This window comes from Mixophyes fleayi, chromosome 1 (assembly GCF_038048845.1).
Source record: "Mixophyes fleayi isolate aMixFle1 chromosome 1, aMixFle1.hap1, whole genome shotgun sequence".
Classification (NCBI taxonomy): Eukaryota; Metazoa; Chordata; class Amphibia; order Anura; family Limnodynastidae; genus Mixophyes; species Mixophyes fleayi.
In genome coordinates, this window is record NC_134402.1 from 340,709,575 (window position 1) to 340,781,663 (window position 72,089).

General features: G+C 42.5%; 3 protein-coding genes across 4 annotated transcripts; 1 reads left to right on the plus strand and 2 right to left on the minus strand.

The window, feature by feature from the left end:
* Nucleotides 1–9,342: 9,342 nt before the first annotated feature.
* HIRA (histone cell cycle regulator) lies at nt 9,343–35,939 on the minus strand. The gene is made up of 25 exons (XM_075216356.1): nt 35,728–35,939; nt 35,012–35,074; nt 34,320–34,430; nt 34,032–34,122; nt 33,089–33,183; nt 32,856–32,951; nt 32,526–32,686; nt 32,207–32,374; nt 31,017–31,130; nt 30,655–30,725; nt 29,772–29,877; nt 29,407–29,622; nt 19,169–19,254; nt 18,853–19,041; nt 17,879–18,037; nt 16,916–17,114; nt 13,670–13,774; nt 12,736–12,884; nt 12,488–12,649; nt 12,286–12,344; nt 12,049–12,154; nt 11,493–11,615; nt 11,092–11,255; nt 10,818–10,906; nt 9,343–10,164 (listed from the first exon to the last, which is right to left on the minus strand). The coding sequence occupies exons 1-25, from the start codon at nt 35,762–35,764 to the stop codon at nt 10,048–10,050; spliced, it is 3,036 nt and encodes a 1,011-aa protein (XP_075072457.1). The 5' UTR covers nt 35,765–35,939; the 3' UTR covers nt 9,343–10,047.
* A 17,422-nt stretch (nt 35,940–53,361) lies between these two features.
* MRPL40 (mitochondrial ribosomal protein L40) lies at nt 53,362–59,001 on the plus strand. Its single transcript, XM_075216370.1, has 4 exons — nt 53,362–53,514; nt 56,209–56,283; nt 56,605–56,760; nt 57,610–59,001. The coding sequence occupies exons 1-4, from the start codon at nt 53,456–53,458 to the stop codon at nt 57,920–57,922; spliced, it is 603 nt and encodes a 200-aa protein (XP_075072471.1). The 5' UTR covers nt 53,362–53,455; the 3' UTR covers nt 57,923–59,001.
* Nucleotides 59,002–60,474: 1,473 nt separating this feature from the next.
* On the minus strand, nt 60,475–62,904 carry C1H22orf39 (chromosome 1 C22orf39 homolog). 2 transcript variants are annotated; one of them, XM_075216382.1, is made up of 3 exons: nt 62,848–62,904; nt 61,714–61,881; nt 60,475–60,842 (listed from the first exon to the last, which is right to left on the minus strand). In XM_075216382.1, exons 1-3 carry the CDS (start codon nt 62,887–62,889, stop codon nt 60,711–60,713), a joined length of 342 nt encoding a protein of 113 aa, XP_075072483.1. In that variant the 5' UTR covers nt 62,890–62,904; the 3' UTR covers nt 60,475–60,710. The 2 variants fall into 2 exon arrangements, with proteins under 2 accessions (XP_075072483.1, XP_075072493.1); XM_075216392.1 differs by having other exon boundaries at nt 62,772–62,856.
* Between the last annotated feature and the right edge of the window lie 9,185 nt (nt 62,905–72,089).

Here is a 72,089-nt window from a genome sequence, read left to right on the forward strand (position 1 = left end):
CTTCAGGGCCTCTCTCTGTCCCCCTCCTTCAGGGCCTCTCTCTGTCCCCCTCCTTCAGGGCCTCTCTCTGTCCCCCTCCTTCAGGGCCTCTCTCTGTCCCCCTCCTTCAGTAATGGCCCTTTAAGCATATCCAGTACCAGGTTAAGATCCCATGGTGCTGTGGGCAGAACAGAGGGAGGCTGAATATGTAAGACTCCCTGAAGAAAAGTCTTGACGTCTGGCAACTCCACTAACTTTAGGTGAAAGAAAACTGAAAGCGCAGATACCTGAACTCTTAAAAGAACCTAAACGGAGTCCTGCTTCCAGTCCATCCAGAAGAAACGCTAATAAGCGAGGGAGACGAAAAGAAGACGTGTGACAAGACTTATTTTCACACCATCTGATATAGGCTCGCCAAATACGATGATAGATGCGAGCTGACACCGGTTTACGAGCTCTCAGCATAGTGTTCACTACACTGGGGGAGAAACCCCTAGCTATCCAAAGGCTGGCTTCAACAGCCATGCCATTAAACGGAGTTGAGGTACCGTAAGTTCTGGTAACGAAAGGAACCTTGTAGAAGAAGGTCTTCTCGCGACGGAAGACGATATCCCTGTCCTACCGCCATGGAGATTATGTCCGCGTACAATACTCGACGCGGCCATGAAGGAGCTATTAAAATTACCGGCCGACCACCGTTGCCTCACTCGTCTGAGTACTCGAGGAAGCATGGGGATCAGGGGAAACATATCCCAACCTGAAATTCCATGGCATGGTCATCACGTCCACCGCTACCACTAAGGGGTCTCTTGCCCTGGCGCAAAACCTGTGAACCTTTTTGTTGTGTCTGGAGGCCATGAGATCTATATCCGGAAGACCCCACCTCTGAACTAGAGACTGAAATGCTTCCGGATGGAGGGACCACTCCCCCGGAATCATCGCATTGCGACTGAGGTAATCGGCCTCCCAATTCTTTATTCTTGGAATGAACACCGCCGAGATTGCTGGAACATACTGTTCTGCCCAAAGAAAAATCTGAGCTGCAACTCGCATTGCATCTGCACTCCTTGTTCCTCCCTGTCTGTTGACATATGCCACAGCCGTGGCATTCTCGGACTGAACTCTGACTGGGTGGCCCTGAAAGAGAGTCTGGGTCCCCCGAAGCGCTAAAAGAATTGCCTTCAACTCTAATGTGTTGATTGATAAGGCTGATTCCTGAACTGACCAGAGCCCCTGGAGCCTGAGGTGCAGGACTACTGCCATCCAACCTCTCAGGCTGGCGTCTGTTGTGGCAATGATCCATGACCATGGAGCAAAAGACCTGCCCATCGACACGTGATCCTGATTCAGCCACCACTGGAGAAATTCTCTCGTCCCCGGAGACAGCGAGATTCTCTGGAGATCCAAGCGTAGGTGGGATCCTGACCATTTCTGTAACAGACCCCAATGGAAGCATCGAGAATAAGCCCGACCAAAGGGGATCGTTTCGAAGGAGGGGATCGCCTCGAAGGAGGCCACCATCTTTCCCAGCAGCCGCATGCACAAATGAATTGAGGGACTGGGAGAGGACAAGACCCGAGATGTTATACTCTGAATAGAAGTGATCTTTTCCACCGGCTGGTGTCCATGATGAGACCTAGGAAGACCATGCGTTGACACGGGACCACCTGAGAATTTTTTGAGTTTATCAGTCACCCATGGCTCTCGAGAACCGATGTGGTGAGGGATAGGTGCTGACGTAAGCAAATCTCTGAGGAGGATTTGATGAGCAGATCGTCCAAATAAGGCACGACCTGAACCCCCTTTAAGTGAGCACACGCTGCCATCACCGACATGATATTCGTGAAGACCCTCGGAGCTGTATAGAGACGCGAAGGGAAGAGCCCGAAACTGATAGTGGGAGGGCCCCACTGTGAATCTTAGGAGAGACTGATGATCGCTCCAAATGGGAACGTGGAGGTATGCGTCCTTTATGTCTATGGAGGCCATAAACTGATCCTTCTCTAAGCCGTTTATTACCGACCTCAGGGACATCCGAAATTTGTCTACTCGTAAGTGCACATTGAGGTTTTTTAAGTTTAGAATGGGTCGAAAGGACCCGTCCGGTTTCTTGACCAGAAAGAGATTTGAATAAAATCCCTTCCCCTTCTGGTTGTCTGGGACCCTGCAAATGACTTTTTGCAAAAGAAGAGAGGCGACACAGGCCTGAATTGCCTGTCTTTGTGGATCTCGGGGAAGCGGAGTTACAAAGAAACAATGTGGTACCGGACCCAGCAGGTCTATCATGTACCCCCTTGATATAATGCCCCGAATCCAAGGGTCTTGGGATGACGCTGCCCACTGTTCCTAAAAAAATGACAGATGTCCCCCCACTGTCGCCACCCCCGGGGGAATAGAGTGGAAGGCAGGACGCAGGCTTCTCCTGAGACTTGGAGGCCTGACGCCTAGCCGCAAATGAGGACCTGCCTCTGCCCGAGAGGCCTCGAGCATTCGGTTGTCTACCTCTAAATGACTGCCCCCTTGGCAAGGAGGTCCCCCGAAAGGGCTGACGAAAGGAGCTGAACCGTGGGGCCCGGCCCTTACTTGAGAATACCGGCAAAGAAGTGCTTTTGTCCCCTGTTGCCTGGGAAATCATAGTATCTAATTCCAAACAAACCTGCTGCTGAAAAAGGAATGGATTCAACTGACTTTTTTGATTCCGAATCTCCCTCCCAGGATTTCAGCCATAACGTTCTTCTTGCTGAAATAGACGCAGCTTGAATAGAGGAGGACACAGATGCCTCTTTCAAATGTAAAGCTAGGGGAAGTAAATCAGAGTCCTGTAAGGCCTCTGCCAGTTGGTCTGCCCATGCTTCCATGACTCTAGCAACCCAAGCTGAAGCAAAAGTGGGTATAAAGGAAGAACCCACTGCTACGAATATAGATTTTAGCCGAGATTCCACTCTGCGGCAGAGTTGCTGAGCCCGGGACTGGTAGGAGTGTGTGTCGGGCCAAACGGGCTACTGGAATATCCACTTTAGAGATCCCTCCCAGTGAGCCACGTCCTCCTCCTGCAATGGATACAGGGAAGAGAACCTCCTGGGAACAGAGAACCTTTTAGCAGGCTGTTTCCAGGCTCCCTCTGCAATATCTTTGAGTTCTACAGAAGGGGAAACCAGATAACCTTCCTTTTGGCCTTCTTAAAAAGACTTTCGTCTCTAGGACTAGGATCCTCCGGTTCAGAGAGGTCCAACGCCTGTCTTACCGCTAAAACCAAATCATCAATAAACTGACTTTTAGTGTTCTCTTCCTGTTCCAAAGGTTGAACCTGGTCAGGATCAAAATTTGTTTCCCCTTCCTCTTCTGAAAAACCCTCAGAATCTGAAAGGACCATAAGAGGATTAGCGGATCTAAGACACTTTCTTTTAGCAGGGGGCAGGTCTGGGGATTCAAGTAACTGGTTCAGTCTGTTCAAACCCTTTATAAATGCTGAGGACCATGCCAGTTCTGTGGGAACAGGGGGCTGGTCCGTAAGCAAAGAGGAAGGTCCTGCTATAGCCGTTCCAGTAGAACCTGTGGCAGCAGGGAGCCCCAAAGGTGTAATAGCATTATTAGCCGCAGAGGCTGCCACACTAGATAGCAACGGAGTAGATTGAGAGATAATCTGTGCTAAAGAGGAAATCGACTGTGTCAGGGAGGCCACCCAGGCCGGTTCCTCCGTCAGCTGGGTTTGCGCAGAGGGGACCCCTGCTTCACAGTCAGAGCAGAGCGCCAACGGGTCCTTCTGCCCACATGTTAATTTAACTTGAACATCTAGAACATGTAAAATATTTAGCCATAGGGCCCTTTCCCTTGTCTGACATTTTACAAGGAAAAGCACACCAAACACACTAGATACATATATTGAGAGAGACAGAGCAAGTAACCAACTAATCTGTAATAAAAGTTGTACTTATATGTGTGTAACAGACAGAGTGATATATGTGCAAGTAAGAAAATACAATAATCCTTACTAGCCTTCCTCTTCAAACCACAAAATACAGTTTGTAAATGGTTAAAGAAAGGTTTTTGTACTTAGCCAAAAGGGCCACACAGGGGAGAAGTCCAACAGCAGTGTCCTGGTGCCTGCTCCCTCCAAGATAAGTTCCTTCCTGGGCTTCTCTGGCGCCAGCAGACCGGACTGTACCACTTGTGCTGTAGAGCAGGGGAGCTCTGTGATAGTTTCCCCTCTGCAGCCTTCTGTCTTTTTTTTTTAAAGGAACTTATCCTTATTTTGGCAGAGTTATGGAGACCCCTTGGAAGAGGTCTCCTGCAGTGAAAAATACCCCAATGCCCCCTCCTATTTTCCTGAGGTGGGATCTTGGTATGGCCCCCGAACTCTCCTCCTTCTTCTTGTGCACCTCCGCTGACCGATGACGTTATCATGGCCGCCGGCAAGGTATTCCGATAACCGGAGCTCTATGCCTGCAGTGGCAGCGCCGGTGATCGGGGGAGCCTCCAAGAGTGACAGCGGTCCGGGAGACCACTTGTCACTCTGTAATATGACCGCTAATGCTCTGCCATTGAGAGCAGTCTGCTCCCTCTGACAGAGCCCGGTCATTGCTGCATCCTTTCTGGAGTGTGCTCTCTATAATAGGACACACTCCCAGCTGTGCCCTAAGCCTAACTAAGTCTAAAAAAGGAAAGAAAATAAAAATAAATAAAAGAATAACTAGCGATTCTAAAACCTGCCCAACTCCTTTGGGCACCTAGAAAAAACTGAATAGGAAGAGGCAGGGGGATTGTAGACGTGAAGGGTCTGTCAGCAGTTCTAAACTTAACTAGCTAGGTGCCAACTCCCATGCTCCCCTCCACAACCGCATGGTAAGCAGTGTCCCCCAGACTGGATGAAAAAGAGAAAGTTTTTTTTTTTGTTTTTCTTTTTTTTGCTATGGCGATCGCGGCACCCCAGGGAGCCGCGGTGCACACTTTGGGAACCGCCGCCCCAACCAGTTCACTTCTCCTTGATGCCTCCTTCCTTGGCACTGATTTTCCTAATCCACCTCTATTTTGAGAGAGGGATTTGGTATTACCACGGAGATGGCGGGCACCATGTTGGAATTTCAACACTTTATGCCTCGGGGGCAGCACCGGTCTTCCAGAGCGCAGTGGTGACTTACAGCAGCTGAAGGCACTATCATCACTTAACCAGAAGAGGCATCCAGGGAGAGCCATTGGCTCTTCCCCAGCTAATCACGTGTCAGTGTGAGCACTGTCAGGCGTGTGTGCTGCTAAGCACCACCCAGAACTAATTAAAGTTAAAAAAATTGTGAAATAAAAGAATAACACTGGACTATTAAAAGAAAAAAATTGAACAGAGGAGAGTAAATTAAGCCCAACTCCTTGTGCACTTGAAAAAACACTGGAAGCTACAGGGAGTTGCAGAGGGGAGGAGTCCTGTCAACAGGATACATTAAACAAATTAGTTAACTATTTAGGTGCCAACTTCTTATCCCCTCAAACAACCCCATGATGGCAGTGTCCCCCAATTGAAAGAATATAGATTGATAAACTGCAACCTGAGACACACACCACTGATTTACAACAGGTGTTGTCAGAGAAAATAAAGCCTACAACTCTGCAAAAACAGATAGTAAATCCCCCCATCAGTGGCTCGAAGTCCCTTAAAATTGGCGTCCCTCCTTTCTCACCATCTTCTCCCTGGTCCAGGACACCTATGCACGAATAGACAAAGGCTTGCTCAACTACGATCTGTCCCTGAAGCTCCGGGAAGCTCACATACATCCAATGGTCTGGTCTGACTAATCCCCGATTTCTGCTGACCTCTCAGATATAGTCTCTCGCCCTACCACGTAGTGCCTCAATGACACTATTCTCCACGACTCACAACTTACTCTAGAGCTGTGGAGCCTCCTAGAAGAATACTTTCTTTTCAATGACCTTCCCTAAATAGATACTGAAAGCACGCATCATAATCATACATATGGAGGAGAAGGACCCTAGCAATTGCGCAAATCTCCCTCCATAATGTAGATGTTGAGATATATGCAGAGATCCTGGCCACCCGTTTGAACAGAGTCCTTCCGGATCTGGTCCACTACGATCAGCTGGTATTCATCTCAGGCCTTCAGGATAGGGATAAATACCCGCTGTGCGATAGACCTAGTCCAAATCATCAACCAGAGACATTTCCCGGCCATGTTGATCTCCCTGTACGCCAAAAAGACATTCGACCAGATCTCATGGGACATTATATTTCATGTTTTGAAGGCGTACAGCTTCTCGGCTGAATTCCTGACAGTGGTTTCTGGCCTTTAAGATTCCCACACAGCTAAGTCTTCGTTAACGGCTCTTTATCTGACCCCTCTCCCTTTCCAATGGGACCAGGCAGGGCTGTGCCCTATCGCCCCTAGTATTTGTGCTAGTTATAGAGCCCTTGGCGGCAATGATCAGATCGGGTGTGGTGGTGGTTCTCTGGGAATTTAAGATCCCCCTCTTTGTAGACGACATACTCCTTTCCCTCAAGAATACCCAAGAGTATCTGCCCACTCTCTACTATAGACTCATTGATGAGTATGGCCTCCTGTCAGGTTCTAAAATTTATTTTACTAAATCAGAGGCCATGCTCCTCCATGCCCCCTCCCTTCCCCTCAGGACCAGCCTACTGGCTACTTTTACTTTGCGCTGGCAGATGAACACAATCTAGTATCTAGGAATCTACATTACCTCTTCCTAGGATAGGTTATAGCAGGGAAATCCCCCCCCCCTCCCTATCATATCGTAGCTGGGGAGCCTTATTTGTTAAGATGAACCTGGTCCCTAATCTTCTCTACCTTTTCCAGACTTTCCCAGTGAAAGTACCCGATTCTGTGTTTCGGGACTTGTATTCCTCCTTTCTTAACATTTATATGGCATGGCAAACCCCCTAGAATTTCTGTGGCAGTGCTCAAGAAAGTGCCCAGGGCTTGGAGAGGTAGAGGTTTTCCGGATGTCAAACTCTATTACTTGGCATTCCTTTGTACCAGGTTGCGGGTACCCAGGCGCGGGCTGGGAGAGGCGTGGCCGGGGGGCACAGAGGCGGCCGCATCACATGAAAAGGGATGCGGCTGCGTCATTGATGACAGGGGATGCGGCTGTGTCATGTGATGCGGCCGCCTGTGCGCTGACACGGCCGCATCTGATATCAGATGCGGCCGCGGTGGAAAGTATTGTATTTTGCATCCGGGGGGGCGGCCGGCCAGCCTACCCCCTGGCCCCAATAGCAACCTGACCGAGCGGCCCGGGGGGCCGCTGCCCCCCAGCCCGCCCGCTCCTGCGGGTACCTATGTCCCCCATCAGACTACAGCGTGGGTGGACTTCACAGGAGTCCCTTCCCTGGCATCTCTCAGGGGCCTCCCTAATGTAGACAGACCACCAGATCTCTAAAATTTTGTCTGTCTCTATGGGACTCATGTCAGGTTAAGCACAAATTATCCTCGCTCGTTTTACCCGACTCCCCAACGCACGCCTTCCTCCAGGTAACTCGTCACAGCAATTTAAGCTCCGATTACGAGCCTTTGTACGGGTGGTCTCGGACCTGGCTGTCAATGAAACTTGTCGAATCTTTATTGCAAGTTTGAACCTTTTCATCCCACTTTTCTTTGAGCATTTCCAAGTCTAACATTTCACTATGTCCTTACTTCCCCCCTTGAAGCGTTCCGGACCCTCACTTTTTTTTTTTGAGCATATGTGTCTACATACCCCACTAAAGGGATAATATCTGGAATTTATAATGGCTCAGAGAGATCACCTTTGACGCGCCAGGCCGACACGAACGAGAAAATTGAGGAAACTACTTACAAAGTAGACCCCAGACAAGCTGTCAAGAATGTTTGCAACGGCCACTCAGAGCTGTTGGCGGGAAGGTGGCCAGAAGGGTATGATGCTACATATATGGTAGATCTGTCCCCCGTATAGTCCCTCTCTAGAACATGGTCCTTGCGCTTATAAATTCAGTGTTAGAATAACAGGTTGATAAGGACCCTTGGCTATTCCTTCTCTCTCGCCCCATACCTGATTATTATTGTTAATTTTTATTTATAGGGCGCCACTAGGCGTCCGTAGCGCCATACAGGGACAAACAAAATTACAATACGAGGTGAGACAGCACAGTACAGTAAACAAAATAAGCACACTAACTCAGTGAGCTCAAAGCACAGCTAGGGGCGGGGGGGGGGGGGGGGGAGACGAGCGGGGAAGGTCCGCATACGACGGAGCCCAAGAGGGAGGTCACGGATGACAGGGAAACCCCCAGAGGGGAGAGGAGGGAGTGAGAGGGGATGGGATGGGGGGGGGGGGGGGGAGGGGAAAGAGGGTCCTCGAGGAGGAGGGCTGGGTAGCTGGAGAGAAGAGTTAAAAGTGGTGAAGACAGGAGGAGAGATGACCCCGCTCAAAGGAGCGTACAATCTAAGGGGTGGGGTAGACAGACAGAGAGACACGGGGGAGAGAGGGAGAGGAGGAACGGAGGATAAGGGTAGGGGAATAGGCAGAAGAAAAGGTAGGAAGTTAAGTGGGAGACTGGAAGGCTTTAAGAAAAAGGTGGGTTTTTAAAGCCCGTTTGAAACTGGACAGATTAGGGGAAGTTCTGATGGAGGGAGGGAGCTTGTTCCAGTAGAGGGGGGCAGCGCGGGCGAAGTCTTGGATACGAGCATGGGAGGAGGTGATCAGGGGGGAAGAGAGGCGACGCTCATTGGCACCCCTTGATGAAAGCGCCCCTTCCAACAAGCTTATCTCTCATATACTGGCAGCTGCTAAATCCCAAAAAGCCAAGCATTGGAAACACCCTAATCCTCCCTCTATGTATAAACTAGGGAATTACATTTGTCATACCGTAAGCATGAAGAGTATTACATACTACCTACAAGACAAATCACAAATTCGATAAGGTATGGGCCCTGTGGTACTCACAAGCAAGCCGTAGTTGCCTATCCAATTCGATTCCCCCTTCTGCAATTGGAACAAAGTCTTTGGCCGCTTCCTTAATATTTAATCTTTAATTTTACTTATCAATTGTTGCACATAATGTTTTTAGTAATATTTTTGATGCTGCTGGTGACTTTCAAATCACCCCTCTTCTACTACTAAGCATTACATAACAGAAAAAAAACCCACCCGATCAACCATCCACACCTTCCTGATTTGCCTTCTTTAACATATGACTGGGTGAAAATTCTGTTTTCAATTTCTAGCACACTGAATTGTTTATCATATCACGGTTGCATGGCAGGCAAAAATGTACTTCCATTACAGTAGTGCAAATAATACTCCTACGCTCTCTCCGCATCCAGTGAACTTAAAAATCTGGTAAGAAAAAAAAGAAATAAAAGAATAACCTAGGATGCAAAGTTACCATTACTTTTTTTTTTTTTTTTTTAATTCATAGTTAGAAAAGGAATGGAAAAAAAACCCTGTTTTTTTTGTTTTTGTACAAACATTTAAAAATTAAAAACTGAATGAGTACAGAATCAGCTGTTGGATTATTCAAACACAGCAGTCATGATCGTAACTTCCTACATTCAGAGGACATGTAGGTTTTGATTGTTGGCCTGTGGAAAGTATTACAAGTTCGCAAAGTCTAGTACAAAAATAGTCTGTGATAGGGCAGCATTCTTCTAGTCACAGGTGAAATTTGGCTGCAAAAAGGACACTCCAATACAGCCGTCAGTTACCTATAGTGCAAGGTCTTGGTTAAGCAATGGGACACAACCCTAAATATAAATGGGACAACGCGATTCAAGTGTTTTAGTAACATACTGTGCTTTTCTTGCAAATGATGGCCAACATCCTCTCATTCAATTTTTAACGTGTCAACAGAAATCTTCAGTCTTCCAAGTGGACAAGAAAGACAGAACAATTACAGGGCTTCTAGCTGATGCTCAACAGACTAGACTGGCTTCTTTAAAATCACCCTTTATGTCCATGCATGTTCCTCTCAGCACCATTGTTACTCACAGTGGAAGCTTGCCTTGCTGTTCATCTTCCCAAACTAGCAGGCAAGCACGCAAAGGAGAACAACAAAAAAGGGAGGATAAGGATTTGAGCCAATTAATGTCATTTGTCCCTTAGACTATCCAGCTGCTCCTGATACTCCGTGAAGAGACGCTGGAAGCGAAGATTCTGTCCAATAAGTGGGAGAAGTTCTTTCAACAGCTCTCTTTTCCGGAAACCCTGATTAACAAAATAAGAAATTGTTTTGCAAATGTTTTGTAAACACTGTAAGCATACCATTTATGTTTATATTTCAAGTAGAACTACTAAAAGGAGCCTAAACTGTGCAAAGATACACTGGTTTTTATATTGTACTAAACCACAACAAATGTTAAGCAAACTTGAGATCATATTAACAGCAAATAATTAAGGACAGTTTTTAAAAATGTGGTGTATCCTCTTGAAATATAAACCCACCCACGCCATTACCTAGTCAGACTAGTCAACGAATCAATAGTCACTAGTTGGTTTTGATATGGCTCAGTAACAGTTCTAGCTGAAGTATTACAAGTGGCTCTGGCTCCTGTGGTGCAAACCTTTAAAAGAAGTCCACTGCGGCTTCATTTGACACTTTCATTTTGCAACAGATGTCATAGGAAAAGATTAGTATATGCTTCAGTCAATAAAGATGAGCAAATGAGGAGCAAACTCTTACTTAATACTAAGAAGTCTTAATCAGGACAAATACAAAAACACAAAATGCCACCCACGTGTATTCTAAATATATTTGTTATACACTCAGTAAGCACAAACTATCTTAATAATATTTGTTACTGCTTACTAAGAGTTACTGTATGCGTGTACACTGGATATAGAAAGCTTTACGGTCTTACCAAGATTCTAGATTCCCATTGGCTGTCAGCTGAGTTATGAACAGGGCCCAACAGATCCTGACAAACCTCACGCAGCTTCTGCTCAAAACCTGCATAATAAGACATCAGTGATATAAATAGAAGAGTTGTGAGGGAAGTGAAAACACTTGCACTTTTTTTTTTAACCCCAAATACCAATTTAATAGGCTCCAATTAAAATAAAAACAAACAAACTGGAGTTTGTTAAGTTTACAATGGAAACAGTTTGCCTTTTTTTTTGTTGACTGAAGCTCACCTTCATTGACAAGGTAACGTGCATAGATGAGCAACCAGTATTTGTATTCCTGGCTGGACTGTAGCAATCGGGCAGCTGCAATCTGGTTCTCAAGGTGAGCCATGGTGGTTTCCTGCTGCACTTGATGAGGCATTGTGAAAAGGCGAGCGGCCTGTCTGCCTGTACTACAATAGACACACAAGCTTAAATCAGACAAAGCAGCAGGTGAAAAACTTGCACGATGTAAACACTTTATTCAAGATACCTAACCCAAGACATCCTCTCAAATCAGGTATAAATTTATTTGATCCATTACTAAAATATCTACTGACTGCTAACAAGAAAATATTGTGGATTCATTTAGGCTACAATATATATTGCGTGAGCAAGTCAACAGCTGGAATGCCTTAAGATGATCTTACTTAGACACTCGTCCTTGTATTATGGCTAGTGGTCCGGAGCACATGACGGCATCCTGTGAGAGTAAACAGTTCCTGTAATCTGCACATTGCTCCAAGGAGTCCTGCTTGTCAGACACCAGGTTCCTGTTGTGGGGTAGATGTTAACAGTGGGGTTAAAACATAGATTGATAAGTATTTATAAACTATACAATGAGTACAAAATGGCCACAAATTGCATCCCTATATATTTTCAATTTGTCTATAGATATACTGAATAAAATACATAGGAAAGAATTATAAATAGTGAACACAGAGATTCACAGCTGAAGATGCCATAATACGGTGTGGCTATAATTTTCTCTGTATCACACCAAGACCCAAATTAAATGAAGACTATGCGAATGCTCCATTTACTGCAGAAGGCTTTCAAGTCGCACCGAAACTCACAGGACAAGTTTAACATTTTTCTGACCGCTCTCCAACCTCAAAACAAAATCTCATTACAATAAAAGTTTACATAGAAGCAAAACGATTAGGAACAATAGTAAAAACACTTATTTACTGCTGTATTTCTTACCATGTGGAAAGTGCAGGATTAAAGCAGTATGCTTTCCCATTGGACAGACTCAGCACAGGTATACCGCTCTGTGTAAGCAAGGTCTGGGATATGGTCATATCATTTCCTGAAGTAAAGCAGACCATTATAAAAAAAAAAGTAATACAAATGCAATTACTAATCAAAGACTAGCTTAATAATATGCATACAATTCAAGAAAGCACACAGAACATATTCTGCATTACATTATATTGTTACCTGATAAGATGGGCTGTAAAGACTCGTCCTTTACAATAACTATCTGGTTTCGAACATCCCTGGGCATAGGAAAAGTAATATTACTACATGTGCAAATAAAAATCCTTTGTATTTCTACATGTCTAACACTTATCATACAAAATGGGGCGGCTCAGAGAGACCAAGATATACAGCAGTATGTAGCTCAATAGTCTCTACTCACCACACAGACAGTGCGGCTGCAGCTGTAAGAGCCATGACGTAAAACCCCGTACACTGCAACGTGGAGATGGGGGAGGCCAGGACGATAGGCGGAAACACTCTTCTTCCACTGCCAGAAAACATGGATAGCATTCGCTTCTCGCAGGCCACACACACCACCTCACTAGAATGAAAGGAGGAAATGAAAATATACATCACTTGACCATTACTCTGACTCCACCAGTGTCAAAGCTGTGAAACAAGACTAACTTGCTGCCTGCTGCCGCAAGGATGCGGGTTGTGAGCACAGTCTCCCACTCTTTCCCTTCCCGATTACACTTCAGCCGACTCAGTTTTGATCCTGCCACCGCTCGGACATCATTCTCTACTTCAATGTACATGGAGGGGTCTGCGCTTATCTGAAAAGGTAAAAGAAAGGAAGTCAGCTCACAATAGCAGGGACCTCATCACCACCTCTTTTCAGGTGTGGATTTGTATGTTATGTATGCACACATTAATAGTAATAAATACTTGCAAGAATATATAGGATTAATTGTACCGCTCAGTAAACACTTTATGGATATAATATAATAAATCACTGAAAATGTAATTTATGCACTGAAGTTCAGCAATTGATTTTGAGGAAAGATCCAGGTAACATAGTAGTGGTAATGCCTGAAACAAGCTCATAAACCACCTCCACAAACCCCCCGCCCAAAAAAAATATCTATGCATATAATACACACACACACACACACACACACACACACACTTGTATCTTGGTCAGTGTTAAAAAAAATGTGGAGACATGGCACAAGAGCCATTCCTGTGTGGCGATACCATGCACCTATTTCTGCAGAGCTGTTCCCTGGTGTGGAGATAATTAGTACTAAGATACTACATTCAATAGACTGTCTCACACTTAATTGATGGTACATTGTACAGAGAAAGTGCAGGTACACAAAAAAAATAAGACAAATTTTAGATTGAAACAGCTTCGATGTTCACTTACCGTCATAAGTTATAATTAAAAGCCTAATGTACCTAATATAGAGGGGAAGGGGGTGTAGCAGACTCAGAAGAGGTTTTGACTTGTACTCACCATGTGAATTACAGTCACAACAGAAATCCTACAAAATGTCGTACAACTGCTGAGGACAGGCCAGGAAACCAAGAACACGGGGCTTAAACCATGCTGACTTACCTGCAGGCTAAAGGACTTCCGAGTGGCTGGGGTTGGCAGTCTAAGTGTTAACGCTGGCGTTGGTACACACGTTAAGTCCTTCTCGGATGTTGATGCCACCTGAGACTGGATAAAGGACACACAAGAAACAGTAATTTCTTCAGGTAATGAGTACTCAGATGGATTAAAAAGAACTTAAAATGCTTTGAACAAAGACTTATCTTCACTGATCATCAACAAATCTGAAATCAAATGTAAAGGTTTCATATATAAATACCAAACTTATACAAATATTACCCTCAAAATACTTAACATTTTTAAAATATGGCCACTAGACAGTTTACTCAAGTGGAACAAATTATATGCTGCCTACCTGGCACTTTGTTCTTACACTTGCGCCTGAAACTGTAGAGACAACTTTTGGAAATATATAGAAATATATGGTGTGGAAAAAATGCTGCAGAGTAAGAATGCCTTCAAAAATAGAAGTGTTAATAGTTTATTTTTATCAATTAACAAAATGCAAAGTGAATGAACAGAAGAGAAATCTAAATCAAAATCAATCACCCTTTGCCTTCAAAACAGCATCAATTCTTCTAGATACACTTGCACAAAATCAGGGATTTTGTAGGGATATAGTCAGGTATATGATTAACCAGCCATACTAAACAGGTGATAATGATTATCATTTTCATATGTAGGTTGAAACACAGTCACTAACTGAAACAGAAACGGCTATGTAGGAGGCTTAAAACTGGGTGAGAAACAAGCAAACTCTGCTGCAAAAGGTGGAGGACGGTGTATGACCTGTGATATGAAACTATGGCAAGACTGAGCACAGCAACAAGACACAACGTAGTTATACTGCATATGCAAGCTATCTCCGGCAGATTTCAAAGTAGACTTGGGTTTCAAGATGTCTTTTTCAAGCTCTTTTGAAGAAGCACAAAGACAGAGGCAATATTGAAGAATGTAGACGCAGTGGTCGGCCATGGAAACTTAGTGCACCAGATGAAAGACACATCATGCTTACTTCTCTTCAAAATCAGAAGATGTCCAGCAGTGCCATCAGCTCAGAACTGGAAAAAGCCAGTGGGACCCAGGTACACCTATCTACTGTTCGGAGAAGTCTGGCCAGAAGTGGTCTTCATGGAACAATTGTAGGCAAAAAGCCATACCTTCTACGTAGAAACATGGGCTAGAGAGCGGTACAATAATGAGTGTCTGCAGGCAACAATAAAGCATGGTGGAGGTTCCTTGCAAGTTTGGGGTTGCATTTCAGCAAATGAAGTGGGGACTTGGTCAGGATTAATGGTGTCCTCAATGCTAAGAAATACAAGCTGGTACTTATCCATCAAGCAATACTATCAGGGAGGCATCTGATAGGCTCCAACATTATTCTGCAGCAGGACAATGACCCCAAACATAAAGCCAATGTCATTAACAACTATCTTCAGTGTAAAGAACAAGGAGTCCTGGAAGAGATTATATGGTCCCCACAAGCCCTGATCTCAAACATCATCGAATCTGTCTGGGATTACATGAAAAGTCAGAAGGAATTGAGAAAAGTCTACATCCACAGAAGATCAGTGGTTAGTTCTCCAAGATGTTTGCAACAACCTCCCTGCCGAGTTCCTTCAAAAACTGTGTGCAACTGTACCTAGAAGAACTGATGCTGTTTGCATGCAAAGGGTGGTCACACCAAATATTGATTTGATGTAGACTTCTCTTCTGTTCATTCACTTTGCATTTTGTTATTTGATAAACTATGTTTGAAAGCATTCTTACTTTGCAGCATCTCTCTATATATCTCAATCTCTCTCTATAATATATATATACATACACACACATATATATATATATATATATACACATATATACTGGTGACGGTCTAATGGTATGATCCGGAGGAGTCCGTTTGTGATCCCACTGGGTATGTAGCTCCAGCTGAATATTGTGCTATTTTTTGACTGACCACCTGCTGCCCCAGGGAACATCCAGAGGCCTCTCCTGGTTACAGCTGCTGATGCCGCTGTTCTTGCTGAAACACCAACTGTATCTAAAGATTCTATACACTTGTATGCATAACCTCAATAATTTTGAACAGGTATTGCATGTTCCCCTTGTCTTGGACACCCGTACAAAAGTATCTTACCCCATAATCCAAGCACAATGGGCTACTGTTGCCATTCATGATGAATTATAAAAGCTTTTTAAAAACAACTCCCCATCTTATTATCCATAGGGTCCTGCAGAAGACCACTATTTTTAAGCAAACATACTAGCTATACCTGTGTCTACTTTTGGAACCAAACTCCTCTTCTGTGGCTCTTCATTACTTAATGGATACATACGTTCTAAACACATTTTTCCACATGTGCCTATTCCTTCTGAATAAGTTCTTTCAAACTTACCGTTTTTACTGCAATCCTCTAAAAGGGATTTGTGAGCCTCTATGGCAATTGCTTCTTCATTCATTATCATATGCTTGTATAAGTACTTAAAATAAACCCAAACCACAATTATAGATTAAATATACAAGGTGCTTCCTTAATCTCTCCAAATGTATTACTAGATGAGACTTCTAAAATCCCTGAAGAATCACACTTGGTTTTCTTCATCTAAATACATAGACCTTGTTCCTATATCCCTTGCGCAGCATATAAATCTTCCTTTCTTCACAAAGGATTCTCTCACCCAGGCTAGAAGTTTCTTCAACCGCTCAGAGGGCTTTTTCTATTTGTTTGAGAACTACACCCAATACAAAAGGTCCCTTTTTCAGTTTAAAGTCCATCACAGGCTCCACAAAATCTATGTTGCTGTACTTCTAAGGCTAGTGCATGCACCCACCACGTGGCGGAATTCAGAGCAGACATGAGACATTTAAAAGAGAAAGATGCTCAGTGCAGTTGATCTCATAGAGTACACACACACACACACAACATTATTACAAAGCAGCAGATCAGTATAAACATCAGACACATGCTATACTTTCATCCAAAGCAGGTTAAAACGATTAGCCTGAAGTAGAATTTACTCACTCATTACCAGTTTGCACTTGCTTCAAGTAGAGAAAACAATACAACAGCCAGTTAAAATTGACCATATTTCCCTATACAATTTTTTTTATGATCAATAGCCTTTAAATGCACTCAAATAGAAGAAATATGGGAGAGAGTAGCACACAATTACATGACCTAAAACGACAGTAAGTTATTATGTCTCTTGCAGATTGTCCATGATAATAAATAATTGAATATCAGTAACCTGCACAGTCAAAGAGACAGACATAAGCCGGGAGTCTTTCCGGGGTCGGCCCTTCTTCCTCTTTTCAACAAGGTCAGCGTCCGTTTCCGCTTTTCTTTTGGAGAGAGATTTGGTTGCTAGAATCTTTTCCTCACTGTCACTACTGCTTTCTAGGAGGTCACGAGGCTTTACTTCCTTTGTAGCACTCTGCTCTTTTGGTCTGTTTAAAGCAAGAAAAGTATTGAGTTTTGGGAACTACCTGCTAACAGAGCACCTTTGGAGTATTAGAGAGCAAAGCATATAGAAAAGCAGTCAACGGATAATAAAAAAAGATTTTTACTCGCCGTAAAATCGATTTCTTCTACTCTATTGGGGGACACTGCGAGACATTGGGGTATAGTAGGTGGGACTAGGAGTCTAGGCACTTATCAGCTTGTTGGTTCCTTACACTCCAACCCTACTATGCCCCTCCTCTCCATCTTAGACCTCAGTTTTTTTTAAGTGCCTAGGAGATAGGTCACTTAGTCTAGTTTTAGGTTTTACATGTTTTTTTTTTATTTTTATTTCCTTTCAGGTGCTCCGCGGGGATCGATCCTAGGACCCAGAGGGATAAGAGGGGCATAGTAGGGGAGGAGTGTAAGGAACAAACATGTTGATAAGTGCCTAGACTCCTAGTCCCACCTACTATACCCAATGTCTCGCAGTGTCCCCCAATGGTAGGAAAGAGATCATTAAATGTAAATAGCATATTTCCTTTTATACCGATTTGTAGATCTCAAAGACAGATAAAACAGATTTAGGATGCTTCCGTATTTCTGCAAATGTTGTAATTTCAGATGAGCTACAAATGTTATTTCAAACTAAATATAGATTATAGAACAAAATTCTACACATTTTAAATGAAAATAAAGCATATCACTGTCATAATATAGAACTTGAGGTGGAAAGCAAGTGGTCAACCAAAGAACTATGTGCAGTACCTACCTGTCTGCAGCAGTCTGGTTTATGTGAGGAACTCCTGTCGTCCCTGAGGTTGCTTTCGATCGCTCAGTGAATCGAGAGTCAAGTGCTTTCATAGGCTCAATCTTATGCTGGGCAGATACATTTGTGGGGGCCGAAGGAGTAATGCTGGAGGCGTTTCCACTAAAACGGTTGGAGAGTGTTAAGGTTATTTTTTTTTTATTACAAAAGTTCTGGTGTTTTGCGTGAATGTAAAAAAAAAAAAAAAAAAAAAAAAAGCACACCATACCATAATGTAATATAAGCCTCAGTAAGATCCACTATGCTTTTCATCCTTTAGGTTTTTAAAAAAGTAGGTCTACTGAAATATTTTACTTTACACTCTCTCAAAGCGAAATACTTTAACTGCTTATAGCAATTACAGGTACCACCATTGTCTATTATATCAACCAGCCCTGACAATCACTTGTAGTATGGAAAAGTTTGCAACACTCACTCAAACCACAAACTGAAATCTTGCCCATGATGACATGCGAGAACCCAGCCTATGCAAGTGAAAGAATGACCTTCTTGTCATTTAATCAGTAGGCTCAAAAAAGTATTGTTTCTGTCCAATAGCCTAGGCACATTATCACATGTTAAGCAGATCCTGTCCTCGTGATAATAAAAACACACATATACATACATCACTATAGCCAACAAACGTACACAAACCTGTAATAGGAGTCACATATTTGCCAAAAGACGTAAGTGATTGAAATTAAATTATTTTGTATATTTCGCTCCCTTATCAAAATGAGTAATGACATGGATAATGGATAGAGGTACCAAAAATCAACATAAGCTATGTGCGCCTGGAACCTCTGCTGGGTACATTGAATGAATAGTGCATTGTCCAATACAGGAAACATATCTTCCATTTAAGTAGTTGGTTCTATGTATTATTTCTGAACACTATAAACATTACAGAAAACAAAAATATCCATTTCATACAATACCCTTCTTTGTTGCCACTTTCTTCTGCTGGTTTTGCATTTCCTGTAGGTTCCAGGCTGGACTTAGCCCCCAATGAGCTGGTTGTGTTGGAATCCAGAGATATAAGCTGCTGGTTACTTTGAGAGGAGAGCATAGACCCCGCGAGTGACCCAGATATCGGAATACTATTGAAAAATGCTGTAGAAAAGTCCCTGCAAGGGAGCATATGAATGTATACAAAGTAAGCCTAACAACCAACATTATTCAGTTTTGTATCACATTTGATTAACTAAACTACAAGGCTGCCTTTTAAAAATCATTACTGTCACATGTACGTACCCAGTGTCCAGCTGGGCAATGCACAATGGGGTGATCCTACGCCGACCATCTGCTGTCCGTGTCTCCACTTGTTTCTTTAAAAGATTCTGGGGAAAACAGAAATACGAACAGTGAAAATACAACCTCCATCATTAGAAGTTATTTAGTAAAAACCCTCTTCCTCCATACATCAACCATATAACTCTTAAGTATATCTGCTTTCCAATGCAGAACGCAAATTTTAGAGTATTGTACAATTGCATTAGAAACAAATGTAGTTTTTATTTACAGTTTGGTTGGTATGTTGGACAGTACAGTTTCATACCCTCCATGCACCAATGTTTTCCTGATGAAAATATTTAGGAATAATAAAAGTGCATCTGTTGCTGAATCAATTTTATGATTCTGAAACATATACCCACGTAGGAATCCAGACTGAAAAGCTTTTCATGTAGAACATAGTTATTAGCCAATTATTTATTACCCTTTATATAAAGTGTCTTCATACACCGCATCCATGTTTACAATTAGGATATTAAAGGTCCCAGAGGACATCAAGAGGTCTTTACACGTATTCCATTTTTCATTTCAGTAGAATCCATATTTTATTTATTCTTAATCTCCATCCCATTTACTGTCGTATTCCCTTAAATCACACTGGCTATATTGTGTTTTGATTTATGTGAATTGTTTTGCAATAAATTTGTTTTCACTTTACTGATAAACCAATGGAAGACATGTTTTTTATGCTCTCTTTCCTGTTGTACTTATTGTTCTTAACTCCCTTGGGGCTTTGTTGGGAGAAAAAAAAGAATCCGAGATGCTAGAAGCTAGTGGGGGTACTAAAGGGGGAGGGGATTGATCTTTCGCCAGTTAAAGAGCCCAAGATCCATTTCACTGCACTCTATACCCCATTGTACTCCAGTGTCCTCCATGGATTCAGAGAAAACAATTTAACACAAGAACAAAAATTCCATTATATTGCATAATTTCTCATTCAAAATTGAATTTCTATATTTTTCAATCAGCGTAAGGAGAGGGGGGAGTAGACAATAGAGTACCATGGGTATGTCCCAAAGCTGTCCGCTGTCCCTAAAGGAGGATACACTCTGATGCAGTGAGCAACGTCTTACATCCAATGCTAGAATCCCAGGACGTAACAGCGTTTAATGTGTAGAATTTTGTAAAGGTGTGCACTGAAAACCAGAAGGCCAATCTGCACAGCTGAAGCACTCTGCCGCCCAAAAGGTAACGACAGAAAGAGCCCTCAACATGGTCTGCACCACATCATCCGCAAACCCCTTGACTTTAAGAATCATGGCTTCAACAGCCACACTATCAAAGCCAGTTGAGGAAAACTGTGATGCAGGAAGACACCCTGGCATAATAGATGTTAGAGGGAGGCTCTGCCATGGTGAGAAGGTCAGAGTACCATGTCTTCCTTTAACAGTCCAGAGCCACCAGGATCACTCAGTACCCTCCCCTCTGTACCTTCCTGAGAACCCTGCATAACATGTCTATTGAAGGGAACAAGTAAACAAGTAAAAGGGATAATCCCAGGAACTAGAAATGGCATCTATTAAATGCCAGGGGGTCCCTTGACCTGGAGCAATAATTCGCTACCTTGTGATTCAACTGGGACACCATCATGTCAACGTCTGGCCAACCACATCTGTACACCAACAGCTGGAAGACATCTGGGTGTAAAGACCAAATGAAGGGTCTGCTGGCTGAAAAAGTCAGCTTCCAGTTGCCTACCCCTGGAATGAACATTGCATGATCAAATTAGTCTCCTCTATGGCCTGGGCACTCTTGGTGCAGCCGTGGTGGTTCAGATATACCACAGCTATAGAGTTGTCAGATTAGAATTTTACCGCCTTTCTCGCAGGAAGGGCTGAGATCTGACTAAGGCATTGAAAATCTGAGTCCCTGAAATCAGTACTGAAGAGTAACCGCCCCCCAGCCTCTGATGCTTGCATCCGTGGTTACCCTGGTCCAATCCCATATTGTGAATGGAAACACCTGTTGAGGTGGTCGATCCTCAAACACCAAAAAAGCGACTGGTGAACATGTCTGATGCACTCAGTGGTCAGTTGCAAGTGAGACTGGGTTAACTTCAAGATTAGTCAGCTTTGAAATACCCTGAAGTGCAGTGTGGAGACCATCTTTCCGATCACCCTCATGCAGAAGTGCACAGACACCAGGTGTCGAGCCAGAAAGGAAGGATCTTTTCCTCTGGCAGGAGAATTCCCAGAAAGCATGTTTTGAACAACAAACCCCAAAAAAAAATCTCCAATTCCAAGGTCCGTGTGCCTCCCAGGGTATGGGCCTGAAGCAATGTCAGAGAAGGTAGGGGATGGTAGTTACACCTCCCTTGACCTCAGTGGAGCTGCCAAGATGAACTTAATCTTAGTAAAAGACTCTTAGAAATGTGGGTACGGCCCAGAATCGGAAGTGCCGAGACAGTACAGCAATCCTGAGGAGGCATCAATGCCCGTCTCAGATGAAAACATGTAGGTAGGCATCCTTGATGTCCATTAACACCATAAACTCCGCACATTCCATGCTGTTGACTGCAGACTAAAGAGATGGCAAAAGGAATAAAAAGTAGGCCTGGGAGCATATGCGAGAAAAAAAAAGAATGCTTTCCCTCTGTAGCCACTTAGATGATTTAATTCAGCTCTGGACCCAACAAACCCTCCCCCAAGTAAGGTAGGGAATCAATCTTTTTGGACTTTGCGTCTGCCTGCCAAGAGGGATTGACATGAGGCTACCACCGAGGCAGATATTCTGGACCCACCATGCCAGCATAAAATACAGCTTATCTGGGTATAGGGAAGCTGCACGGATATGTTCCACTAAGGTGAGCAAATCCATCATGTGAGTTCCCAATTGCAAGTCCCTCAGCCAACTGCTCTGACCACCTCTCTACCGCCTTATTTACCCAAGCTTCGGCAAAGTTGGGCCTAAGGGAAACCCTGCAGACGTAAAAATAAATTTCAGGGAAACCTAAAACTTCTTGTCTGTACTATCCTTAAGGTTAGCAGCGTTAGGGATTAGAATGCTGGTAATTTTAAGACAGACGAGTTATGGGAGACTCCTGTCTGGTCATCGTTGGGGAGTGGATAGAGGGAGTTTAAGTCCATACCTCACACAAAAAGTCCTCCAAATGAAGTGATGAGAGGAAATAAACAATCTCGTTTGCCTCTTAAACAGTGAAGGTTGTCAAGCTCCTCACTGTACTGAATATTTAGTACCTGCTGAAATAAAACCTCCACTCCCTGCGCACTACTTGGTTCTTTTTTGGTGAAAGAAGTCTATGGATCAGAGTCCTCTGCTTCCTCCTATTCCTGTGGGGAAAGTGCTGTCCCAGGACTGTAAAACAGCTGGAAGTTGACGCTTATGAGTTTTGATGTGGACGCAGGATCCAAAATCTTTTCAAAGTATGTTGAGACCTGCACCAACTTAGCCAGGTCCTGAGTCCACGCTGACTTGTCAGATGTATCAGGGGGAGGACATGAAGTTCCCTGCCCCCGAGATTCAGAAGGAGCAGAAAAATGTCCCATGGACCCAGAAAGAGAAGACGAGTAGAGAGGATTCCTGCTCAGTACTCTAATGGTAAAGAGCTTCTAGGCGAGTTCTTTGACTGACCTGGGTCAAGGACTATGCCCAGAATGGCTCTGCCACCTCAGTGGGAGACCCCACTGGTAAACGTGGAAACTGGTCCTCCACCACAAATTCTGCAGGCAAAAAAACCTTACTGAGCCCTGGAAGTGTTCCTCTTCCCAGACACAGAGAAGCAAAGGACGAGAGAAAAAAAAAAAAAAAAAGGTGAGGAGGGAGGCCTTTTTGCAGTTCATAGCCTAAGAAGATAGACAGTGAGAGTGGGAAAACCAACAAAAAAAACAAACACACACAACCTTCTAACAGCTTACCACCCCTGAGAAGGTGCCCCAGACTAGAATCCACCTGCAGAAACAGGATCTGAAGGGAAGCAGACAGGAGCTGCTGCTACTCCCACATTTGCTTTGTGTCTCTACTTTTGATGGGTTTTGCCAAGTGGGAAGCCCGACAAGAAAGGTGCTATGGAAGGATTGCACCTCCCCTAAGGGTCTATTCAAACAAGTCAGTAAGCCAACTTAGTGCTTAGTTCAGGACTGCCTAAGGGACCACATCTGGCCTCTCCTCTGGCACCCAGAGATTCTGCACCTACTCCTCCTGTAAGACATCTGCTAGGAGTGAAAATTGCCACCAAACTGAAAACCATATCCTCCAAATCGTGCCAACATGTGCAATGGCTTTCAGTGAAGGGATCTCAGTGCCTGTGTCGAAAATGACCGGGTTCCCTCCAGATGAAGTCCAACGCTGAGAGCGGGCAGGAGGCACCAATCAAGTTACCTCCGCTGCATGTACCCACCGACTCTATGGTCGACAGGATGCCCGATTGTAAAACAAAACAAAAAAACGAAACAAAAACTCCTGCGGGCACTAAAAAGAACAAAGTTGCTAGTAGCCAATGGGGGCATAAAGGGGGGGGGGGCAGCTTGAGACAGTTAATTTAAACTGCCCAAGCTCCATTTCACCACACTCTATTTTCCTGATATTGAAATATCAGGAAAATATGTCTCCTTCTCATTTGCATACTGCAGCCACTGGCAGGCAGAAATTTACATAAAATAATAGGAGGAGCAAGAGTTATCTATGTTTTTGTCAATCATCAGATCTTGTAGAATGCGCCCACAGATTATCTGGGAAAGGCTCCCCAGCCCCACTGTAAGCCTGACGGATAACAGCCGTAATCCACCTAGCAATGGTCACTTTAGAAGCTGGCCAGCCTCTTTTGTGAGCATCATAAAAAAAAATCAAAAGATCCTCAATTTTGCAGTTTCTGTGATCTTTTAACAAACTCGCAAGGCACGAACAACATCAAGATAACAAATAGACTCATCATTATCGGTAGACGAGGAATCAGTTAGAGCCGGAATGACAATGTCCCGATTCGAATGAAATCTAGATACAACCTTAGGGAGAAAGGAGGGCTTGGTTTGAATAACTGCCCTATCCTCATGAAAAACCAGTAGAAGAGACTTGCAAGACAAAGCAGCAAGCTCTGAAGCTCTGCGTGCCGTAGAAATGGCCAAAAGAAAAACCGTTTTCAAAGTTAGAAATATGAAATCCACCGTATTCAAGGGTTCAAACGGTGGATGCTGTAAAGCCCTCAACACCAAATTCAAATCCCATGGCAGAACCGAGGAACATAAGGAGGTTGAACATGGAGAACACCTTTAATGAAAGTTTGCACATCAGGTATGACAGCAAGTTTTCTTTGAAAGAAGATCGAGAGCCGACATCTGATTTTTAAGTGAACTAAGACGCAAACCTGCATCCAAGCCATCCTGCAAGAACCTCAGTAACCTGGCCACACGAAAAGACGACGTAGGATATTCCTTCTTTTCACACCAACCAATATATATGTCCTCCAGACTCGATGATATATTCTGGACTAAGCCGGTTTTCGAGCACGGAGCATGGTCTGCACTACCCGATTCGAAAAGCTGTTAGGTTCCTGGCCTCAACAGCCACGCCGTTATAGTCAGGCGTTGCAAACCTAGATGACGAAAGGGACCCCGAGTCAGCAGGTCTGGGCGTATTGGCAACTGCCACGACTGACCTCCTGCCATGAAGAGCACGTCGGTGTACCAGGCCCTGTGCGGCCAATCCGGTGCTACTAGAAGCACTGGAACGCCCTCTCTCCACCTTTTTCAGTACTCGCGGAAGCATGGCTATCGGAGGAAAAAGGTACACTAAGCGGTACCTCCAAGGGACGGACATAGTGTCTACCGCGACTGCCCTGGGATCTCTTGCGCGGGAACCTTGTGATTGAACAGAGATGCCATCATTTCGACATCCAGCTGACCCCATCTCTCCACTAACTGCTGAAACACCTCCGGATGGAGGGAACATTCTCCCGGATGCAGAGTCTGCCTGCTTAGGAAGTCTGCTTCCCAATTTTCTATTCCGGGAATGAAAATGCCCATGAGCGCCGAAACGTAAGCTTCGGCCCACTGAAAAATCCTGTGAGTCTCCCTCATGGACAAGGGACTCTTTGTGCCACCCTGATGATTGAGATATGCTGCCACTGCAGGGACATTGTCTGACTGGATTTTCACTGGCCTTCCCTGCAGCAAGTGTTGCGCACTCATAAGAGCCTGAACCATTGCTCTCAGTTCCAAGACATTTATTGGAAGCTTGAATTCCTTCTGAGTCCAAAGCCCCTGAAACCGAGCCTGAAGACAGACAGCCCCCCAACCTCGAAGGCTGGCATCCGTTGTTATTTGAGTCCAATTCCAAACTGAGAATTTGCGTCCCCTGGTGAGGTTCCGTTTGTGTAAACACCAAAGGAGCGACTAACGCGTCTGCGGAGACAGGTAGAAAATCTGACTTGCCAGATTTCGATGGGATTTGTTCCATTGCGACAGAAGTTCCAATTGGAACTGCCGTGCATGGAACTGAGCAAACTGTTTCGCTTAGAATGACGATACCATCTTGCCCAGAAGTCTCATTGCAAAATGAATGGAAGGTCTCCTTGCCACCAACAGGGATTTCACCATCCTCTGCAAGGCTAGGATCTTGTCCTGAGGAAAGAACACCCGTCGCAGACCCAGAAACGCCATCAGCTGGGATGGGATCAACTTGGATTTTTTGAAGTTGATAATCCAACCGTGCGACTCCAGGGTCTGGATTACTACCTGAATATGCAAAAGAAGCTTCTCTGAAGAATCTGCCTTTAAAAGAAGATCGTCCAGGTAAGGGATGATTGTAATTCCCTTGGCCCTTAGCAGAGCAGCCATAACCGCCATGATCTTGGTGAAGATACGTGGAAATGTGGCGAGACCGAACAGAAGAGACTGAAATTGCTCTGATCGGACTGCAAACCTCAAAAGGGACTGATGACCCTTCCAAATAGGCACATGGACATATGCATCCTTGATGTCTAGAGCCACCATAAACTCTCCCTGTTCCATGCCGAGAATGACCGAGCATAAAAACTCCATCTTGAAGCTGGGCACTCTGACCTGTGTGTTCAAATCCTTTAGATTGAGAATTGGTCTGAAGGAACCGTCTGGTTTTGTCACAAGAAAAAGGTTGAAATAAAACCCCAAACCTTTTTGAGAATGAGGAACCGGAATAATCACCCCGGACGAAAGAAGGGATTGAATCGCTTCTGTTAAAGCCAATCATTTTCTTGGACAAGATGGAAGCCCTGTGGCAAAGAACCGTCTGGGAGGAAGACCGAGCATATCGATCTTGTAACCCTGGTTCACCACTCCCCGAATCCAGACATCGGTAGTGGACTGACACCACCGATCCCTTAACAGCAGAACATGCCTCCTACCGCCGGCAACAGCGGAGGAGTAAAAAACCCGTCTTGCAGACTGCTTGTCTGCAGGCTACGCTGCTGGACGTCGAGCAGACCAGGTCTGATGCCCCCGCTGCAAACCACCTCTAGGGGCGGATGACTGACCTCTAGAAGATTGGCCTGAGGAATATTGTTCCCGAAATCTTCCTGCGAAACGAAAGGCCCAAAATCTGCACATCCTCTGCTTGGAAGCATTGACAGGGAGGAAAGTGCTCTTACCCCCTGTTGCTTGACTGATAATGGATTCAAGCTGCGGTCCAAACAAAACACCTCCAGAAAAATGAATGGACTCAAGAGCCTTTTTTATACACTACATCAGCCTCCCAGGACTTAAGCCAGAGATTACGACGAGCTGAAACTGCTGAGGCAGAAATGCGCGCTCCAATCAGTCCCGCGTTCATAGCAGACTCTCCTAAATAATCTGTTGCTCACTGAATCTGCTCCACTAATGGAAGCAGTTCAGAGGACGGCCTGCCTGCCAACAAACCTTCAGATAGCTGTTCTGACCAGCGTTCAACTGCTTTGTTAACCCACGCTGATGCCAACGCAGGCCTCAAAGAAGCACCTGATGCCACAAAAATGGACTTAAGAACGGTTTCGACCTTATGGTCTGTACCATCCTTAAAAGTGGCCTAGTTACGAAGAGGAATAGTAGTTACCTTTGCTAACCTTGCCACAGTCGCATCCACCCAAGGACTTCAGGGGGAAAGGGATAACACGACTGCAGTCGCCGAGACACCTGGAACTTCCGGTCTGGGGAAGTCCAAGGTTCTGACAACAAATCTTCCAATTGGGAAGAGGCCGGGAAGGAAAAAGCCTTTTTCTTGCGCTTTACAAAAAGAGAAGATACAGCAACCATCAGGCACTTCTTCCTCAGGAATATCAAGTACCTGACGCACAGCCTAAATTAAAACTCCTCCACACGCTGATGATCAGTATGAACCTCCCTCACCATGGAAGGAGCATCTATGTCAGAATCCAACAGTCAACTCACCCTCTTCCTGGGAAACACAATCAGAATCAAACTCATTTCCCTGAAGAGGTGCCGCCACCCTCTTACGCTTACGTGAGGAAGACGGTGCGGCCGATTTCATCATCCTCTCTAAGGAGAAAGAAACAGTCACCAAACCTTGTACCGGGGATGCAAGAACCTGTACCCAGGCTGGTTCTACAGACTTCACCGGAGCAGAAACAGCCAAAACATGAGTTTGCGAACTAGAACTCATGTCATTCGCTACAGAGGAAGCTGAATCTGAGGATGGAGCAGCTTGAGACTGTACCATCTGAGCAAGCTGTTCCACTGTATTAAAGACAGACCAAGTCTAGGCAGGTTCCTCCGTGTGTGAACAAGCAGCTGCTGTTATTATTATCATTTAATTGTTAGGCGCCACAAGGTATCCGCAGCGCCGCACACAGTACTAACAGTAGACTAAACAGGGTGAAACCATACAGAACAATGAACAAAAAGTACCAATACTTCAGAAACTCCGGCCAGTCATATGCAGTAAAGACGGAACGGAAGAATAGGTATGGAGACAGGAGGGGAGAGGGCCCTGCTCATACGAGCTTACATCCTAAGGGAGGGTAAACAAACCAGGCACAAGAGGAGCCAGTTGAGGCAAGAGGAGAGAAGGGAGGACGAGCTAAAGGGAGGAGATGGGGGTTAAGTAGATGGTTGGTAGGCTTTAAGGAAGAGGTGGGTTTTCAGTGCACGTTTGTAGGAGCACAGAGTAGGAGAGAGACGGATGGAACGAGGGAGGTCGTTCCAGAGAAGGGGGGCTACATGGGAAAAGTCTTGGATTCTGGAGTGGGAAGAGGTGATAAGGGTGGAGGAGAGGCAGCGGTCGTTGGCCGAGCGCAGGGAGCGGGCAGGAGTGTGAATGGAGAGGAGGTTAGAGATATAAAGGGCAGTAGAGTTGGAGAGAGCCTTGTAAGTGGTGGTGAGGAGTTTGAAAAGGATTCTGTAGGGGAAGGGGAGCCAGTGTAAGGCGAGGCAGAGGAGGAGCGGCGAGAGAGGAAGAGGAGTCTCTTTCACCCAGAGTGCTCTCCGTGGGCCGACAGGTTACGCACAGAGCCTATGCACCTGACTGACCAGATGGTAATTTAGCGTGACAGACAGCACAGGTGAAACTTAGCATAGAAGTAACACCATGAGAGCTCAAACTTCGGAAGGAGGAGCAGGTAGAAGGAGGCACCTCCACGGCACCTCAGCTCTCCCCCCCCCCCCCCACCCCGCAGACAGCGCACAGCTGTCCCTTCTGTGCGCTACACAGAGGCTCCCCCGCTGTCAATTAACTCTCCCCGCCAGCAGCAGCCGCGGGAGAGTTGTAAAACCAGACCGCAGGGAGGAAGGGGGAATTTGTCTACCCCGAAGCCTCCCCTTCCATTAGCCGGCAGAGGGGAGCTCTGACTGACAGCCGACTACGTGGCTCAGAGAGCCGCCGGCTGTCAGACCCACGGAGACAGAAGTCTCCGAAAACACAGAAAATAAATAAAAAGTCAAAATAAACCAAAATTGTTCGCTGGGCACTTAAACTAGACTGGGCTCTAGCAGGAGGTGGGGTATAGAGGGGGAGGAGCTAGGGCTTAGTTAACTAAAGTTAAAGTGCCAGTTCGCCTATCCCTACTCTATACCCGAATGTTCACGGTGTTCCCAAAGGATGCGAGACAAAAAATGAATTCTCTTATAGTGCAATAAAGAAATATTCACAAGTTATGAGAAAGTACACACTTAGAACAGAAAACATTTGGTGTACACAAAAATTAGGTTAATAAAGACCAAACAAACGTTGCCAAAGTGGCAGTCTACACAGCTTTCTTATCAATGGCAGTTTCTTACCTTCCTGATGTCCTCTAGGCTCTCCCCATTTACCATGCTGGCCACTTTTGGAACTGGGACATCTCTGTGAGCAGCTGCCCCATGTTCTCCATCCAGCTGTGGCTGTTGCCTCTGTTGAAACTTAAGCATTTCAGGGTTTTCTATGATGGTGTTAGGCAGCTGGGACTCCGTCGTGATGGCTAGACTTTTCCCATAAGTGCTTTGGTGGATATTATTCTGCATAACAGAATGTGGAAAGCAGAAGAAACAATATAAAATTAGAACCATGCAAAGTAAACACTTAAAGATGCAACACAATTTATATTACAACTGAAAACATGATATATACATATGTCAAAATACAGGATGAAGGTGTCTCATAGTACCTTCTCCTCCTCGCTCAGTGGGTCGCCCAGCTCCTCTTGTGAGAAATCCAAGTAAGCTACTGATCCATCCATGGAACATACTAATATGGCCAGCCCATTCAGAGTCCTGTAAAGCAACCAGAACACAGGCTTTTGCCTCTTGTGGAATAATGATGGGGAAGGGAAACGAGGATTGGGAGTGGTGATACACAGAACAGAGTGGCAGGATAAAAGCTTCTGTCACTTCTCTAGAGGTTCAGCTGTGAATTAAGCCCTTGGGGCAGCAGTAACTGGAAGGACAAAGTCTCACTCTTGCATTCAGCATTGTTACACACCGAGTAATAATCATCTTAATTCATCTACCATTTAAGAAAATACACAGGGATAAATATAATAAATACAATGGGAGACATAGCTCATTTTATTTCCAGTGAATAACACATAGCAACCAGATTTGAACGGTTATTTTTAGGTAATAAATGCAATAGGATAAAGCAACTATCTGCTGGTAATAGTTTCTAAACATGTCACTGAATTAAACTAGGAATTGGGACAATCATGAAAGACATACAAGTGGCAATATTATAATTTAAAAAATGGCAGTTTTGTTCCATCTCCGACACGTAAATGTACAAGAGTTAAAGGAACAATATAAAAGTTGAACATAACTGAGGTCAATAACAAAACGTTTAATGCTGTGTTAGAAAAAAATTAAGACTTAAATAAAAATAAAACTATAAATTTGTTCTCTACCAACTTGCCCAATGCAATGGTAGGGTAATAAACAGGTAATAAACAGTAGGGGATAGGAGAAATATGTGAACTGAACAAAATTTGTTGCAGCACATAAACTAAAGGTCTTAGAAAAAAACATCATTAATGGAGTTTTGAACATATTCATTACCATGAGATGTCCATAATAGATTTGTCAAACAGGTCGTGGATTACCACCAACGGTCTCTTAAGGCATGTGAGCTGCAAAAAAATTAAATAAAAAATATTATTATTTTAATAATGGGCTTATGTTATTCTAGACAGATATTTATCACAAGGACCTAGAAAGATTCACGAAGCACACAAAATAAAACAAATAGAACAGATATATTGAAAACCTTTCCAATGGAAAAAAAGCAAGAAAGATACAGAACTAAACAGAACAGTCGTATAAAAATATTAATGGAACAGATGTGTCCTGAAATTCATATGTTGATACACAATTATCATAAAACATGTGCATTGCAGAAAGGTATAGGTAAACAGACTCACCCACACAGACAGCGAGCGGTCCTTGCTCCCCACTGCACAGCAGCAGTAAGGACAACTGGCCTTGCTGGAGCTCCCATTCTTCTGTTTCTTTTTGAAGATTTTTGGATTGAATTTCTGGAATAGGAACATACAGCAGGATGTTCAGAACCAGCAAACTGCATTGTTTTCTATGTTCAAAATTATAAATGGTAAAGCATGAAGTAAGGGAAACACAAACACTGCAGATAGATAACCATTGAGCGTACTGAGTTGCTGTGTTTACTGTACTGTGCTGTCTCCCATTGTATTGTGATTTTGTTTGTCTCTGTACGGCGCTGCGGATGCCTTGTAGCGCCTTATAAATAAATATTAATAATAATAATAATAATAATTCTGCACATATTGATCAACCTAAAAGCAACTTGAACACTTATATCTAATAATATTTCACCGTTAAACGAAAATATATACAAGTGGTTGATTACTACTTCCATACAAAATACAACGGAGTATTAGCATGCCATTAGAAAGGCATGTCAAGTGTTAGGGAAACAGCTTACAAAGCGTACTCGAGATGGTACCTAGTCCCAACCAAGCTCCAACATATTTTCCCACCCACGTCAGACAGAAGCGCTATCATTTTGCTTAACAAAGCCACCCCAACTATATGCAAACAGATGGACCGTTTGATACAACAAGCTAGTCAACACTGTAAACTACTGATAACCCGAGCTTGGGAAAAGATACCATCTACTACCAAACCTTAGTTGATAAATAGACTTTGGCACATTTCATCCATGGAGTATATCATAGCACTCCTTAACGACACCCTGCACATAGTACAGACTTAACGGCTGCCCCGTTCCAGAAAACATGTAAACACGGACCCCTGGCCCTCCTCGTCTCTGCATCCCCCACCCCCCCTTGTACCTTTTCCTCTCCTTTTTCCCTGGTCCTTCTCCTATCCTTTTCTCCTTTACAATTTTATTAGAAAACTAGGCTTGTTGTATTTAACCCTCTTGACTAGATATACTGAGGAACCAATTTTATGCCATATAGTTTTATTCATTGAACACGTACTGCATTGTGGACTCTTGAAGAACGTGTGAAAAAGAAATTTTAAAAGAAAAAGAAAAAAAAAAAAAAGGTAAACAGTGTCAAAGAAACATTTTTCTATGCATGTCATAAAGGAATATCAAAGGTGATCTCACCACAACAGTGACAGCTTTTCGATGCCCCACAAAGTCCATGTTGGTTTTCCAGCCATCACGCTCAATGATCTGTGCTGTTGGACCAGAGTTGTTCATTGCATGAGCAGATACCAGGTAATGTCCATCAGGAGACCAACTAAGACGCAAAACATGGGTAGTCCCTCCGCACTGTGGAAGCGAAACTTGTAAATATTACCTAACAGATTCAATAACAGCTACTATAATACTATATAAACATTTCAAATAATCCACAGAAAAAGAGAAACATTTGTCCAACCCACAAAAAAATTCTGTGACTGCTATGTTAAATGTCTTGTACCTCATCAAAGGGCTTGGTTATACTGGTTTCTAGCTGCCAGTCCATGGTCCTCCAAACTTTCAGACTATGGTCATCAGCTTGAGAAGCAATGTACTTCCCCACAGGGTCCCAGGTCAATCCCTTCACCAATCCGGAATGGCCCTTCAACGTTGCTATGATCTCTAGGAGATTAAAACAGATTATTATTCAGATCAAAATGTTTGTGTATCAATATTATTCATGTTAACCAAGTAGGGCTGCAATTTAGAAAAGGCTTCAAAGAATCATCAGTTATTACAAGTTTGGGATTCTTACGTATTGCATAGCCTTCAGAAGGACCTTCCTACCTACCGGGAAATTTCATGACATTCCATATCACCACTGTGTTATCCACGCTACAGGAAGCCAACCAGGCATCATGAGGAGACCATGCCACATCCATTACATCTGAGATAAGAGGGGTCGTGAGATATTTACAATGCAGGTGAATTAAAACCTCCTTTTATGTCAGAAACTGTATTTTATAATATGGACGCTAGGAAGATCACTGTATACAAACCCATGCTGTCAAAGTAGGTACTCACCTCCAGAATGATTCCTGAGGATGGAGTGGCAGCGCCATTGTTCTACATTCGCCAATTTGTTGCTGGAGCCAAACACAGTACTGGGTCCGATGTATCTGCGAGATGAGCACAAAGTAGAACAACATCCTATATAGTTCTGGATACATCCAAGCATATATCCTGCACCCCAACTAATAATTCTGATTACTGTAACTCCTAGGATTTCAAGAAATCCCTCATCTGTTTCTTCTTTATCTAAAATCAAGTGGATTCCATTTGTCAAACACTATATCCCAATATATATATAAAAAAAAGTAAAGTATACATGTTCGTACCATTGCTCAAAGTGCTCCATACTGCAGACTCCCTTTATATCTAATGTCTGTTCAAAACCTTCAGATTTAGATCAGACTAGTTAGGAAGGTTGTCAGACGTGTATCTATTCCTATGTCACATGGATCATGGATAATTCAGTTCGGCTAATAGAATGGTAAAGCTTAGCTAACAAAAAACATCAAAATGCTAGTTACAGGTGTTAAGAATATGGAAATCCCCAGCTGCATATGTGTGGCAATTGACTGGAGATTTGGCAGTAGTGGTTGCATGCGTCACATGATAGAGTTTCCTAGGATTGGCTGTGAGCCTATCAAATCACAGACATCTCCAATCATGGGCTATAGCATCACTGTGGCCAATTCATCCAGTCAACAGTAATAAATACTGTACAGTAATTTCTGTTCCTTTTAAAAAGATCTTGTGATTAGGGTATGTGTGAAATATCGCCTGGCACTCTATAAGTGAATATCAGCAAAATATAAACTTGCTTCATATTTGTCAAACAACATGGTCAGAATTTCTATAAAGTACATGCTGCCACATTAATGTTTATAGTCCCTTAATTGAGTTACTTCAATATATTCCAGCACAAGCCAAGGCGCAGTGTGGACAGTTGTCCTCAGCTCACCCTGATCTCTTCCACACCATGATGAGTTTGTCATCTCCTCCAGACGCTAAATATGCTCCATTGTTGGACCATCGAACGCAGTTCACACAGGCTGAAACAGAGTGTACGCAAAGGTTAATCCCATTCCAAAGTGACAGCACGGCGAGGATAACGAACTGCTCATACTGTGTCCACTCTTCAAACGCTAGTCCCCATCCCTGGGTTGTTTGACACCATCTTAAAGTTTGCCTCTTGTTCAACCAAGAGGTATGAACCCCCACAGCAGCTATTTGCGATGTGGTCTGGTACCTAAGTGGTTGTCCATCTGGCACAGCATCTTGGGAACACACTCATTCTTCTCATCTTCCTCCTTAACAACAGGTGGCATATTCCAGATGACAACTTTTCCAGAATCTTGCCCTGGAAATAAAGAAAAAAATAAATGCCCAGCACAGTTGGATGCTTAAAGAACGTTATGGCTTTAACCACACAATATTTTCTCTAGTCTGTAGTTTGAAAGACAGTTAAACAAAATGTCCAGATCTTTAAACTCTAAAGGAGACCAAAGCAGCAACCTCTTACCACTTTGTTAATACACAGTGCTGTTTTATTATGGTTTATTCCCAAAATCAAAGTGCTGCAGGATATGCTGGAGCTAAATAAATGTTAATAATCATTATAAAAATAAAATCTTAAATTCAGCATAAATTTGATACTGGGATCAATACAGTCTCCCATGTGTGATGTTTTTAGCAAAAAGATTAACTTAGAATACCATTTTCATGGGAGGATGAAACACTTGTTGCACATCTAGACCAGACAAAAACAGCTGCAGGAAAATGCTAGAAGTTACAGCTGAAGAACAACAGGTAGTGTACCAAGAGGTTAAACACATAATAGTAAATAGAGCCCACATCTATAAATAGTACATATTTATATAACCTAAACACATACAGTACTGTTACATATTTTGAGTTTACAAAGCTACAGCGGAAACACACCTTGTCCACCAGTAGCAAATTTAGTGCCATCGGGATGAATGTCCACTGAAAAAATTGGTTTGCCTAGGATACAAAACAAACAAAATGAAACAAAGCAGCTTTGTTTAGAAGAAGCAGGATACAAAGTATTTAATGAAAGAAATTACAATGAATCCACATACTAATCCAAACTACTGCATATATGCAACATAACCTATTTAGGAAGGCAGCAAAACATATAGGTCAGACAAATATTAAAACAGTCTTCATTTGCATCCTGATTGACGCTAAGCTGACAGGTCTCATCTGTGGCACTGGTGTTGCATCATTTTCTGCAGGTGGCAACGCATCTCTAGGATGTCAGAAAGAAGCTAAGGAGACAGACGTTCCACTGGTAACTATGGAGAGGTGTGTGGGTTCCCTTTATGTGGAGAGCACAGTTTGATCCCCCTTCAGTCCAGAACGCAGGGCTGTAACAAACACTGTTGGAGAAGTTATAACCCCACATTGCTGGATTTTTACGGGTCTGACCTCGCCCTTATTATATAGTGGCTCCCGGGGGAGCCTTAATTATAGCACACACACAGGTAGTAAGTATCAGCTTCGTGGAGCATTAACAATACAACATTAAATCTGACCATTTAAACACAGGACTGTAACAAGTGCTTATCATTTTGAGTCCTCTCCAACTTCTGTGGCTCCCTGGGGCCACTCTATCCCGCCCGCTCCTCCCTCACCATTGTGATTAACCCAGGTGGGTTTGAGGAGCTTCATTGTCCCGCTGTGCCCAGAGCAGGGTGTCAGCTCCGGCCGCCCATTGAGCCCCGGGGCTTCCAGCCCCAGCTCTCTGTGCAGGCTTGTCCCCGCCGCGGAGCCGCCTCTCAGCGCCGCTCCATCCCGCTCCGGCACCCGCACCAAGACCGGAAGCCCGCGGGATGTAAGGTTTAAAATCGTCCTACTGGAAACATGGACCTGAAACCAGGCGTTCCTGGTAAAGAGCAGCGCACAAAGGGAGGGTCACAGCCACTGACACAGGAGAACAATGGGTAGAACCTTAGGGCAACAGCAAGATCCCCCCAGGAGGCTGTGAACAGCTGTCCGTGTGTTTCCTGACAGACGTCATAATTAATAGATGTGAACACTCTGCACGTAAAATATAGGTGATCTATATGGTGATTTTAGATATCCGATCTAACTTGTATGGTAGGAGGGAGATTTTTTTTTCTATGCACAGCAAACTTCCAGTCTAATAAACAGACAATGGACTTCTTTAGTCAGAAGCTAATTCAGCGACCAGTATGTGTTTGGGCGATAAGAGGAAATCCACACAAACGTGGGGAAAACATGAACAGTCCATGCTGATAGCAGCTTGGTTAGAAGTGAATCTGTGGCGGCAATGCAAACTAATGTGCTGCCTGTTTGCTATTAAACAAGCAGTTCTCAGACCTTTATATAGAGTACTCTTTCAATAATAAAAAAAAACAGAAAAGCATTTGTTTGCCAGTGCATAATTGCATTCAGCAAAAAACACATCTACTGTAATGTTATTTTCCATCCTGTTCACATCTAAAGCTGGGTAAACCCTACAGAAAATTTCTGCTGATGAGGTTATTGTAAACAATTTTACCAAGGACTGAAAGTCCTGATCAGCATGTGTACACACTATACACGTTTTTACACAATTTACCTTCAGATCTGCGCTCTTCATCTGTCATAACCATTGGCTGAAAAGATTACACTGCCTACACTGATTGTCATGAGTGCATACACACTTCAGAATTTGCCCTAACATCATTGCATCATTTATAGAGATTTTTAGTCTAGTTATAAAATCAAATCAAACGATATGCTGTGCTTTGGTATGATAAAACATGATCGTGGGAATGTACATGCTAATGCAATATCAGACCTAATGATCGTTTATCGTGTGATTGATATAAAAATCGGTTGAAAAACCTGTAGTGTGTACTCATCTTAAGGCCTGATTTAGTTTGGTGCTTTTTTTGTCCCTAAAGTAGGCATAAAAATTCTGTTGCAAAAATTCAAGCTTTTGGTGTGTATTTTGAGTCCCACATAACTCAAATACGTCCAACTGAAAATAGTATTTCTATGTCAGGCATACAAATGCACATACTTACACCTAACTATAGTGCAGCTCGACAGTGTTAGTTATAAAGTCACATTAACCTATTTGTTCTTAATACAATGTAATAAAGGGTCATATGCACAAGAGAGAATAGTGTCTTGACAGTGTTTTCAATAAATGTAAAAGTTTTGTTTTTTTCCATATAACATGTAATGAAATACATGTTATTTCATTGACTGTATAAATCCATTGATAATCTCCTGTCCTACAAAAGCAAATAAGAAATCTGAATGGACAATTACAACTTGACATGATATAGCTGCAACGCTAATGAATTAAGTGCTGTCAGCCCAGATGGGTCTATACACAAACAGCCAATCATACATGACCAGTTAGCGCTGCTGGTGTCATCATCATCATGTAACAGCCTATATCTAAGGATGTGTCCAATTCCATTTAGGTTGCATTTCCAGAGACTGTGATACACTAATTTGCCTCTCTAGGCGTATTGGGCAGCAAGATTTGTTTAAATCTATATCCGGGTTAATGCGACAAGGTGAGATTACTCTGCCACTAAACTCTACCACACTTTAGGAGTACACTGGATGTCACCCTCAAGTCATCACTGACTACTCCTACTGGCTCCTCTTGTCCATGCCAGTAACTCACCGACTGTGCAAACTGCACCCCAACATGATGTCAGCTGTAAGAAGATGATTGCTGCTGCCGCCACCAGTCTCCTATGACACCTGGAACCACTTACACTTCTTGAGCAATGTGTATCAGCTGCAATACTTTTTTGTTGATTACACTGTGAACACATTTGACATATGGGGCCTGATTCATTAAGGAAAGTTTAAGAAAGAAATTAAGTAAGTATCCCCTGTACAAAACTATGTTACAATGCAAGGGGTGCAAATTAGTTTTCTATTTTGCACATAAGTTAAATACTGTCTGTTTTTTCATGTAGCACACAAATAATTGGTAGCTTATTTGTACACTGAAATTTAAAGTTGATATTTGTGTGCTACATGAAAAAAACAGACAGCATTTAACTTATGTGCAAAATAATTTGCACCCCTTGCATTGGAACATGGTTTTGTCCAGGAGACTACTTACTCAATTTATTGTACTTAACTTCCTTAATAAATCAGGCCCCTGGTGGTTAACAAGCACTTGCAATTGCATTCAGGAAGGCAAATGGTGGACACTTAATTGATATCAATGCCTTCAACTTGTGTGGTCTTCATATAAAAATCTTCATGAAGAAGCATTTACTGCTATAACTCTGTTTGGCTGAATCCTGATTGTTACTCCCTCACAACACAGTCATAGTGATAGTCATTGTCCATTCTCTCTTCCTCTGTGACACTGATTGCTGTGTCACCTTTTAGCAAAACATAGCTGCAGCAGTAAATGCGTCCCCATGAATATTTTTATATGGAGACCCGCACCAAGCAATTAAAGAATAGGCAGGTGAACATATGTGGGTAAGTAAATTTTCTTTAAAAAAAACTCCTTTTTGGTCATTTGAGACTTATCTCTTCCTGAAATTAACATATTTCAATGTTTTGTATATGCATACCCTCCCTATTTCTGTGTATTGTTTTCAGGGTTGTGATTGCCTTCATTTGATCTCAGCACTCCACCCATCTATTCAAAGGTGTTGTGAATTAGTACAGCATATAGCCAAATTCTTACCAGTAGTATGATCGCAAATAAAGTTGCCATAAGCATAATATAGACTGCTGATTTAAGTACCTATGTAAAAGAGTAATCTCATTTTAATTCATAGTTACATCGTAAAGTTAAACAAAAGACACATTGGCATCAATTTCATAAATTCTAATTGTATTGAATCAGTGATTCGTATGATGACCTCTTCTTGTTATGGCACCCACTGGCCACCAGTTAAATCTTTAGAATAGGGTATGAGAGAGAGGTTTTCACCTATAACAGCCACTTTTCCCGCAGAGAGCGATTTTCTCTCAGGTTCTTGAATGCCCACAGGACTTAAGCTCAGCTTAGACCTATCAACAGGAGGTATACAGCGGATAACCAGTACTGAAGCTAATGGTCAGGGGCAGGCAGCAAAGAGGGCGAAGGTCAGAGTGGGCAGCGAGCAAGGATGGTCCAATGACAAAGCCAAGGGATGAGACGGGCAGCAAACAAGGAATATCCAGGAACAATCAGTGTCAGGCAACAGGTAGCCAATCAGATTAGCAGGTACAGCAACACAGCAGGCTTCACAAATTATGCAGGACATAAACACTATAATTGTCAGGGAGGCTAAGCCCTCCCTGCTATCTAAAGTGCTGTTGGCCAATCCCAAGGGCTGCTCAGAGACAAGCCCCTATGCAGTGATAGAACAGTATCCCGGCGGCCTAGCAACAGATGGAATGGAAGATTCAGAGTGAGCTGCTGTGATTAGCAACCTGATTTAGTCGGAAACTGCTTATAGAAAGACTTTTGTAATCTTTCTGCATGTAGGTTCTTCATAAGAATCCAATAAATCTCATCAGTTCCATAGCCCTTCCAGTGAACTAAAAAAATGAATTTGACCTTGAACCCATTTGGAATCTAGAATTCTCTCTAAAATAAATTTTTGGTGTCCATTGAACATCCACCAGCGGATGTTTAGCAGAACAACTTGACCTAAACTTCTTAGAAAAAAAAGACAGGTTTGAAAACAGAGCATTAACCTGTACATAGGGATTTTTTCACCTTCTTAACAATCTTAAATGAACCAATATAGCTGGGTCCAAATTTCCTATAAGGCTGTTGGAGTCCTATGTTTCAGGTAGACAACCAAACCTTATCACCCATTTTAAAAGTACATGCTCTATGGTGCTGATCCGAGAAGAATTTTGAGTGGAAAGAGGCATGTAATAAGGCAGAATGGAGTTTGCTCCAAACAAATTTAAAACGTAGAGCAGTGTTACGTATCTCAGCATGAGTAGTGGATATGAGATGAGATAATTAGCTCTGGGATGTAGACCAAGCACACAAAAATGGAGAGGTATTGGAAAAGGAATGGCAGGAGTTGTAGGCAAATTCAGCCCAAGGTTAATATTTAACCAAATTATTATGCATTTTATAAATATAACACTATAGATACTGCTCCAAGGACTGATCCACCCTCAGGCAGGCCAGTGATAAATTGTGATCCTCTGTCTGGGGATGTTGGATATAAAGAGAGACCTGCGATTTAGCACTAGGACCTTGGTAATAGGAATGAAAAAGCCATTTGGCTGAATTGATTGATACTGATCCAGATTGTATTAGGACCAGCAGCAATGGTTAATTCAATAATACAATCCCAGGGTGTCTTGAGGTTTTACAGGAATGAAATTCAGACAGCACCGCTTTCCTCTGTCCTTCAGAGACAAATTAAAGTTGAGCAGGAGTAACAATTAGTAGAAAGGTCCTTTGTGAGTCCTATAATGCATGAAGTAGAAACTATGGAATGGTGCTCAGAACTAGGATTATGGTTTGCATCAAGACCACATACAAGTGTATTGACTTTAGGGGCCTCAATAAGATATCCAAGAAGAATATTTATCCATTACCATGATCTCTGTATTGTTTTATCAACTCAAGGCAGCAACCATTTTCTCTAAAATAGACCTCCGTGGAGCATAAAACCTAATTCGTATTAAAGAAGTACATTATGAATTTCATGTTATGCCCTTTGGTCTTTGTAATGCTCCTGCAGAATTTCAAGATATTATTAATGATATTTTTTGAAATTTCCTGGGTAAATTTGTAGTCATATGTGTGGACGATATCATGATCTATTCTTCGTCACTACAATTACATCGGTTCCATGTAAAAGACTCCTTCTGAGACTCCAAGACCACCCGCTATTTGCAAAATTGGAGTAATACGAAATTTGAAGTCGTCAAAGTTGCATTTCTTGGATACATAATCTCTCCTGAAGGTTTTCCCTTGGACCCCTGCAAGCTTCAGGCCATCTTACATTGTGTTCATCCTACCAACCTAAAAGGTATTGAGAGGTTCCTGGGGTTCCAACTATTTCAGAAGATTTATTTGCTCTTTCTCAGTTATAGTTGCATCCATCACTTCCCTGACTAAAACAGGGCATGACACTCTGAATTTGCCTCCTTAAGCCGTGGAAGCTTTTGTGGTTCTGAAAAATGTATCTCTTCTTCAGAGCTCTGTCATCCCAATACAGAAATACCATTCATCATTGAAGTGGGGACTTTAGATGTCGGTGTCATCCTCTCCCAATTGGATCCTTTTGATAAAAAGTTACATCCCTGTGCCTTTCTCTCCCACAAGTTTTCATCTGCTGAATTCAACTATGACATAGGTAACCAGAAACTCAATGCCATTAAGTTGGAGTTGGAAAACTGGAGAAATTGGTTAGAAGGAGCCACTCATACCATCACTGTCCTTACTGATCACAAAAACTTGTTGTATATCAAGTCATCAAGTCAACTAATAGGCTCAATTCTAGACCTGCACTTTGGCAACTGTTGTTTTCTCAATTCAATTGTATTATTACGTTCAGACCTGGCTCTAAGTACCTCAAAGCTGAGCTACACCCCAGAGCTTGCCACTGCTAGACACACGCAGGGCCGGATTAAGGGAATGGCGGCCCCTGGGCTAAGGGGGCCTCCATTCCCCCGTGAGGGCCCCCCCGTGATCCGAGCCACGCCCCCCCTTCTCCCCGGCACTTACCTCCTTCTCCGGCGCGCTGTACGCTTTTTACTGAGGAGATTATGTGAGAGTGAGACTCACGAGATCTCCTCAGTAAGGAGACTACAGCGTGCCGGGGAAGGACCACAGTGAAAGTGCTCAGCAGCACTGATCACGCCGGGGGCGTCCCCGCCCACAACCGATCAATACTGCTGCTGAGCACTTTCAAGGGCCCCCTGGATGCACGAGGCCCCTGGGCGGTAGCCCAGTTAGCCCTATGGTTAATCCGGCCCTGGACACACGTGGTAAGTTACTTACTTTGCCACAATATATCTATTGAAACAAGGATGGGCTGCTTTTCATGGTGCAAGAGTTTTCCAGTTTTTATTAATTTCCGTATAATTTCACATGTACTAGAAAACATGTCACAATTCTAGCGGATATAGTGGAATCAATTTTGCCAAACTGAATTAGCACTTGCAGTAACAGAGGTGCGAGGTGTAACAAACCCATAGATCCCTACAAGGAGGTCTGGGTTTCGCTATTGGTGGGTTCACAGGTAGCGACCCTCTGCGCTGCCTCCAGGAATGATGAGCTGGTATCAACAGCAAGAAGGGTCTGGTCAACGTAGCTGGGACTTGTACACAAACGGGCTGCAGGGTGGCAAATCAGCAAACAGAAGGCGTGTCAGAACAAGCTGGGTTAGCAACAGGAGCTTAAACAGTTCCAAATGACAGGTAGAAGGGAGGTCAGGAACAGTCCTGGTCAGAACACACAGGAATCAGCTACAGTATGACAGCAAGGCTGAAGTAAAGGTATTGATCCTAATATGCTGGCACAGGCCTGTGCATAGAGCAGGTTTAGATAACTGAGCTGATGAATAGGGCGAGTCACAGGTCAGAACACATGACCACAGGTTCTGCTCTTAAAGGGCCATGCACCTTCAGTTGCACAGAGCAGGATTGTGGAACAGTGTTCTGCGCCTGGAACGGAGAGAAGAGTAGAGGGAGTGTGCCGGACAGCGGGTTTGAAAAGTAACAGCCGGACTCCAATGTGTGACAGTAGCTCACCTTTGAGATGGAAACACTAGGTATGCCCTATTCAACTGCGGCATCCTCGCCCTTCATGAAATGGATTGGTTTGCATGAATATTTCACAGATGGTGGGGCTCACAAGCTCAGTTTACCAATTTGTTAACCCCACCGTATACATTCCTATTAGAGTTAGTAAGTGTACAGATTGTCTTAGATATGTTACCTATTACTCTGGAAATGTTTTGGATGATATGATATTGTGTTCATTCCCCACTATATATCCTTCCCCGCTTCTCCATTTTATTGTCTCCCCTATACCCCCTATTTTGTCTTCTGTATCCCCAATGTTTGATAAAAATGTTGATGTTAACATTTTTTAAAAGTGTATCACTGGATCATAAATTGTACAATCTGATCACCTCCTTGTTACAGACTTGTCAGGGAACAGCAAACTTCCAGAATACATGAATAATAAGCCATGTACCCAACGTGTTTCGTCAGAGGACATAATCAGGAGGATTGATACTGGTATAAAAAAATATATAATATATAGTGAATCTAAATCCTTTTTTTTAAAAAAAATAATTTTCCTTTACAAAACCTAGAAATAAAGAAGGTTAATGTGAATATATTTTAAAGAAAGGTGATTAAAAAACAAAAATTTGGCTTTCATATTTTTTATAATGGTATCAATGATTATATTGTGACTTTGTATTTGGAGCTGACAATTAGCACAGCTCCAGGCTATTCATATTGTTCTGTCTGAATAATGCAGATTTGAAGGTAACTATTGTGTTATTTTCAGCATATATCGGAGTGGATATCTATCTATCTGTATTTATTACTATATTGTACATGTTTCATATTGTGTATGTTTGTTGTCATTGCCGTCTGTTTTTGCTGATCTGTATCAGGACCCTTGGTTCTAGGTGATGCAGGAGTATAGGTGAAACAGGGCCCTTGATTAAACCTCTGGTCATGGGAATGCTGAGGTATAATCTGTAGTCTGCCAGAATCCAGAATAGCACTAGCAGAAAGGACCAGGGTCTGTGCTGCAATACGGAACTGGAATTCGCAGCTCTAAGAATCTGGAACCATTCGTGTAGAGCTCAAATTCAGCACCTGTATCCAAGCACACAGATCTGGAACCCACTACTGGGAACTCAGAAGGATACAACCCATGTAAACTCAGAATGGAATAAAGCTAAAACTGGAAACAAGAACTTAGAACTGAGACCAGGGGGTAAATGTATGATCCTCTGATTTCTGCAAGTCGCCGGAAATCGGCAACTTTGCAGTGAAAATTTAAAGCGGCAATGGCTTGTGTAGGCAAGTTTACAAGTCTGAGTTCTCCAAAGGAGTGGAGAACTCAGGACTGCTGGCCGGCTACAGGCTTGGAACCCACACACTAAATAGCAGAACTGGAAATGAGCCCTTTGAGACTCAGCTAGCCCCAGCTACAAGACTGATGATAACAGCAGGACACCACTCTTGTGTATATGACACGTCATTGAATTATTATATTGTGTACAAATAGGGCAATGCGATTTTTGCATTTACTGCTAGCACTGTAAAGCCACATCTCTATGCGGCTATCCCCTATCTCTACTCTATCCTGGGACGTAACTATACTGTCATACTTCAATGCAGAAATTACAGCTAAGGAGCCCGGAATATGGTGAAACACACAATGTTTATTGCTGGAAGGTACAAACCGGATGGTGTAGGAATGAGGATTGCAGGGAGATGCAGAAAGCAAATACCAGGAACACGGCTGATGCAGGTAAACAGGTAATATGAAGAAATCCCAGGGAACGGGTGGACCAGGAGCACAGCAGGGACCAGCACAGCAACATGGAATAACAACAATGACCAGCAATGTATGTTGGGAGTGACAGGTATAAGTAGAGAGTGTCAAAGTCGTATAATTTGATGAAATAAAGTATATTGATTAATATTGTTTTACCGTGCAATTGCGATCAGTACGCCACGTGTCATGTCGTACTTGCACGCTAAGTCACGCACGGATACACTCGCACTTACATATTCACTTATATATACATTTCATATTTATAATGGTTCCACTGCAGTCGTTTATGAGCAGATGTTATTTGGTTTATAGTTATATATTATAAGGTTATATGTACACTTTAGTGATATCTAAAGTTCTGGTCACGGGAAGAATGTCATGTTTGGTATCATTCTAATCCCCTATTTATCCGCAGTTGTCTGGTTCATTCGCCGAAAGGATCGCACATTGCGTGCGCTAGTTATCGACTATAGGGAATAAATGATTATAATGATATTGTCTGTGTAATGCTAATAGACCAGTTTGAACCAGTTCTTGGCGGGAAAACTAAGTATGCATCTTCTGGAGAAGAGAAAAGGTACCACTGCACTAGGTAATCGCTTAAACTAAATCCAGATAATTTAGCAACAATTAGTTTTGCTACTGGATGGTGCACTCCACACAAAAATTCTAATATCAAAGAAGAGAGAAGGAAAGAGGAAATGTGCTTATAGAGGCACTCAGCGATCTTCTTATTGATAAAATATTAAATTCTTTATTAGTTATACTTAAAATACAATTATAGTCCCTCCAAGTTGTAATAGCGAAATAAAAACAATACAGTGAAACAATGTGAGTTAAAATAGAAAAATAAATTTGCTATGCCCCGCTACTTTGTATGTTACTAATACTATTGATTCAATTAATCATACTGTCCAAGCTCTATTATTATTGTATCGTTATTTACTAATGCTGACTTTATTAAGTAGAGATTCAAATGTATGGTAGATGATCGTTTGGTTATAAATATCACTCAGACTGATTACTGCAATTCATGGTTGCTTGATCCTACATATGGGCTTGATAAAGTTAGTCAGTCCTTCCATTAGTCACGATCTCGCACACATTCTATTATAATATCTAGCTGATTGAAGATAAAGCGTAATTTACAGGTATCTAGTGGTGTAGTATTCAGCTGGTACACAGGTGATCCTCTATTTAAATGATTCATATATGCATGCTGTGATTAACAGCTCCGTGAGGATTCTCTTAGAGACACCTAGTGAATTGCTAATAGCTGCTGTCTGACCTTGATCGTATATTGCCACAATCATATGGGCTTAATAAAATTAGTCAGTCCTTCCGTTAATCACAATCTCACACACACTCTATTATAATATCTAGCTGATTGAAGATTAATTTACAGATATCTAGTGGTGTAATATACGGCTGCTATACAAGTGATCCTCTGTTTAAATTAATCATATATACATGCTGTGATAAACAGCTCCGTAAGGATTCCCTTAGAGACACCTGGTGAATTGCTAATAGCTGCTGCCTAACCTCGATCGTATATATTGCCACGATCTTGACTACCCACTGAATATTAGCCTGTAAAATTGCACCGCTATCTATAGTCTCTATTAAATTAATTGTCAGCAAAGAGTGAGGACATTCAGTAGCGAGGCGAGACGCTTTATCTTCAATCAGCTAGATATTATAATAGAATGTGTGTGAGATCGTGACTAATGGAAGGACTGACTAACTTTATCAAGCCCATATGTAGGATCAAGCAACCATGAATTGCAGTAATCAGTCTGAGTGATATTTATAACCAAACGATCATCTACCATACATTTGAATCTCTACTTAATAAAGTCAGCATTAGTAAATAACGATACAATAATAATAGAGCTTGGACAGTATGATTAATTGAATCAATAGTATTAGTAATATACAAAGTAGCGGGGCATAGCAAATTTATTTTGCTATTTTAACTCACATTGTTTCACTGTATTGTTTTTATTTCGCTATTACAACTTGGAGGGACTATAATTGTATTTTAAGTATAACTAATAAAGAATTGCATCTTCTGGAGAAGCCAAGCCCACCCCTAGATGGCATCGTTTGAACTGGCCAATGACCTGCATTACACTGGACCTTCCTGAAACCTGAACCTATGGAAGCAAGCCACATCATCTTTATTGTCTTCACTGTATCACTAAATGTATATATGCAGCTCCCTGGAATCAGCTAAGTAGTCACCCTGACGGCAGTCTTCAGGACTGAAGGACTATCTAGCTGGATCCAGCAGAGCGCAGCTGAGCGCAACGGGCACAGCATATGTATGTATGTATCATGTATTGGCTGTACTGTACTTATTTATTGAACTGCTAAACTTTTGCTTTTACTAAATAAACTGCTTGTGCTTTGGAACCACACAAATCGCATAGACAATGCTTATTGGAAAATGATGAAATTACTTTAATAAGAGACACCCAGGTGCAAGGGATAATTGGTGCAACAAGTTATCCCCTGGTGATAAACGCACAATAGCAGCACCTATGGTCAACAGAGGCAATGTAGATAATACATGAAACACAAGTCCAAAGTCCAGGAAGCAGGAGCTGCCAATGCAAGCAGCATGTAATGCAGAGTTTTGCAGGCAGATCCTGGCATATACACACTTGTAACTCCTGACATAAACCTGGGTAAATCTTGAGATGCGTCCAAGTGAACATTTGTATGCCTCCGTCTTTCCTGTTTCAGGGTCGAAAATGCATCCAACTCTAAATGAGGCCCCTTGTGTCCATCAATATCAGACCATTTTTTTGCATAGTGTCAGCTACCCAACTTTCCCAGCAAGCAGTAGATAATTTAAACCTTAAGATTACATTATATGGTATATCAGAATACAAGATATAACTCCGGCTATAAAGAACCAAAAGGCTTCCTCCAATTTGCGGACCTTCAAACTTCACTGACAGGCCTTCACCAAAGGACTAGCCTCCGCATTGTATGCCAAACTCTTTGTGCCTGGGACCCTGACAGGAGATCCCTAAAATCTCACGTGGAAATGTGATATCGGGGAACCTTTAGGACTGGACCGAAATCTTTGAGCGCACCTCATCCAGCTTGATCTGACTAAAGAAAGCGCATACTAATTGTTGTACCACTGGTACTATGTCCCAACCAGATTACGCAAGATTATCCCTGATGCTTTTGACAGATGCTGTCAGATGGAGTCTAAATTGTCATGTGTACTCAGAACATGCCCCCTTCTTGCACACGCTGTCCTTGTTATGGAAATCTTAAGGGTGGAAGGAATGCTACATACCACTCATCCATAGCAACTTGAATGTCCCATGTTGCTTTATTCTTACATCATACCTTCCATCAATACTGTATTGCATTAATGATGCTAAACTGTGGATATCCCATTTAATGCAAAATTCGGTTCCACGTGTTGAATCTAGTATTATATACCCCATAACTATTTTTCAAGAGCTTGAGAATTGTTCAGAGACAGACATTTTGCCTGTTAAAGAAAACATACTAATTTGTCTTATCTAAAAAAAATATATTACAATATACTATTAGCTTCAATAAATTAAAGTAATATGTAAGTTTAGTATCAAATTGTTGAATTTGAAGTGATTTTACACCACAGTTCCCCTCACCATTGCATCTATTACTATTATATCCTTTCAAACCAAGCATTGCCTAAGCAGTAAGACTAGTAAACACATTATTGGTGCAATGAGGATGATATAAAAAAAACACAAATATCAAATAACGTATGTTTACTCTATGCAGGGCCCTCAGCCCGCACATCTCCTCACACTGGGAGTGTGGAGTTGGGCTGTGACATCATAGCGCCACACTCTCAGTATGTCATAGACATGGAGTAGCAACAAACAGTAGCTTAACATACGAAAAGCTGCCAGCTGCTGCTACTCCATATAAATGTCATACGCTCGATGTGGTGGCATTGTGTGGACATTAAAAACATTGACAATATGTCACTCATTCAGTGTTTTATGTGTCCTCCTCTAAACCTTGGTGCTCTAGGTGACTGCCTAGGTTTGCCTAATGGTAGCGCCAGCCATGACTGTAGAGCAAAAACACAAGATTATATTATTGTTTTTATTGGCCAATCTATGGACCATTATGACTCATTTCACCCTGTACAAAATGCTCTGTTCCCTAACTTCACACTTAATATTGTCACGAGCCGCCACGCTAGCAGCGACGGTGTTACGATTCAGATACTTGTATTAATCCTGATTAGCACAGGCAGACCAGAGGTGCGGAATCTAACGGATTCCCCGGTGTTCACCAAAAACCACCGGAAGGCGGGATGGGCTTAGCTGCCGGGAATCCGCAGGTCCCGGCCCTCAGGATTGCCCCAGAATGTAACAATGGATTTGAATACTTGAGAAAGTCACTAGAGAACAGTAGAACCGGAAGGATGCAGGGAAGATATCAGAGTAGTCAGACACGCTGGTTACTGGTACACGGAGATTAGAGTAGTCAGACACAACAGGAACTGGTACACTGGAATCAGGCCAAGAGTAGTCAGACACGCCGGGAACTGGTACACGGAGATTAGATAGCGAGGTACACAAGGTAGTTTCACAGACTTGGTCAGACAGGCGATTACTGGTACACGATTTAGGCAACGAGGTACGCAGGGGTGTTCTACAGACTTGGTCAGACAGGCGATGCTGGTAGGGGAGTAGGTAGCGGCTGAGGAGAACTGGAAGTCAGAAGCACAGCAAATGAGTTGCACTGACACTGAGCAAGTGTCACTGCATGTTTAAATAGGAAGAAGTTCAAAACTCCCGCCCCGGAGACCCGATCATGTGATGGCATCGAGAGCCGATCACAGCACCACAGACAGACACTGGAACGAGTGACGGGTGAGTATCCAATCAGTGCAATTCGAGCCTGGCTGCAGAGAAGTACCGAGAGAGGCACAGAGAGATCATATGGAGGCATAAACAGTGAGTTTCGTTACAGACGGCTCAGCTACTTCACTCTGAGGTCACGCTGCGGCTGTTCCCCTGTGGACTGAGTGTGGTATGTGGAGGAAAAGTCGAGTTTGACTCCAGACTTGTTACAAAAGGCCCTCCAGAACCTTGATATGAACTGGGATCCTCGGTTGGAAACAATGTATTGAGGACAACCATGGCGGCGGAATATCTCCTTAATGAAAATATCGGCTAGTGAGGAGGAAGACGGGAGGTTTTTGAGAGGAATAAAATGGGCTGTTCTAAAGAAGCGATCCGTGACTACCCAAATAACTGTACAAGATCTGGAAAGAGGAAGATCAGTGATGAAATCCATGGAAATTTGAGACCAGGGATACTCAGGAACTGGTAACGGAATAAAGTATCCATAAGGTCTCCTCCGAGAAGTCTTGTGTTGTGCACATTCGGAACAGGCTGAAACAGATCTTTTTACATCATCATGTAAGGAAGGCCACCAGTAATTTCGAGATAACAAATCCCAAAGCTTGCGAATGCCAGCATGGCCAGAAAAGAGAGAACGATGAGCCCATCGTAGGAGTTTGGTACGAAGATGAGAAGCAATGAACTCTTCCCTGGAGGACAACTTCTGTCAAGGTGTGTAATCGCCAGAATACGGCTAGGGTCGAGAAACAGTTTACGCTCCTCCAAGGGTTCCGCGTTAGCTGGATCAAATGAGCGTGATAGGGTATCTGTCTTGAAATTTTAAATCCAGAAGATGATGTTGAAATCAAAACGGGAGAAGAATAAGGACCATTTTGCTTGCTGAGGATTCAGACAGCGGGCTGTATGTAAGTATAACAGATTCTTGTGATCAGTATAGATAGTTATAGGAAATTGTGTACCCTCCAGGAAATGCCTCCATTCAGAAAGAGCCAATTTAATGGCCAGGAGCTCCTTGTCGCCAATACCATAATTCCTTTCAGCAGGTAATAGGCGACGAGAAAAGAATCCACATGGATGGAATTTGCCAGAAGAATCTCGCTGTAATAGGACAGCTCCCGTTCCAACAGAAGGCGCATCCACTTCCAGGAAGGAACGGCATGAGCAATCAGGCTGTTGGAGGACAGGTGCTGAGGAGAAGAGAGTCTTGAGTGTACTAAAAGCTTTGGTAGCTTCAGATGACCACACCTTGGAATTGGCAGTCTTACGAGTCAATGCTGTAATGGGTGCCACCAAGGTAGAATATTCCCTTATAAACTGGCAATAATGATTAGAGAATCCCAGAAATCGTTGAGTAGGTTTAAGACCAGACTGTTGGGGCCAGTCAAATATGGCCTTCAGCTTGGTGGGGTCCATCTGTAGTCCAGTCCCGGAAATGATATATCCCAAGAAGGGTAATTGGTTCTGCTCAAACATACACTTTTCCAGTTTACAGAATAGATGATTCCTTCTGAGACGATGAGATACCAAGTCTTTGGAGAAGATGAGGATATCATCCAAGTATATAACTACGAATTGATACAAAAGATCTCGGAAGAGCTCATTCATAAAGCTTTGAAAGATAGAAGGGTCGTTACATAACCCAAAGGGCATGACCAGATATTCAAAATGGCCATCACGAGTGTTAAATGCCATCTTCTATTCATCTCCTTCCTTTATGTGTATCCGATTATACGCTCCTCTGAGGTTAAGCTTACAAAAGATGGTGGCTCCCTTAATGCGATCGAATAGCTACCAGATCAAGGACAACGGATATCGATTTTTTACGGTAACAGCATTTAGGCCTCTATAGTCAATGCAGGAGTGGAGACCCTCATCTTTCTTCTTTACAAAAAAGAAGCCTGCACCAGCTGGAGAGGAGGATATGCCAATAAAACCCCTCTTTAAGTTCTCCTGAACATACTCCTCCGTGGCATTAGATTCAGGGATGGAAAGAGGACATACACGTTCTCGAGGAATGGGATGAGGTCGATACCACAATCCCAAATTCTGTGAGGAGGTAATTTTGTGGCTTCTTGTTCACAGAAGACATCAGTGAAGGACTGATAAGGCGCAGGTAGTAGTGAAAGGGGAATTACTCTGTGATGCTTGAGAGAGTCTTTAGGAACCAGCTTCTGAAGACAGTGTGAATGGCAATACTGCCCCCAAAACAAGATATGGCCAGATTGCCAGTACAAGGTGGGAGAATGGATGCGTAACCAAGGAAGTCCTAGAATGACCGGGTTGGTAGTTTTCTGGATCACTAAAATTCTTTTCTCCTGATGAAGTGCCCTAATCTGGAGAGTGAGAGGAGTAGTATGAACTATAATGGATCCTCAGAAATCCTACCCCCATCAATTGCCATGAGAGAGATGGGTTGTTCCATAGGTTGGGTGGGAATGGAGAATTGCTTCACCAAAGCGGCTGACATAAAGTTACCCGTGGCTCCAGAATTGAAAAGTGCAGACTGAGAAGAGGTAAAAGATCCCATCCGTAAGAAAATACGAATAATAAGACTATCCTTACTTTGGAAGGTAGAGACTGTCTAGGAAGGCCCAACAAAACCTCTCCCGAACTTGTTAGGCCTTATCGTTTCCAGGACGTTTTGGACAGGACCCCAGGAGATGGCCGCTCTCCCCACAGTATAAACACAATCTGTTTCGAAACCTTCTCTCCCTTTCTTCAGCCATTAGGCGAGTTCTCCCCAATTGCATAGGCTCCTTGGGAGGAAGTACAGCATACTTACCAACCTTTGGTAAGTTTATTCCAGGAGATCGCAGGCAGGGGGCATGGTTGGAGGGCGAGAGGGCCGGGGCGCTGTAAATCATGTCATTTTGGCTCTGCCCCAGTGTCAAAATGCCGGTTTTGTCGCGGGGGCGGGGCCAAAATGACGCGATTCACAGCGAATCGCGTCATTTTGAGGAGCAGATGCCATATGAGGGATATTTGCCTGCTCTCCCGGGAGACTTACCCGAATTTCGGGAGTCTCCCAGACATTCCGGGAGAGTTGGCAAGTACGGGCATCTGGAAGTTGGGAGCCAGACAAACCAAACTGCGACGTGATTGCTCTTTCTCAGAATTATGTTCCTTGAAACGTATATCAATTTTAACACAGAGGGATATTAAATCATCCAGAGATGTGGGAAGTTCCTGTGAAACCAGCTCGCCTTTTATACGGTCTGAAAGACCCTGCCAGAATGTAGCCACGAGACTTTGTAAATGCCTCTTCTCTTAGTGCCTCTGGTTCATTAATACATTCGTGTTGAGAGAATTTATTCATGCCACATTGCAGAGAGAATAATATGTGAGTAAACTTGTCTGATAGTCATTCCTTCATCAGAATTATTGATCCTAGTATCTGCAAGTCTCTGCTGTTGATATGACTGGCAATAGAAATGGGTCATAGAAAACGCTGGAAACTTGTCCATTTATGATTTTGTGGCGTTTAGGGCACAGAGTACAGTGCAGCACTGAACAGCAACTCAAGCAGAATTTCTCAATATACCAATCCTATTATTATTGGTGGGAATTCCGTTTTTCCTTCTTATTTTCCAACTACAAAACTGTGGGGTGAAGTAACTTCAGTAAATTAATTCAGACAGTCAAGATTAGTAAGTGCAATTGGTAAATAAATGGGGAAAATCGGGACACGACTATTATCTCACGATTTCTGCATAAATACGAGTCAGGTTTTCTTGATAAATCGCACTTACCCAAACTTAGGAGTGTATATACCGAATATGTTAACACAATTTTCTCTATCACTTACACATATGTCATTTACACAGCAGTTGCCATAGCTTTATATCACCCCGCCCACATGGACAAAGCGCGGAACTTGACGGCGATGCTTTGTTTCCGCCCGGGAACTGTGACGGGTGCACAGTAAGATCAGCTCGGTGTGTGCTGAGGTTAGAGGAGTCAGATCTGGAGTCAGGGAGTATGAACGCGGCCGCGTGTAACACACTGCTGCATGTGTGCAGGCAGGGCAGCAGGAGCTGGTTAGTTGTCTTCTACTTGTGTGGTTTGTGTAGCTAGGTTTTGTCTGGGCCGTAGTATCTGCTCTTTGCAGGAAGAAGAACACTATTCTTCGTCCACATACATTAGTATGCTTCGCCCAGGTACTAATGTAAATCTAAGGATTTGGGGGGGGGTACACTTTTGAGCCAAACATGAAATACATGTCTGAGGGTGGCCATACATGGGTTGATGCTGCTGTGTCACTGAACCTTGTCTGACCTTGTAGGTGGTCAAATTAGATGAGATCTAGCTGCTCTGTTAATGGGGAGTGGAAGAGGTGGGGTGTGGGACCAATGTATGGCATTGTTTCAGATTTTAGGTTAAATAGTCAGGATTTGTTTTTGCAATTGAAAGCTTCATATCTTATAGGTAAGTAGTTTTACCTGAGTATTTACATGTAGAGAGGTGTTTGTGTGTGTGTCTCACTCTCCCTCCCACCTGAGTACTATTAAAAAGTAATACAACTGAGACAGGAAATTGTTTTCCACAGAGAAGACATGCAGATATCTAAGCTTTTACCATGTCTAGACTGAGTTCCTTTCTCCACCAGTTAGGTAAGATAGTCAGTTGGTTCTCCTCCATATAATACCACACTCTCCCCTGCTACCCCACAGTTCTTTTTCCACTGACTTGCATAGTTGATGGTCAGAGAGCTTTTTGCCCTTATTTACATTGTTTTCATTTTTGATTGATCGTTTAGGGACAGCCTCCGCTGTCCTTTGAAACATAGCAAAAAGGTGTTTTTTGTTCCCATTTACCTGCTTCTGTCATGGGAGACTTTAACTTCTGCCTCAGGCATTGTTCAAGTGGCTTGACACAGTGCTGGCTCCCCTGAAGGGGGAGGACAGCTAAATGGCTTGTTCATTATTTTAAGAAGGCCAGCAGTGGTGACTGTGATGCCAAGGAGGAACCTATAGAAGCATATGTTTTCAGAAGAGGTCCCTCTAGAGTCTACTGCAGTATTTCACAAACCCAGTCCTCTGGGACCCCTAACAGTGCAAGTTTTCCAGGCCACAAGTAAAATAATTAGTACCACCTCCAGCAGAGAGATATGGAAAACATGCACTGTTAGGGGTGCCTGAGGACTGAGTTTGGGAAACACTGGTCTACCACTTGGAGGGTGCATGACTAGCCAATAGTAAAATATCTGGGTTAATAATAGCTTGTTTTAAGCAACGGGTCTCCAGTGCTACAGGTTCCTATGCCTGCTACATGCTGTTTTCAGCCTCCAGACTTGGTTCAGCCTGTATAGTGGCACCAACAGGAGCTGAAACCTTCCATGGAATGCCTGAACCAGAGTGGGGCCAGTCCCTTGCGTAGTTTGTAGACCGTACTTCCTGTAGCATTCTGCTTCAGATCACCGAAGGTGTGTCTGGCTCTTCTTCCCCTACGTAGACCACATTGAAACAGAACATTGTCCTGCCCCTTGCTCCAAAACTTACACTCTGCAAAATCCTTCAGCCCAGGCTGTGTCATAATTCTCCAATGTCTCTTGCAAACCAACCTTCCAATCCTACCTTGATTTTAGGTCAGTTTCTTTTAGTACCCAAGAATGTCGTATTCTTCTGACAGATCCTGGACTTAAACACACCATGTGTTCCTGAAACCTATAATCCAGACTGTCTCCATGGAACTTTAAGATTTGAGGATACCTATTGAAGCTTTAATCTCCATATTCTGATCTGGAGCAGTCATCAAAAGTTACTGTGGCTTGCAGTGGAAATGAACCAATAGCTTTAAGTACTACCTTTTGATCTGTTGTTTACCTCTCCTACAAATAAAGCTTGGTCACCTTTTATTGATGGGATCACCATGTATCCCTACCTCATTGACCTGCTGATCAAAGCACTGCGCAGTTGTTGCCTTCTTCCATGTGAACTTGAGACCTGGGAGAATAGTCAGTTGCCTAAATTCATCTAACCATTTACCTGAAAGCTGATTTCTTTCCACCCGATAAGATTCAGACATTTCAGGGCCTCATCGTCACCATGTGTCATATGACTTGTTGCTTGTACATGCATGAAGGGAATTGGGGGGCCGTGGTCGTTGTTGAGTCAAAACATGGATGTCAGTATGTGGAGCAGTTTTCCAGTATCTCAGATTGCAGGGACATTGTTTTTCTTTCAAGACTCTTGTACCTATTACTATCCTAGAGCCATTCTCTTGGCTTTTTAGGGTTGAACCTTCTTGATAAGAGACAGAACTGTCTGGATTCAGCCAAACATAATGACTACTTAATCAATAGGGCACAAAAAAAAATCACTCACGATGGCATAAGCAAGATCATGTACAGCACAGAAGTTATGGCCTTGTCTGACGTTTTTTGCATTTCTGGGTGTAGGCAACTGGGAGAACCACTTTCTCAGCGATCAGACCCTGGACCTGGTGAAATGTTTCCTTCCCCTGGATGTTTTAGCTCAACTGGTCACATGCTAGGAGTTTCCAGACATCTGCCTCATAGCCTTTTATCAATGTGCCTGCTAGGTTGCAGGAGCCACAGGCTAATCTCATACGACACCATGGACACCCCATATGTTGCTCCAATTAGAGTTTGCTTACTCTGGTTTATTGGCATACATACAATGAAGCTAAAGAATAAATAACTCAATTGTCTCTTCTACATTGCATGTGTAAAGCAATTGATATGTGTGATATTAAATATTATTTTCTTGTAGCCCCCGTTGGATATGGAGACGTGAGAGTCACTGGCAATCTTCCCTGCTAGGCCTGCGCACAGCTCTTCCAATGAGGTAAGGGCACTGTGTAACACCGTTTACATATCTCAGAACCTACTCGTATTGCTTTTTGCTATTGGAACACATGTAACAATACCAATATGGCACTTTGTGATACCACAATTTGTTGTTCACCAGTTCTGTGGTAAATCCTCCATGTTGGTGTACAGTTTTACTAGTTGGATGAAATAAATCAACCATGGCACTGGTTTCCAGTATATATGTGATATTTGTTGTCAAGACACTCATACCTTGGTATATTTCCTCAGGTAAGAAAGTTTGACGAAGACAGGGGTATGGTATTGAGTTTCTTGACATTTCTGTATGCATCTTTAGGGCGGAACCTAAAAAGAAGAAAAAGGTGGACCCTAAACGAGAACAAATAGTAAAAGAGCGCATGAAGAAGAAACTTAAGAAGCTGGAACGTATCGCACCAGAACTTATTCCCATTGATGATTTCACACCATCTGCAAAGCTTTTGGATGAAAGCAGGTATGCTAGCTGGTTACTAAAATAAGTCCTTACAATTATTACAGATCAGATCCATATCAATTTCATTTAACCTCATAAACCCCTATGGGTAGTTTATCAGAATCGCTGTACCTAGTGGATACTCAGAAGGTATATCAAACGGCTTGTTTTATTTAAAAAAACTTTCCCAAGCGGATGTTCATACACTGTGCACATGATCTGCATCCACCACCTGTTATTTTATACAAACATTGGGATTCAAATCTCCAGCACAAATAGTTTTCAAACTGGATACTCCTTCCAGTTAATGTATATACCCTGTGATGTCATCATGTGATGCTGCCAGACTTTCCTATTGGAGGACAGGCCAGAGAGGACCAGTAGAGACATGAATGAGGTGTCCTCTACCAGGCTGCTGCATGTAAAATAGTAATAATTATTAAAACTAATAGCTATAGTGTCATGTAATGAGTACATTTTACAGTATTTTGTCTAGCATACTTGTGCTATTCTGGTGATCAAGCCTGGAAACATTAATTTTTCACATGTTTTTTTTAATTTGATTTCATTGTAAAGTGAGATTGCATAGAATATAAAAAGATAAGACCTCATTACCCACTGCCCATGCAGTTTGGAGTTGGCCAAATTTGAGATAAGTGCTGTGTTTTGTTTTAAGTAATAGAATTTGGGATTCAAGTATTGTCAGTGTAAGGCAGCCTTATCTGCACTTTGTGCCTACTCCACTGTAACATGAGGGCTAAATGTAAATGTTATCTGTAACATGTATTGTCCTTACTTTAGACGGTTAGGTCTAAGGCATTTTAAAATTAACACTTTTTTTTTTTTTTTTTTCCTTTTTGTGGGGGGTAGAATTCGGGAACCTGTTCAGCTCTCAGGAGAAGAACAAGAAAGACGAGCGCTGCTAATTAAAAAGTGGGCCTTCAGCAAGCAGCAGGAACATGAAGTAGAGCGGAGGAGTGTCGCGTGCCTCCTGGAGTCACAGAGGAAAGCACTGGAGGAGTTACGCCTGGAGTCAGAGGAGCTTTACGATGCAGCTGTACGCTGTGACCGAGGGGTATTTCCTCTGGAAAGCTGTGGACCGTGTAACAGCCCCCCTATACCTAAATACAATCCTCTTGATGGAAAGTATAATGACATAACCAAAGTATACACACAACAGTGAGCTGGCACTTTGGGGGTGGGGGGGTTAATTGGGCTCTGTAACTGCCTCTGCATTCTTTGAGCTGGAAGTAATATACTGAAGCCAGAGCAACATTGTTTAATTATAGAAGTGGACACTGAGCTCCTGTGCTGGATTTTAATGTAAATGTGGGTTTTGCAAATAAAGAGTATAATCTGTAACTCTGTTAAAGGAGTTAAACAAAAAAAAAAAAAAATCCTTCCCAAAAAGCTATTTTTTTCCCCCCTAAGTGCTGTGTTTTACGACGACACAATGTCACCTTTCATGTGATTACTTTGGGGGGGAATGAAAGAACTGTAGCAGTTGTCATTTCTTCGTTTGATCAATTAATTTTCTTGTGTGGTGATGCATTAATATAAATATAATTTGCGATTCATTTTTTTTTAAATCAAGCTGACCTTAATAGGCCTAATGGCTGAACTTTACAACACTTTGTATGTAACAATTTTTTTTTTAGAAGATCACATGCAGTTCTCTGAAGAGACAGTTCTCTGTCATTAGTATTAACATAATATGTGGAAACAGTAGAACTACATTCAAGCCCCCTCCCTGGAGCAGTTCTTCAGCTGCAGGGAACATAAAATACACCCAGCTAGTGCAATATTCACTAGATTAAGACTGTAAGGGGGTATTCAATTGACCGCAATTTTTTTTTTTTAATTTTTTTTTAAGACCGCGTTAAGTTATTTTAACTCTGTTTATCATTTTCTACCGGGTTAACTTTACCTGCGATTCAATTCCATTTTTAATGCTCCAGTTTTTGTTTTTTTCATGAAACGCTCCTCTCGCACTCCAGTAGGAGGTCTATTGAAAGTATAGGGTGTGTGAGAGGCAGCCGCGTTGAAAGCTATTCAATTGTTTTTTAACGCAGCAGGTTAAACAGGCCAATATGCTGTTTTATCTCGTACCTCTTTGGGGTGTGATAAAAATAAAAAAAACCTATGAAAACTATTTGAAATCATGTAATAATGAAAAAAAAAGAAACTATGTTTATCAGTCAAGCCGAACATGTAAAAGTTGATTTTCTTATGAAAATCAATAAAAATCACTAATTAAATTTATGTATGTTTTTGGTACAAATATGTATGTACTTATGTGTTTTGACATGGTATAGATGATTCTATAGTAAAAAAGTTAAATTAAAAAATATGCTAAAGTAATGTAGATATCAATATAGAGGGTTATGTAATGCAATCTAATGTATTAAAATGTATGCCAATCCTTTTTGGTGTTATACATCACTGCGTTAAACACTCCCCTAAAAACTCGCAAACACATTGATTAACGTGCGGGGGCAGTGTTCCCTCTTTTTCAATTGAATTGCATGAGTTTTCACGCTGCATTAACTAAAAACCGTTGCTATAGCAGTTAAGATCCTGCATGTGACTTTTTTTTTTGTGATGCTGAGGGGGAAAAAACTGCGGTCAATTGAATACCTCCCTAAGTAACATGTTAGTTGGTGTGGGAATAGTCTGTTTTAGGAAAATATAAATAAAAATTAATAATAGAAGTGTGTTCATAGATATGCAGGGGAAAAAAGATTTTGATGAACAAAAGCACCTGCTGAAGAAATGATGGGATAGGAGAACAGACACTGATGAGCTAAGTGTTTGGGCAGATATTTCCAAAATATGTAAAATTCTGATAAATTAATGTTATTTATTTTTTTACATTTTAAGGTGACTTCCTGTGATGATTTAATCTTAATTATGATTCTATAATGACCTCTCCTAAGCTGTAATGAGATGACAAGTACATTTTATTTGTTGCCTCATTTCTAGTATTATGTGCTGCTGAAATTGGTATCGTGTAATTTTGGTATAAATTATATCTTCAATCCCTATACACATCACTCCCATCCACTTAGGTTTTTTTTGGTTATTGCACTACTTCCATGGCAAACTTTCAATTGGCCCAATGAAAAATACCATTTTAGCATATTCCCTTAATACATTATCAGAAATTACTCTGTCATAAAAAAAAGGTGACTGACAATGTGGGGGTGGGATACAAACTAGTCATTCAAATTCCAAGCTGGGGGGGGGGAAATCCCTGTTATGGTAGGAAACTTACTAAGGGGGGGGGCGGCGCCTGTGTGTGGTTGTTATTCTTTCATACTTTATGAACAGATCACACGAGTCTGAGTAAAGGCTTTTGCTGACAGAAGAGCAAATACACACGCACTGTTTTTCAACACAAACTTTTCCATGCATTATTGGATGTGTTTTGTTGGTAATCAATGGACCAGTACCCAAGCACACCTTCTGACAAGTATTCAGTTTGAGGCAATTTCAATAATGTTAAAGATTGGACTATCTAAGGGCGTGCTCCTTAAATACATAGGAATTCATTGAATTCCTTGTCAAAATCAAAGGTGAAGAACAAGCTTTTAGTCTTCACTGCAAACAGGTTGGTTGGCATGCCACCTTTTATTTAGTGGTTTTTCCATTTCTTTGAACTACCTTGAAAAAGTTTTCCATAAGGGGGAAATACTACTGTATTTCATGATGTACAGAGACAGCATACACAAAAAATATTCTACAAAATGTTTATATATGTAAAATAACTTAGTTTATCACGATGTAGTTAAATGCAGCAGTTGTTTTTAAAGGTTTACTCATTATTTACTGACCCCTATAAACAGATTGTGTGTTTCTGTAAGACCACATGGTTGTGCCACAGCTAATAGCATCAGGCCACAGGAGCAGTCAGATTACTGCAGGAATTAAATATGCAGAGTCTGTTCTTTCACTTCCAGAGTGACAAAAGCTCAGTCTTTGGTTGGGTTATCTCTGTCCAAAGGCAGATGCCAATCTAAAGGGGGCTGCTTTCTCTTTGTCCATACTGGGTTGTTCTTCTGTCTTTCGTTTTGCCTTGTGTTCTCACTATCTAAAAGAGCTTCCTGAAGAACCAAAGAAATAACAATAAAAACAATGTAAACAAAGTCGAGGTTCAAGTACATGAGATTATCTATATAAATGAGATATGCCATGCTCAATCAACTGCAAAACAGACTTCCTAAGTGACAACACTAAGCTTGTCTGATAATGACATTAATGCAAGAGCAACTTCTTTCAATAAGCACCAAAATAAAAGGGCCTATGTGAACAGATTTCAGTTATTTAAGTAAATATCAACACGGTAAATGCAAGGACAGCCAATCTAAAAAATCTCTAATGCTGTCACCAGTAGGCTGTTCATCTTAATTTATTGACAACCAGATTACTGAACAATCTGATCACAAACCTTGTTGTCCAGATTGTAGTGATTATTTCTCCAGCACAAAACTGATCTTCCAGATTGTATAGAGTAATTTAAACATGCTTAGGATAAAGTTCTGTGCTAGAAGGAAAGCACTCAAGGAAGATGAAAAAAACAAAACTAGGTATTTAAAAAAAAAAAAAAAAAAATTGCAGTGATGGTCTCCTTTCAACTATGTATTCCATCCAGCACACATGATTAAACTGACTGAGATTTTGATCAGATTATGAGTTCACAAGCAGCATAACAGTTGGACATGATAAACAAATTCTTAATAAACATCACTGCATGGATGGCTGGATAGAGCACCAAGCATGGTTGCTGCAACAACATGGGAAAACAGATTTGTGGCATCCTTGTAATAACAGTAGGTATAACTTAAAAAGAAATACAAATCACATTTACCTGAAAGTCAAGTATTACTGTACCTAAATGTTATCAGTTTACATAAAACAAAATACTGGTTGGTGTTTATACATTAGTTGTGACCGCTATCTGTTTCCTGCTCTCACCATGGCTGCCTGGCTCCTGCTCTTCTCCCATTCCTTACAGACCTTGTAGTCGGCTTTCCACTGCTGACAGGCTGGCTTTCCCCCGTGGGTATAATAGTAATGGAAACGGTTCTTTAGGCTCTTGCAGTTTTTCCATTCATCCCAGTAGTCATTACAATCTCGGGGAGGCTAGTCAATAAAGCAGAAGTGTGTGTGTGAAGAATGAACAGCTCGCCAGTCAGTGTTCAGCAAAGGTGAAAGTACCACGGGCAGATTAAAGTCAAACACATTTGTCATGCAGTTAACTTGCAATTTTACACTCATGGATTTCACGTCAATACATTTAACTTGAAGTAGACCAATTGAATAGAGCAGGCAGTGTTCGGAAAACCACCATGCTCACAAGCCGCAATGGAATTACAGGAATCAATTGTTTCCATTTCAGATCTTTTTTTTCAACTGTTGAACTAGAGTTAAAAATGGTAGTAAACCGCACAAACTTCACACTAGCAGATATAAGGACTAAAAGTAACTCACATGTGATTTAGCAACAGTCCATAGTATGTATATACAGCATTGTCAGCTTGTCACAATAATGACAAGCTCCAAGTGTCCTCATTGCTGTTTAACCAAACAGTGTAGGGGGCCATGGATGCAACAAACTGTGTCCATGATCCATCTTACCATGAGTACCATCCATTAGTATGCACCCTCAATCCAGACACATGAAATTTAAACGTTGCAATTAAGACTGCATTGCAATTAGTACACATACATGATGCAGAGTAAAAACTACAGTCACTACTGCACGTTTATGTCATGTGTCTGGATTTACATAACAGGATGTACGTTTAACAATGAGCTTCTAACATCTATGTTTAAATACGAAGTATACATTTTCCTAATAGTGCCCTGTTAAAGACACCAGTAGTTGCTACTCCTCCCCACCAAACAGGAATATTATTATTACATAGAGAAGCCCAGCCCAGCAAGCCTCGGGTACATATCATGTAAAATATCTATTTCATAGGTAATGTGTGACCTTCATCCTCTAAAACTTCCCATATCAGCTCCCTCACCCTCCAGATGTCAGCCATGCTTCCTCCAGCCGCACTCCCGCCCACTTCTCCCCACGGATCAATCACAGCAACGTACCACAGACTCCAATGCAGCAGCCTGACAAGGGTAGGAGGTCATGTGACTGCTGCGGTCACATGGTACACAGGGGAGGAGGCTGCTAAGGTCACATGGTACACAGGGGAGGAGGCTGCTGCGGTCACATGGTACACAGGGGTGGAGGCTGCTGCAGATGTTCCCGTGTACCTAGTGACAGCATAGACAATCAGAGCAGCGTTCTAGCAACAAATAATGCAATATTTCTATCGAATTCAGATGGAAAACATGTTTTGCCTGTCAGGTTTATTCAGGTGTGAGGTGCTTTAAAGGCATTAATTAATCCCATAGAAGAATCTTAAAAACAGGTCACATTGAGGTGTATTAGCTAGTGAATGAGTAATCCCAAAGTTGCATTGCATATCCTATATGTGTTTTTAGTGCTAACACTAAATGAGATATACCTAATAATAGACAGTGATTGATCCCAATTGTGCTTTGCTTTTCTGTAGTCTTCTTACTAATCCCATAGTTAATTCCACAGTGGGTCTTGTCCCAACAATAGAGGGGAGGAGGCAAATGTAAGAATTTGCTATATAAACAGTCTATTATAGTATGCATAGAGCACTACCCTGCAACTCCTGCCATCTTCTAGAGGGCAGCTGCTATGAGTCCTTGTTTGGCTGATCCCTCAACTACATCATCTTGTCAACATTATACCATCAAGAAAGTAATTTGTGCCACTCAGTTCAAACCTGATGACATCAAGTTAGTGACAAGGGGGAGAAGGACCAGCATAGACAAACTACTTACGACGTCTGAAAATGGCAGGAGAGGAACGTTTTATATATGTAGACTTTACTAGAGGATCTATTTAGCGCATGTAATCTCGAGTGACAAAATTAACAAAGTAAAACAATGTAATCTTTCATTTTGTTCGGTAATCTCTCTCTCTCTGCAACATTTTTAAACTTTAATAAAAGCACAACAGATAACTTGTATTGTCCTTCTTACTATTTCAGCTAACAGCAAAGCTTACAGCTACGAGAACAACATAAGTAATAATAACTATAAAGATAAAATAGACACTGCAAACTACAGTGAGGGCTAGAGATGCCAACTTCATTTTGGAGATAGGATAATAACTGGGGGGGGGGGGGAATAAAGAATGGTTAGGGAAATCAGTAACATATCCTAGTAAAACCTGGAGGTGTGTATTGTGCCAGCCACTGTATAAAAGTTGTTCACATCAATAAATCCAACAAGCCTTATTTTGAGAATTCATTGCTAGGACACAAGCAGGATTTGAATGGAGCAGGTTTTCAGCTAGTAAACAGTTATGATCTACAGCTTGTTAAGAGACTATACTATCATTGACAGTCCTGAGGAAGAGGATTGATTTTGTCTCCCGCTACCTATGCGTTGTTTTTCAATAAAACTTTGGGCCTGTGACTCCTTCCTCCCTTACCCTCTCCAACCCATTCCCCCATCACAGTTTGACGTTTCACTGAAATTTATTTAACCTCCCCTATATATGTGTCTGTCTCTCACTAAAGCTTTGGGCCTGTGATCCTACCTCTCTCACCTACCTTCCTCTCACAACCATTGCTTGTTTGAAACTTGTGTTGTTTAAGTGATGCATGGTTAGTGCAGTACTTGATGTATAGTGTAAGATGTTATATCTTGTACCTTATGTCTTGTCTGATTATGTTTCACGGTGTATTGTGCTTATAGCTGCACTGCAAATTAATGTAATGTATTGTATGTCTTTTGTACCTTTATACAAAATAAATATACTTTTTCAATTAAAAATGGCCCCTTTCCCTGACACATAATAGCATTTTGCTACCAAAGCACTTAATACAGCATGCTGAAAGTGCTTGTGTGTGATTGGACCAGTATTCTCCAAAGAAATGTGCAATTGGTGAATTGCTATTTACATTTATAACACCCATGTGTCAAGGTCATTACAGCTTAGGAACTTGTGGGATAATTATTGGCTCAATCAAATGCATTAGTTCATCTTTGTATAAAGAGAAGAAAAAAGAGAGAGCTCAAAACATGGTCTGAGGTACTTAAGGGACGGTGGATATACTCTGGATTACAGAACCACTACTTAGGAGACCATCAGTGAATAGACAATTCAGGAAGGGGAAAAAACTTTCTCTTTCTAACATAAAGCCTGTCTGATCATATATGTTTGAGTTTAAATATTATTAATTTGTTTATATTTTGTCTTACTGATTCTCAGTAACAAAGTGTCACAAATAAGAGCAAGAAGTATGTAAATCCATGCCAACTCTTACAAAGCTGTGAGAGAAAAGCCGATGTGCATGGTGCATGTGAGAGAAAAGCTGGTGTGCAGGGGGCTGTGTGAGAGAAAAGTCGGCGTGCAGGGGGCCGAGTGAGAGAAAAGCCAGCGTGCAGGGGGCCGTGTGAAAGAAAAGCCAGTGTGCAGGGGGCCGTGTGAGAGAAATTGTCACGGGCACTAGGAGTCTTTGCCCAGGATATCACCAGATGATGTTCTTACCAGAGTAATATAGCTGGTACTATGGTCCTCTGGTAGCAGGGTAACAACGGAACAGGAGAATCAGCAGATGGTGAAAGAATGCTCAAGGAAAGTCTATGACTAGCAGCAACTGGTAATGACTAGATGTATGTACACGAGGAACCAGATGGACAAGTAAACATGAGGAGAGTCAGTGGTCTGCGTACCGCAAGTTGTACCACTGCTATAGTGAGGAGGAATGTCCAGGAGTAGAGAGGAGGTAGTGAGAGTCAGTGGTCTGCGTACAGCAAGTTGTACCACTGCTTATGTGAGAGGATACTTGAAACTGGTGCCAATGGGAAATAGGAGTCAGTGGTCTGCGTTCAGCAAGTTGTACCACTGCTATATATATGTGAGGAGGGGCACGAGGAGATGAATGGAATACTGAGGATACACGGGCACACGGAACTTGATCCCACGATGATAACCACAATACAATAATAACTGACAAGCGCTGCTTGAAGTATACAAAGTCACTATAGAGATCCAGGTAATAGGAAACAAAGTCAATAGTAACAATAGCTTCAGTAGATGGAAGACTCCAGAGATGAACACAACACAGTCCAGGCGGATATGCAATACAATAGCAAAGTCAATGGAAAGTATGCATACCGCGGCTCAGGAGAGCAGGCTGTCAAGGAGACGTGCAGTGATACCTGAACGGCTGAACGCCGGCAGGAGGAGAGACCACTGGAGAATGGAAGCGGTAATCAGGTTGGTGCAGCGCACGGAAGGTAACCAGTAATCAACGAAGCATTACTCAGGAAGCAATAGTAAGTAAAACTGGAAACATGATGAACACGGGAGAGTTGAGGCTGTCTGGTATCCGGCAGTAGTAGCGGAGGCAGCGGAGGGAAGGCACGCTGAACACGGGAGAGTAGAGGCGGTTTGGAATCCGGCAATAGTAGCGAAGGCAGCGGAGGGGAGACGCGCTGAACACAGGAGAGTAGAGACGGTCTGGAATCCGGCAGCAGTAGCAGATAGGAGTCAGTGGAGAGCTGACACGATGAACACAGGAGAGTTGAGACGGTCTGGAACCCGGCAGTAGTAGCAGATAGGAATCAGCTGAGTGCAGACACGATGAACACAGGAGAATTGAAGTGGTCTGGAAACCACACTCGAAGTAAACAGGAATCAGCTGGAGCTGAATACACGAGGAAACACAGGAACACCTTCAGAGGCTCATGGGGAATGAGACTCCAAGATCAGGCAACCAGGTAATGATCACAGGTGGTTTAAATAGGGAGGGTTGCCTGATCATCCACTCAATTAAAAGCAACAGGTACTGAAGGTTTCATAAGGGCTGCACATGCGCAGACCCTCAGGATGGCGGACAGCCACGGTTCCTGAACACAGGAGAAATGGCACTCACAGTCCGGTGAGTGACAGAAATGCTGGTGTCTCAGCATGTGAGAAAATAGCTGGTGTTCAGGGAGGCATGAGAGAGAAAAGCTGGTCTGCAGGGGGGACATGTGAGGGAATAGTTTCTGGGCAGAACAACATATGAGGGGAAAACTATCTGGTAATGGAGAAAAGTGAGGGTAAAGCTGGTGGGCAGACGGGCATATGTTGGACAGAGGGGACATGTAGCTGTAGTAGGAGAGGCCATGTGATTTATTTTTCCCTCATATGCCCTCTTTCCAACATCCTCTATGCCACCCCATCCACACCAGCTTTTCTCTTACGTGCCACCCCTGCCGTCAATCTTCTCTGTTGCTTGCGCCCCTTCCGCCCACAACCGTCTCTGTAGTGCTTGCACCTTTCACCCACAAGATTTTCCCTCACATGAACCCCCTCCTGCACACATGCAGCCTATTCAATGGCATCCTCCTGCGCTCAGTGCTCACCAGCTTCACCTGTTTTCAATTGCATTTGTCACTTCGTATTGGTGCCTAATACCATTATCAATGGCCAAGCTCCATCTTGCTGAAATGAAAGCGTCCCATACAGTCTTTTCAAAATTGTTGCTACAAGAATAACCTTTGTCCTCTGCATCATTATCGGCCTTTCTCTTTCTAAAATCACCTTGTCTTCCTATTATATTATGCATACACTACACAAGTATTTCGTGCTCTCCAATCCTTTTCCACTAGTTAGATTTAAGCTTACAATTTCACTACATCCCAACTCTCTGCTCATGCCAACCTTCCTTCTCTTCCTAGATTACCACAGCTCTCAGGACTACAACCCTTCATGTATGCTGCACACTATTCCTGGAACTATTTACCTGAATGTCTACAAGTATTCTCTCTCTAACTGCAAGACCCTGCTCAAAGCTCACCTGTTTAAGGAAGCGTTCAAAAGTGCTTGTGACTTCTGGATGGACATCCCTCTATAACTTGACTTCTCCCACAGCAGTTTTCATAGGGTGAAAGGACACGTTCTGGAGTTTTCTAAAGTAGTTCTGCTCCTTTAAGGTATCAATTCTGAGATGAGCAACGATGTACTCAAATGCATTGAGGATCACATTGCTATATTTCCACATTTTAAATTAAACAACCCCAAAAAGAAATTCACAAAAAAATCAACTCCCAACTAATTGCCTCTGCAAGATCCACATGCCTAAAGAAGTAATGGTAGAGTGTAATCTCTGTAAAAAGTGTCATCATTTCACTTCACTTAAAAAGAAATAAATGTGTTAAAATGAATACAAAATTCTACTGCCTTTGATGTTGAGACATTAAGCTAAAATGCATTTATTGCATGGAATCAGAAGCAATATCACCTGTGATATCAGTGGTTACCGTGTGCACACTCTGTGATTTCTGACTACTGCAGATTTCAGCTTTGCCTGTGTACCGCATCAAAATGATACATATGTGACATGCATTCATCTTACATGATAATGTGGGATGTGAAATACATGGTACCTATAACGTTATTTGATTCTTAAATATGATTAAATCTACAATTCGGTTTAATATTACTGTGATCAGATGGGTTTACTTTGCCATCTGGTCTTTGGGTGTGGTCCTTGCGAGAGAGACCTTACAAAGTATATCTGGGTTCTTTTCTCACCCTCAGTAACCGACTGTTACTGACCATGCCTACTGGTGTTACCTGCCACCAGACACTCAGACTGTGAATGCCAACTGCACAATAGTTGTAGGAGAATAGTGCTGCTACCACCACGCTCCTTCACCGGCACCTGAAACTGATTTCTTCTGAGTAGCTGGATAGCAGCTGCAATGCCTCTTTCCTGTGGGCTGGTTGTTACCTCCTGACCACTTACTATGGATCCGGACTGCTGGGTAGTGGGCAGAGCATTAACTCAGAGACGCTGGGTTAAACACAGGACAGCCGGGAAATGGATTAAAGCATAAGCTCTTATCTGTTGGTCACAGGATACAGCAGGTAATAGGCATCTGGCAGAATCTTGAATCGGTGATATGTTTTGCTCAAGGGTCCTTATGAGGACCATTACACACTAGTTATGTTGGAATGATTTTCCTTTGCACTCTCTTATTTCTATTCTTTACATATGGAGGATTTACACTGAATCATATTGAGTGACCTCAACAATGGTCTTCCATAAGCAAAAATGATTATTTTCTTATATGATTACCTAAATTGATAGTTAAAAACAAAACAAAGATTATGGCTTTTGAACCAGCTAAGAAAAGAAACAGGCTTTTTACATGATATGAAGTTGTCATTGTAGTGTACCCCTTAGAAAACAGATTTTTAGGAAAAAGTAACTTCCAGTAAGTAACAATACGCATAAGACCATTTCATATATAAGGTGAAGTACCACAAAATATTGCACAGTGATAATATACAACTGACAGTGAGTATCCTTGTACTAGATAATAGAGTATTGGGAGCTTGTCTGTAACACAAAAGGATCTTCCCAAATCCATTGCAGGCATCTTGCCTTGCGCCTTTAAACATGCACTCATCACTCCTATAGTCAATAACCCATCTCTCAACCCTGCCTTAATTTCCAGCTCCCACCCAACATCACTACTCCTATTCTTTTCCAAACTACTTGATCAGCTACTCTACAACTGTTAAACACACTCACCATTCACTCTCTCCTTGGTCCTTACAATTGGGCTTCTGTCTTCTCCACTCCACTCCACTGAGACTGCTCTTATCAAGTCAAAAGGTCACTTCTCTCTGCACTTACTCCTAGATATTTCTGCTGCTTTTGACACAGTTGACCACCCTCTACTCACTGGCCTTCACCTCATTGGCTTTCTCAGCATCTTCCTTTCCTGGTTTACCTCCTACCTCTCTGATTGCTCTTTAACTATCTCTTCCTCTGACTCCTCCCTCCTCTCCCTCTATCTGTTAGGGTTCCCTAAGCCTCTCTTCTTGGCCCACTTGTTTTCTCTCTTTACACATCCTCTCTTTGTTGACTCGCCCACTCCTTCGACCTTCAATATCACCTCTATGCCGATGGCACTCTAATGTACTTTTCCTCCCCTCTCCCCTCTCTCCTTCTCTTCTATGTGTCCAGCTGTCTCTGCCATCTCCACTTGGATGGCAGAGAGCTTCCTCAAGCTCAATATATGCTAAATTAAGCTTATTGACTTTCTTGTGCCTGGTGTCACGTCCCCTCATTCTGTCTCACAAATTTGATGGTGCCACCCTGTCCCATGTACCAATGCATGTTACCTGGGGATCACCATTGACTCCGCCTTCAACTTCACTCTCCACATCCAGTCCCTTACTCATTCACAACACCTCTACCTTTGCAACTTTGCCAAGATTCACCGTTTCTTCTTCCTGGATGTCCCCAAGATCATTCCCCTTCATATGCAGGACCTAAGCATTAGGTGGGGGGGTAAGCAAAAAAATGTCCTTTCTGCAAAGGGGAACTAGCTAGCTCAGTACAATTAGGCTACTTCCCCTTGTCCAAAAGGTAATTAGCTTGCTATTTTCCCTTCATATACAGGACCTGACAACTAGGGGGCAAAAGGATCCTTTTAGCAAAGGCTAGTTCCCCTTTGCCAAAAGATCAAAAGTCCTTACCGGAAAGGGGAACTAGTCATAACTGACATGACAGGGGGTAATGGAGGCAGGGCGGTACTTGTAGCTTCCTCATGCTTGATGTGAGCATGCACGCAGTTGGTTTAACAGAAGGTGCCAATTCTTTATATTTATCAGAAGATGGTTAATCCTCCACAATTAAATAAACCAAAAAGAAAAAAATGTCTGAGAACTCAACCAGTGTCTAAATCTATTAATTAGTTAGCCTTGTGTGTAATGCATCTATTTCCATGTTTTTATTGAAAGGTACAGATGTTGTAATTTTTTAACATTTTGTTGTGCATACAAATCCGCCTTTGTTACAACTATTTTCTCATCCAGGCTGTTAACTCCCTGAACTGCTCTGGTGGCTGACCTGTATCCTTCCTAATTTGAGGGGTACAATCCACACACAGAGGCTCTGAGTAAGGCTTGTTACACACTACCGTTTTTTCAGCCAATTATATATATATATATATATATATATATATATATATATACATATATATACATATATATATACACAGTAGCACTATGAACGACAATCGTTCCAAAGTACCGATCGTCGTTTAATTTGATTGTTCAGCAGAACTATAAATCTCCTTGAGCTATGGAGCAATGTCCTTCCAATCCTACAGTGTGTACGGACTCACGATCAGGATCTTCATAGAGTTTACAGAATCATGATTTTTTCAACCGACGGTTATGATGACAGATGGAGAGCACAGATCTGAGGGTGAATCTTGTAAAACATGTATAGTGTGTACATGCTGATCCGGATGGGACTTTTTATTTTTTTCAGTCGTTCGTAGAATCGTAGATAACACATTGGTCTAAAATTTTACAGTGTGTACCCAGCCTAATCAGTAATTCTTTATCACAGACTTGCAGATATTTTTTCCCACAGTCTCCATAACGGTTTTAAAAGAACAAAAAAAATCACTAACTCTTCCTAAAGACACATAAGTGCACAATAACGTATGGGCTTACCTTGATTCGGGCTTTTCTGATGGAGCTCTCAGAAAACTATATCAGCCATTTTGGCTGCCAAGCCACACCCCGATTCTGGGCTTTTCAGCCTTTTTATAGAGGGCTCTGGTCCCTCTCTCTGTAAAAACGCTTAGTGCAGTGCAGTAGAAATCAAATTAACCGCCAATTACTCATGCATGCATGAGACCTGTAAGTATCGCCATGGCATTTCTTGTGACCCAGCAGTCATGTCTCCCCGATATGTGACGGTCCCAGAGTGAGGCAAGTCCCACAGTAATAACAATTTTTTTTTTTAAATATAATTACTACACGCATTATTCAATCTGCCTAATCAGCTGGGCAAGAAAATATTACTTTAAGGAAGATTGGGAGCTAGATTATATAGGCGTTTTCATTCCTTTCTATTCTCCGCTGAAAAGGGAACTAACCCAGGGCTGCCAAAGAGGGAAAAAAACAATTCTCTAAAACATTTATTTTGTTTAAATTTGTGTTGGACAGGGGTGTAGCTAGACATTTGTGGACCCCCATAGCAAAATGTTGTAAGAATCCCCATGTACCGTCCAATGGTGAAAAATCACATCCGCATTGTGAGCTTTCACAGGTAAGATGGGCCAGTCTCAGCTCTGATCCCCATAACAGCTGCACCCCTTAATCTATGATAGTAATGTCCCTGGTGTTGTATCTACAGAAACCAGCAACAAGCCTTGGACACCACCTTATGTATATATTATTTCAACTGTCTATATCATCAGTAGTGTCAATTTCATCAAAA

Bases quoted from the DNA above. Each gene is read 5' to 3' on its own strand.
- HIRA (XM_075216356.1), bottom strand. From the start codon at position 35,764: ATGAAGCTCCTCAAACCCACCTGGGTTAATCACAATG. The intron at 18,038-18,852 runs GTATTGTATGAA...CAACCGTTTTAG, and splicing joins GAAAGTGGCAACAAAGAAGG to TGGAAACGCCTCCAGCATTA. The intron at 11,256-11,492 runs GTAAGATCATCT...TGTCTATTGTAG, and splicing joins ATACAAGGACGAGTGTCTAA to TACAGGCAGACAGGCCGCTC.
- MRPL40 (XM_075216370.1), top strand. From the start codon at position 53,456: ATGAACGCGGCCGCGTGTAACACACTGCTGCATGTGTGCAGGCAGGGC. The intron at 53,515-56,208 runs GTTAGTTGTCTT...ATTTTCTTGTAG, and splicing joins AGGCAGGGCAGCAGGAGCTG to CCCCCGTTGGATATGGAGAC. The intron at 56,284-56,604 runs GTAAGGGCACTG...ATGCATCTTTAG, and splicing joins CGCACAGCTCTTCCAATGAG to GGCGGAACCTAAAAAGAAGA.
- C1H22orf39 (XM_075216382.1), bottom strand. From the start codon at position 62,889: ATGACCTCCTACCCTTGTCAGGCTGCTGCATTGGAGTCTGTG. The intron at 61,882-62,847 runs GTACGTTGCTGT...TTTATTGACTAG, and splicing joins CTGCTGCATTGGAGTCTGTG to CCTCCCCGAGATTGTAATGA. The intron at 60,843-61,713 runs GTGAGAGCAGGA...TTGGTTCTTCAG, and splicing joins GCAGGAGCCAGGCAGCCATG to GAAGCTCTTTTAGATAGTGA.